This window comes from Nicotiana tabacum, chromosome 9 (genome assembly GCF_000715075.1).
Source record: "Nicotiana tabacum cultivar K326 chromosome 9, ASM71507v2, whole genome shotgun sequence".
In the NCBI taxonomy this organism is placed as follows: Eukaryota; Viridiplantae; Streptophyta; class Magnoliopsida; order Solanales; family Solanaceae; genus Nicotiana; species Nicotiana tabacum.
Genome location: NC_134088.1, coordinates 87969354 through 88041442, shown reverse-complemented (window position 1 = coordinate 88041442; position 72089 = coordinate 87969354). Strand labels below are relative to the sequence as shown.

Below are 72089 nucleotides of genomic sequence, written 5' to 3'. Positions count from 1 at the left end.
AATGTTAGTATATTATTAAGAATCAAAATATCATACAAGTGTCAGAGTAAGCACAATCAAAGCTAAATGCTAAACAAGAACAAGCTTTCAAGACTATATTATAAAGAGTCGACTCTGGTATAACGAGATTATTCTTTGTAGATGCTTCAGGTGGAATCGAAATAATATTTCTATGTCATGCATTACTTGCAAATATCATATCAAGAGGCATGACACCGTTAGCAATAATAGCAAGTGGTGTACCAACAACGATTTTATTGTGAGACCGCCCACTTTAGATTTGATATACCTCTCAAACAACTTAAATAACCATCACAAATATATCAAAGCAAAGCAATGGTGCTAAATTTATAAAGAAAATAAAATTGATAATATGGGATGAAGCGCTTATAGTTAAGTGTCAAACGATCGAAATAATTGCCCGAAGTTTTAGAGATATATTAGATATTAATGAATCGTTTGGTGAAAAATTAATGGTTTGGGAGGTGACTGTCAAGTACTACCAGTAGTTTCAAAATCGACAAAAGTAGAGACTGTAAAATCTAGCTTGCCAAAGTTATACTTCTGGCCTCAAACGAAAAAAATTCAACTGATAAGAAATATAAAGTAAGAACAGATCCAGTATTTAGTGTCTTCTTGCTTCGTGTGGGAAACGAAGAAGAGCATCCGATAAAAGATGATTTGGTTCTTCCTAAACACTTGATTATCAATCCCAATGGTAATAGTAATACATTTAATAAGAGAAATATTTCTATCATTAAATTAAAACGCAATATGTGCAAATCGCATGATAGAATTAAAAAGATATCTTAGCTAGTATAAATGAATATGTTGATCAACTAAATAAAATGTTGATTGCAATTTTATAGTAAAAATAAAATGTTTTTCAGTTTTTGACTCAGCAGAAAATAATACCAATAATTACTACCAAGAAGAATAATTAAATACTTTAATACTAAATGGCCTTCTACTATACATGTTTGTTGTCAAGTTTCTTATTTCCTACGTATGTTAGTGTTACCGTATATATAATAGACTAAGTTAAAATTGATCTTCCAATGTATATAGGTTAATTTTGAAGAAAAAAATGCCCGTCATGCTACTAAAAAACTTAGATACGCCGAATAGCTTATCTAATTGCACAAAGATGATATATAGAAGTTTTGACAATAACGTCATACATGCAAAAATTATCATACTGGTTAAAATGCTTCTAAGTATATTCTTATCCCTGAATTCAACTTTCGTCTTCCGAAACTAAGGAATATCAATTTGAGTAAAAATAATTTTTGGTATGTTTATGTTTTGCAAATATAACAAATAAAGCATAAGGACAAATATCCTAAATATTGGACTATATTTACCGCAATATATTTTCTTGCACGAATAACTGTATGTTGCACTTTCAAGAGGGATATCAAGATCGACAACAAGAGTTCTGGTTAAGACAGAGTAACCAACGTATTAGGAGGAAACATACACAAAAAAATATTGTCCATAAAGAAGTGTTCGTTTAGATACCATCACATTAATTACTTTTAAACTATAATATATAATTATCTAATTAACATGACAAAATTGATCATTTGTGTAAGTTTTGGTGATGTCCTTTTATTTTAACTTCATGTATTATGTTAATGTAATAATATATTTCGGCATTTAGATGATTGTTGTATTATTATGCATAAAAAATTTCTCATTAATTAAATTTTATTTTTTCTTCATATAAATAAATATTTAAATCATCACGTGCTATTATTAACGTGCAACGCACGTTCATAAATACTAGTTATAATATAAATATGAAAAATCTATAATTTACTTTCCTTTATTTTCCAAGTTCATCAATTAACTCTAAGCAAGTAACAAGACATTTCTATTGATCAAATTTATTCCTTAATGTACAGTTTATTTTAAATAGCTACTTCTATAGCCGGTTTGGTTATTTTTCGGTTATTTTTTTTATTAAAACCAAAATTAAATCAAATTTAATCGATCTTTAAAATAAAAAATCATAACCAAATCAAACCAAAAAAATATAGATTTTTTTGGTCGATTTAGTTCGATTTTTGGTTTGGCTCTATGTACGCACACGATGTCTTTGGTTAGGCATATCTTATTGTATTTACTTACGTTATCATTTGATGATTCTTGATATGTAGGAACTAACATATACTTCGCCCAAATAGATGCATGCATTAGATGTGAAATACAAAATAGGAAATTTTACCTGCTATTGCAAATGTATACACCCTATTTATTATATATCAAAATTATTTTAAAATATTATTTTCTACATGAATATTACCTCCTCTTCGATCTTACTCGAGTCATTTTCGTTAAGTTACTATTCTAAACCTATTAATTCTACTTATTATTACGCGTAGTATCCAGTCTAGGTATGTATGTCACGTATCACAACGATCACTATTTGAATTTAGACTTTACGTTGATGGAATGTAACCTGGAAAGGACTGTGGTTTAACTGAAATTCTGAATAAAATATAAGGTCTGATTATTAATTTAATTTTCTATATGGATAAATAGTACTCCCTCTGTTTCAATTTATGTAAACTCATTTGACTAGATACAGAATTTAAGAAAAGAAAGAAGACTTTTGAACTTGTGGTGTAAAATGAGGCACATATATTTTGTGTGACTATAAATTATTACATAAAGGTAAATTATTTCCAAATAAGGAAATTGATCATTCTTTTTTTCAGGGACTAAAAAGGAAATAAGTTCATTGTTTACCCTCAAAATCGGATAACAATTGAATTTGTTAGTGTTTATAAGAACATGTGGATTAACTTGATACAAAGAGATAAATTAGATTGCAATTAAAATAAATAGCGATATAAAATAACTACAAACCACAGGAATTAGATGATTTCAGCTTAAGAATACAAGCCACCCTTGAGTTGAATACACTTTTATTGACAGAAAAATATCAAAGAGTAAGAGCTTGAAAAATGTATTGCTTATGAGTGTATGTTACAATATATCCAATGAATTGTCAAGTCCCTTTTATATATTAGGGGAGATCTACCTTTTAAGATATTATTTTATTGTTCTATAAAAGACAAAAGTCCTTGATTTGCTGACCGTTGGTTCTCTTTTCCGTGATTTCTGCCATAATGACTGGTTAATGGCGAGAATTACGGATCCCTGTTGGATGAGTTGGCGAAGCTTTCTTCGAGACCGTTGGAAACAGGACTGGTTATGCCTTCGGTAAACTCGAGGGCAAATTTGATGGTTTCGATGGCTAACTTTGACAATGCTTTGGGTTCGATCATAATCACCATGTGTCGATCTTGGCCGATGGTGTTTGGCGTCAGATCGATCTTTGAACTCGACTTCACCCGATCACAGATATTTCAACCCTGGTCTAATCAGGAAGTTCGGAAGCTCGATCGAATATTGAGCTCGATTTTACCTGTATACATTCACATAAATTGAAACAGAGAGAGTATTAGTTTGTGTTAGACATAGTTTGTATATGTGGGGGTTCCCACATCGGTGGCTGAAAGCCACTTTATATGGCTTGGACTCGGGCCGGGTAGGACCTTTAAATAAAGGTTTTATTTTCGTATTTATCTTTTTTGGAGTAGTTTCTGATTATTTAAAATTTAAATTTTAAATAGAACGGACATAACTGTTCGTATAGTAGTGTGACTTTTCTGAAAAGTCTTCTCTTGAATTCTATAAATAGAAGGACACCCCAGAAGCAGTGATATTTTAATTTGTAAGTATAATTCTGACTTTGTTGTATGAATTGATTGTAATCCCCTAAAGAATATACGTGCAATATATCTTGAAAGATAGTGATCTTTCACGCTTCAAAGCTATACTTTTCTTTTAATCTTCTGCAATTTTTGTAACAATTTGTTATTAGCAATAGAAGTTTAAACACAGAAGAAGATAGGAATCAGATAGTAACTAGATCCAGAAAGTTTCTTGGTCATAGTACAATAAGACTTTCAGCTGTACAAAATTGACTCACTTGATCATAGTATAATAAGACTTTCCTCTCTTCTCATTGACAAGAAAATAATGATGAAATAAAAATTAAAACATTAAAATGAGAGCCTTCTTTCAAAGATCAATGATTAGATATCTACATATATAACACATAAAAAAAATCGTCTGTGCTGATATCCATTTTACTGGATTATTTAACAGAGTTCATTTTAGAGGAATCTTTGAAATTTCCACTAAAATCTTGTGTAGCGCTTGAGGTTTTGACAGAAATGGCGAATGGTCGGAGCCTTTCATTTGGAAAACATGTTCTGGTGGATCTGAATCTATCATGGCCTCCTGAAGAGACACAGCAATCGCAAAATCTTCAAGTGTTTTTACATAGAATCTTGGGATAGAACCATAATTTGTTGCAGAAAGGGAAAGCTTCTCTGTCAAAGGTGCAAAAGGGATTGGCCTCATCAATACTGATGCTAATTCAACATCCTGAAATCAGGAGAAAGTGTCAAAATGGCTTTCTCTATGTGAAAGTAAACAACTTGGAACATTCTACAATACATACCTTAGCAGGGGTTTGATTGAACAAAACATCTTTCAATAATGATTTGTCGAAATCAATTGCAGTTGGAGGACGATTCTTGCCATTTGCATAAAGAAACATTTGAGCTCGTTGACAAAGATTATCCGAGCCAAGCTGCAGAAACATAGGCAATACAATTGGTTATCATGTCCACTGGATTACTACTATTGTAATTACTAGGTCGCGAAACTTAAACCTTAAGAACCAACCTGCATTGAGAACATATCAAGTATGCTTTGCTCATTCATCAACATTGCTGCAGCAATAAAAACCGCCTTAGAAATTTTTGATCGATGCAACTCCATTGCGTAAGAAACACAAACTCCTCCAATATCGTGGCCAACCAAGATAACCTGAATCAAGAAACAACCAATTTGCATGCCTTCAGCTTTTAAGTTTGAGAAAGCACCAGCAAATTCTTTAATTGAATGGAGACAAGGTGCAAGAGTTCGAACCTTTTTGCTTTCTGGGAGCTTCTCAAGGTAATTGGTAAGTGGTTTAACATATTCAGACAAAGAGGTAATGTTGTTGGAGTCAAAAGAATGAGCACCAGAACCAGTTAAGTCTATGGCATCAACCTGATATCCATTTTCTTTGAGTAGAGTTGAAGTTTTATACCAACACCAAGCACCAAAACCGCCTCCATGGACAAGAACAAAATGCTTAGTCTCTAATTCTTCAACTTCTGTACCCTGAGAAGGTAAAAGAAAATGTTATCCAACATGTAATACAAAGAGAGTACTGCTGCAGAATCTTTTAGAGAATTGATTCCTACCTTTGAATTAGTAACTAAATTGTTTGTTAAAGAAGAGGTAACACTTAAATTAATTACAACAAAAGTTATCAGCCCAACTATTGAAGAATAAATGTGAATAACACAAGATTACTCACAAAATTAACATTTGATTATTCTGCTATGTACTAGCAAGAATTGAGCCCAATACCAACATCTTATGAGTACTGAGACTTCAGCCTTGCCCCTTCTCATTGTTTAAATTTCTGCCCAATTACTTTAAGACTTTATCTTTTAGTCTCTTGTACACTCTTTTGCACTTAAACCTCAGTTCTCAAAATTAAGAAGCTGCTATTTGCCTACTCTGAAGGAAAAAACAGGCATGTTTGTCAAACTAAATAATGCTCCTTGGCGAGTTTTCAGTACACATGGAATTCCATTGTACTATAAGACTTGACAAGTACTTAAGATTATAATAAGCTAATGCTAATTGTTACTTCATGAGAAGAATTATTAAACATGGATCTAATAATATGTTAATCCTCTCGTTTTATGAAATGACAAATAGTTTTAGAGGGCAAGAAAGTAGCAAGACCTGATTAGGAAGTTCCAGTTGCTGAGGCAGAGAATCAGACAGTAAACTTGGACGAGAACTTGAACTTCTGGGAATCCTCTTTTGCCTCTTAGATGATGCTAAAGGGTCCCTTAAAGAAACTGAGCGTTCAAACTGAGTAAGTGTTCCCTTTTGTTGGTGGTGTTGGAGAAGCAAGGCTGCAGCAACTCGAGCTTGATCTTTTATATAGTCATCATCAATACTATTCTCCTTTGGAAATACTTTATCTGATCTTTGACTAGCAGAGCTAGGAAAATGTGGAGGAGGAAGACTATGTGATGATTTAGCTCTAGTTTTGTTTCTTTTGATAGCTTGATTTTGAGAGAAACATGCCAATGAGTTCCCCATTTTCTTTGATTGTGTTTGAGAGACAAGTTTTCAACATGAAAGGTTTTATATGTTTGAGAGGAAATAGAAGGTGTTAGGGAAATGAAAGTTCCAAGAAATTGTTTGATCAATTGGGACAATGATTTGGAAGCGACTGTGAAAGAGTTGAAAGCTGAAGTCAATCTAGAAGCAACACATGGAGTAGTACAATGTTGACCTTCCAAAAAAATAGTTTCAAGAAAAAGTCCAACTAATACATGGCTACAAGAAATCATTTTTCCTCCCTTCTTCTTCGTCTTTGCTTAATCCGTTTGGCAATTAATCGGTATTTCAGTCTTTGCAAATGCCAAGCAAATGTATACTAGTTTGACTATGAAGTTTTAAACTTTAAGGTGAAATACTGGTTTGAAGGTGTATTTTAAGTAAAATAATACTTTTATCAAAAGAAAAAGGTGGTTACTATTTGACATTTATGTTATAAAACTTGGTATACCATGATGGGCCCATAACTTGCTTCATTCATGAAGATAAGTTATAACTCCATACATAACTTAATACATTTATGCAATTAAGTTGTAACTCCAATATATAACTCCATATATATAGTAAAAGAAGAAAGTTATGAAACTCTTGAATGAAATGAATTTACAAATTACATTGTTCACTTAAAAAAAGGAGTGACTTGAGACCTTTCTCTACACCAAGAAAAAGTTGACTGAAACCTTTTAGGCTAAAGAGTGTAGTTGCTAACTACAAGACTCCACAACTAATCTTGTAGGAAACAGCTAGGCAATTGGGGGCAAGTCAGTGCCCACTTCTTCTTCTCTTAACTTAATAGAGGAAAGAAATGAATGCACAGTGGACCTAATCTTGTGAGGCAAAACATGATGTCTAAACTCAGTCACCTACTAATATGTACACTAGAAAGATCAAGAAATTGGACGATGTTCATTGATCAGCTATATATCATGAAGCTCCACGTTTTGGCTGGATTGCCGATATGAATCCTCTCATGATTAGAGGATACCTTATAACTACTGTCAGAAAACGTTTTGAACGACAATGTTCTTTCCATTTACAGCTACCCTAGCAGCCAAATGCTCAGAAACAGTGGCATCCATGCATAGCTTTGCCAGGATGGGCAGTACGTAGAGCAGCGTCTAGGTTAGGTTGGACACTAGCAGCAGCTAGGTCAGGTTGGACACTTGTAGCAGCTGCTTGGCGACATAGAACAAATGACATGCTGGATCCAGGATCTAGAGTCACAGGACTAATCATTCAGAATGGGTGTGATTGTACATATTAAAATTTGTTTCTATATGTATACATTGTTCGAGCGGAAAACAATGATTTCACTTGAACCACACGACCCACCTTAGATCCGCCTCTGCTGGGCTACGTTGGATGCTAAAAGTAGCAGCTTGATTTGTTTCAGCAGCAGTCCTGTCTGCTTGGCCACTTATGGCAGCAACCAGACCAACTTAACCACTTACAAGAGCAACATATCCAGCTTGACCACTTACAAGATAAGCAACCTGAGCACTTACAACAACAGCTTGGCCACCTAGAGCAGCAAAACCCGCAGCTACAATAGGAGTAGAAGCACAATGGCCATATGGACTTCTTTCTTGTGTAACAAATAATATGGCAGAAAGGTTCTGTGGACTTCCCACTTCTGCAATAAACAATTTATATTCCTTAAACACTAAAACACATGATTGCTAGTTCCATATATGTGGGAAGAAATAAGATCTTCAACTTGCACGCCCATAAGAGAGGAAAAGAGGTTAATATATTATTTAGAACTCAAGTGCAACAGAATCCCAAAAACACCGTACTTATGAGACGTTAATGAGTGAACAAAGAAACCTACAAACACCCGACCAAACCGAACCCTTAAAACACACTTGAACTACTATGATTCTTAAGTTCAGAAAAGATCTAGTGGATGAGGGTGGAGAAACAATTACAAATATTACTGAAGGGTGCTTACTACCAAATCTTGATCTTTATTCTTGTTCTGTTAGCTATTAACCAACTACATAAGTTTTAGAAATAAAACTTTCAATTGGACAGCTCAAGTTGAACTGCATGGTTTTGATGTTGCGCATGTTTCACGCTATGCTTTGCAGAATTCTTTGATATGTTTAGATTTGTTGTTGAACTCTAAAATCACCAATAATCATTCATGTAGTGCATGTAAGTTGGAGACATGAGAATGAAAGACATTTTAACTTGAAAGACAAGTTAGATTGACTTGACCACTATATTGGTGATGCTCACAGGAAATTAAATGTACACCGCAACATACATAATTAATGAAGCAAGATGTTTTGTATGACTTAGGGAAATAGCCAGAGAAAAAAATGTAGATGTGCTAAACAATTAACTAAGAATTAAGCAAATGCTTCTTTTACTGAATAGAAAAAAAGATGGGAAAATGAAGCAGATGCTTCTTTTAGCGAATAGCGGAAAAAGATGGGAACTGGTACTCACACTGGAAAAGCTAAAGACGTACCACTCCCGTCAGAATGGTGAATTGTGCTGTAGGAGTCTCTAAACCCTTCATTTCCTTTGGAATGGCCAGTGGTAGTTGAATATTCTGCTCTCCGTCCTACTTTTATTTCCTCTTCAAAATGGAGTTCTTTCTTAATTGGTTCATGTTGACTTCCTGCTTCAATATGGTTGTTTCCAGTTACCACACCCCTTTCCGTATCTTCAGATCTGTCTAATTCTATACACTTGTTTTTTAGTTCCCCAGATTTATGCAGTTCCCCTGATTTCCAGATATCTCCACCCATCAATAGAATATGATCCCTCGAAAGACTGGCGTTGATACTAAACAATGACTCATCAGAGGCAGCACTCCATTCCTTAGGTGTTGAGGATATACTTCCAAAAATAGAAGATGGAACTCTGTTGGGATCATAACCTCCTTGCCTCTCCATCATTTGGATAGAAGGAGATTTTGTAATTGACAGTATGTTTGGCAATAAAGGTTCATCAGAGATGTCTGAAATCTGCGTGGCGGGGCTTGTTGATCTATTCAGTTCCAAATTATGGAACATACCATTCGAACCATTGTAGTCATCTTGGGATAAAGGTTTGGCATCCCTAGAATATTTAGAAGATGGTATATCTAATGTGATAGAGTTGGATGCTATATTTGGATTCACTAAGATGAAATCATCCGAGGAAGAACCAGATGAGGATGAAAATATGGAACGGGAAAGTTCTGAACTTTTACTTGATCCTGAAGTACTTTCATTTAAGATGGCATCTGAACTTGTTCTGCTTTCACTCTCATTTTTAGAATCCAGGAGAAATATTATTGGTGAACTGGCCTCAGTTTCATTTTCAGTAACCACTGTATCTGTTCGAGAATGGTTACAGGTTCCACTTCCATGTTTAGGGTCCATGCCTAGAATAAAGCTAAAAATCACCTGTAGAAAACCATCAACTTGTTTAGATGCACAAATAGAGTCCAGTCAATCTTAATATAATAACAGGATTAGAGATGAGATTAATTTATTGTTTGAGGGAAGCAATGTAACACTCGCAACGAGCACCATATCATGCAAACAAGAAGTACCTCAGTCAAAATCCTGATTATCAATGGCTGCCTTTTCCTAGGTTCAATCGAAAATAGAATGCCCATGGAAAAAGAGGCGGATCCAGGAGGGCGTATCTAGGGAGGGCTTCTAGGGCACGTGAACCCATGTTCCCTCCTAGATCATGTATAGTATGGTTCTATATTTTGCAAAAATACTTAAAAATATATATGTGTGCACCAAAGCTCAAAGTATCATATGATGCCGTGGTTATTGGGTGCACCTATGTTATTCCAAGATTTAAACTTGATAACTTTTTAATGCTCAAACTTAAATTTATATCATGTATTCAATAATAGTGCATCCATCTTCCTAAAATCCTGGACCCGTCTCTGTTATTCCAAGATTTAAACTTGATAACTTCAATCTTTAAGGCTCTTTAACAAAACTTATTGTACTTCCGGAATTACGGGTTCAGAATTTAATATCGGTCGAAGTTTTAGTCATTAGTCATTTTTCGTGAATGTAGTAGATCCAATTGTACTCATTGTACAAAGGCAGCATCCACCTCTGGCATGGAAAGTGAACTTCATTACAAAGACCCATGACATAAAGTTTGCAGGTTTACTTAGCCTACTTTCAAGAAGTTTTAAAGTTCAAATGTAATCATATTGTTAAAATCGACAATCTATGAAACGTAACTACCATCTTATGTTCTTGACCTAAACTTCCTGATGCTTCCATTTGCTCATTGACATAAAAGAAAGTTGAAAGAAGGAACTGACAGAATGCAGTAAAATATAATGAACAAAAGTCATTTATGAAATGGAAGTCATCTCCATACAATGATCTGTAACTCAGAACCATTATCTAATGCAAATACCACTTTTTAATGCCAATATCATCCTACAAATGGAGCTGCATCAGATGAATATAGCCGAAGTGCAACCGGAAGTTCCACTATTTTGACAACAGAATCTATAACCACCCAATAAAAGTTTCTCTAAAAGGGAAGATAGAGAATAAATCAGTAAATCACAGTAAGCAACAAGAGGCTTGAATGTAAATTAACCAAAAAGTGTAAGAATTTAGGGCAAACACTAATGACATAAACCAAAAAATGACCATTTTGATCTAGAACTTGTCAATAAAACATAACAGAATGCACTTGTAAAGTGAACTTCATTTAGAAAGACCCATGGGACAAAGTTTGCATGTTTACTCGGCATCCTAGACTGGACCGCTGTCTTAAAAAAAAACCGGTTCTATAGTTTTATGTGTTATCATTTTTCAATTCATGACGACTTTACTATATCCTGACTAAAACTTCCTGATGCTTCTAGAAAGTGAAACAAAGTAACAACAGAAACTTTTCATAAACTTATCTGCTTATTCGATCTATGTTTCTTTTCAATCCCAAATAAATTGGGAGATATATGAATCCTTAATATACATTTAGATCTACTCGTGTCCATGTCGTTCCAATACTGTGAAATTATTCTCGCTTATTGCAAAAAAGAAAAAAAGGAATCTATGATACCAGAGTTTCTCTTGATCTTACACTTATTCCCCACTGACGCACGAAGTCCAAATCAAACTTCATTTGACTTAATGTAAGTGAAACAACAACTAACACTTAAACAAATTAGTTGGTATCTCCTACATGGATTTAGCTAAGTCCATATTGATCCTATCATTTTTTCTCCTGTTTTACTGCAATAAAATCACTTTTCAAACAAAAAAGATAAGTCATTTATGAAATGAAAATCATCTCTGATAAAACGATCTGTAATAAAGAGTCATTACCTGATGCAAACAGCAATTTGATGCCAATGCCCTCCTATAAAGGAGCCGCCTTATATATTGCCGGGGCGGTACCGGCAATACTTATCCACCTTTCCCCCCAAGCAGAATCTCTAAAAGGGAAAATAGCGAAATTAGAAAATCACAGTTATCAACAAGATTAGCGTCAGTAAAGTAACTCCAAAAATCAAAGCTTTAGGCCAGAAACAAATAACCAAAAAAAAAACAAGAAATACATGTCGATCTGGGATTTGCCTCAAATTAAAACATCTATGGGACAAAAAGCAAGAAAATGAACATTTTGCTGTGGGATTTGTCTGAATTAAAACATTTTACCTAGTAAGTTAATCTTAGATTCTTATTTTCTTCAACTTCTATAATTCGTTCTTGGGGTTCATGATTTTCTTAATTAATCCGGGTGGCCGGGTGGGATATGATAAATTTCTGAAAGGATCAAAAGAGAAGGAGGGATTAGGGGTTTTTTTGGGGAGGAAATATGATAAGAAAAGTTGGGAAGGCAAAGAGTAGGCTTCGGAGTTCGAGTCACCACTCTCTTATTCTTGAATAACGAACTTCAGTTTTGTTTGGCGCCAGCCTATAACTAACACCTTCCTCACGTGCTCTACACATGCATTTGAACACACTCAGTTTATTATTCATAATCATTATGTTAAAATAAATAGTCCAACAATTTAAAATGTATATTAAATCATTAATTTTATGCAAATTCTTCAAAATTTTGAAGCTGTCACAATGTAAGCAACATTCTCCAATTGAACAAGTTCAAATCACAATTAAAACTAAGTTAATTCATTGTTAATATTTGAAAAATCAAATATTAAAGACCACAAAAAAGAAGTTAAGACCAAAAAATCCATTAAAGTGGGCCAGAGAGAGTATGTCTTAAGGAGAGAGCAAAGTCCATTATGGATGAGTAAACGTGAACATGGAGTATCTAGTGGCGTACGCGCGATATTTTATAAACAGTGTCACATTTTTTTATAAATAAAAAAAATTAACAAATAAATAAATTACTATAATAACATCATATTAAAACACATACAATTTTAAATAGGACTACAACTCTCAACAACGAGTTTTTACTTTTAAAATATATTCATAATACCCTCATTAAAAATAATGGACTGCTCCATGGTTATAAATGGTGAATCAACCCCACCCTTTGATGCTGCCAGAGGATTTCGACAAGGAGATCCAATGTCTCCCTTCCTATTTGCTATTGTTATGGAATATTTGAGCAGAAGTCTCAATACCCTAAAGGAAGAGAAGCAATTTAAGTATCACCCAAAATGCTCTAAACTAAATGTCACACATATGTGCTTTGCAGATGATCTCCTCATGTTTGCTAAAGGTGATAAAATCTCTGTAGGGATGTTACATGAAACGTTTGGTATATTTACAGATGCTTCAGGATTACATGCTAATCAATCCAAGAGTGCTATCTACTATGGGGGAGGGGAGGGGGAGGAAGAGGGGGGGTATCAGAAGTAACCAAGCAGGAAATCCAGCTGGCACTTAGATATAGACAGGGTGACTTACCATTCAGGTATACAGGGATACCACTGGCTACTAGGAAACTGAAACTGGTAGAATGTCAACCTCTAATAACCAATATCACAGCAAGAATTTTATCATGGACAACTAAGAAGTTATCATATGCAGGAAGAGTCCAATTGGTAAAGTCAGTGCTCTTTGGTATTCAATCTTATTGGGCATAAATATTTATCATACCTGCTAAAGTGATGAAAGCTATAGAAGGATATTGCAGAAGTTTTATCTGGTCAGGAGCAAATGAACTTATTAGAAAATTACTGGTAGCTTGGAGTAGGATGTGTATTCCAAAGGCAGCAGGGGGATTGAATCTCACAAACCTAAAGTTGTGGAACAAAGCAGCCATAACAAAGATTTGCTAGGACCTGAAGACTAAGAAAGACACTCTCTGGATTAAGTGTAATCATGAATACCATATAAAAGCACAACCTTTGGAGAGTATGGATATTCCCCAACAAGCTAAATGGATGGTCAGAAAAATACTCAAAGCATTGGAGGAACTATGTCATGTGCAACCAGATCACCTGAAGAGCAAGAGTATGATCATAAGCATTTACTTGAGAATGGTAGGGGATCTATCCAAAGTTGCCTGGAAAAACATCATTTGTGGCAATGAAGCAAGGCCAAAAACAATATTTATAACATGGCTCCAATAACAAGACAGACTACTAACTGCTACAAGACTGAAAAAATGAAGAATACAAGTTGATACTACCTGTGTCATGTGTAAAGTGGGAGCTGAAAGCAGGGATCATTTATTTGTGGAATGTGCAATTGGAAGATAGGTGTGGGATAAACTAATGAAGTGGCTGCAAATCACTTGGGTGGCTATGAGCTCATGGAACCAGATGCAACACTGGATCGAGCAGAATACAAAAGGGAAAACTATGCAGGCAAAACTAGTGAAGCTGGTGTTTACAGAATTTGTTTATGTAGTCTGGATAGAAAGGAACAACGGGTTGTTTGCCCAGAAGGAAAACACATGTGAAACAATAGCTAGAGAGATTGCATATACATGTCATGTTAGAGCTAGTGATACCACTAAGATGCTACTCTTTCAGTGTTAGAGCTCCAAAAGTATAGATTTCCTAGATAAGAAGGAGAGAGTAAACATAGATAGATAGGTCTTTCCGTGTTAAAGTGAATTGTTGATAGTTACTGTAAGTGAAGCAGACTGTGTTATAAAATCTAGTTGGTTTGTACATGATACTTTAGTAATTAATGAAAGTTTTATAGTTACCAAAAAAATAATAATAATGTACTAAATATGTCTTTGTTTTTAATAATTTTCATATTTATTGTAAGTTTTACAAAGGAATGAATTCTAGCTCAAGTGGTTTTGTAACTACATAATTTGTTAGAGGGCAGTGGTTCAAGTCTTACTAAAACATAATTATTTTTAATAAAGAAACTCTCCAAAATGATAAAACTTTAAGCCTGCTTTGAATATGATATGAACTCTGAACCTCTGTCGAAATTGTAGTACTAAACCAACAAATCACTAAGCGTCTTTGATTCACAGTGGTATCATTTGTTATTTTGTACTCGAAATAACTTGGTTTTGCTTATACTGTATACACATATTTAGTAAAACTAGTTTTAGTGTACGTGCGTTGCACATGTTTATCACGTTGATTAATAAAAATTATATACAAGAAAATAAATTATATAAAATATCAAATGATGTTAAAATAGATGCAACATTCAAATGCAACATTCAAATAAATGATAAAAATAAATGTTATTTAGGAGGAGTAGTTAAATTCAAAATAATTGAATATATTTTGAACCTTGTCACGAACCCAATTTTCCTCCGTAGGATGCTGTGACGACACCTAGTCTCTAAGACTAGGGATGGACATAAAATTCGAAAAACTGAATTCTGAACCGAACCGAACCGAACCGAACCGAATTAATTTGGTATTTCAGTTTCGGATTTTTCAGTATTTCGGTACGAAAATTACGGTATTTTGGTAGTTCGGTACGGTATACGGTATTGAGTTTTTGATATTTCGATATACCGAAATACCGAAATATTTTAGTCCAAGCCCAACTCTAATTTTATTTTCCAGCCTAATAAGCCTAAGCCTACACCCCAAGCCCCCTAATTCCCTAATCCCTTAGAGACTTAGAGCTCAAGTAGATTACGGGTAGTCTAGTATCTGGCTATTTGCTCTTACCCCCATTCCCTTTCTATTTTCTAACCTAGACTTCTCTCAAACATTCCAACATTGTTGCTACTGCTGAAACTGCTCATATCCGTGCCCTTCTTAGAGGCACTTGGTTTACTATTTTCCGTTCCTTGTATTTTATAGGTGGATTGATTCCTTATTATGCAAATACTTACAAGTTACATGCTAACAGATTGATTTCTTAGCCTGCACAGTGCACTATGAATTGCTAATAAACTATTTTGTTCCAAATTTAGAATTCTGTACCATTTCTTGAAAGGCTACAAAAATAGATCATGAAAAAATGAGGTCTCAAAGCAGCTCTTGATGAAATCTAAGCAAAAGAGAAAATACATATATGTGCACATGCATGTGTAGGAAGAATACATGCTAGCATCATCTAATCATGAACAAAGAGATTGAATTCTCAGCAGAAAAGACGTTAGGCATAATCTTGGGAGATTTGAAAGACTTTGGTATGATACCTAAATCGTACCGAACCGTAATTATTAAATACCGTATCGAAGTACCGAATGCCCACCCCTATCTAAGACTAGGTAAGTCTAATTCTTACTTAATTAATAGCAAAATTCAACCAACAACTGTTAAACATAAAATATAAATCGCTATACAAAACTTACAATACCAAAACCGGTAGTACAAGTCATAACCTCTACTGAGCTCACTAGAAAATCTCTAAGTACAATTGTTCTGGAAAAGAAATAAATTGTACAAAAATAACATCTGAAGGTGACTTCGAGGCCTGCGGATGCCACATAAGGTATACCTTGAAGTCTCCACAACACTAGTTGATCCATTATCTAAAAACCAACGGACTCCGAAGTACTTGGATCTGCACAAAAATGAGCAAAAGTTTAGTATGAGTACACCACGGTCGGCACTCAGTAAGTATCAAGACTAACCTCGGTGGAGTAGTGACAAAGTACAGGTCAAGACACTCACTAGATAAAATAACTTGTGCAGTTTAGTAGTATAAAGCTATAATAGAAAGCGAAAATCAGTAAATGACAACAAGACCTAAAAAGTGACATAAAGAGTAAAACAATACGAACACCATGAAGTATCATCAAAACCAAATAAGGAAGCACAAAGGACAATCAATTAATCAAGTCGATCTAACACAAGCCTCACAACGAAATCACTTAGTGGTACCTCATATCACAATCATAAGTCCCGGACCTCAACCCACCATTATATACTCATGGCACCTCGTGCCCACATCTCGAATCACAACCGCACGGATAATTCACGGGCCAAAATCATAATCTGCCCAGCATAGTCATAGGCTCACAATCCCAATCCGCCTCACATAGTCACAGGCCCATGACGAGCGCAAAATATAACACAAAATTATTGCTTGCTAGTTAAAGATAATATAGATTTATTATCGTCTCCACATGGATTGGATTTAAACAGTGTTCGAATAATTTCCAGCTGATTACTATCCAGGAAAATTAACACTTGATTTGATAACTATTACTACGGTGAACTACTAAAAATTAAGCAAATAACAATTGATCATAAAAGACAACAGATGAGCAACAAAGAAATATCAATGAGATGGATAAGGGTATTTGACTAGATAGGTGAAAGATAACAAACTTGGGATCTAATTCTTGAGTTAATTCACTCTATAATACAGTTGATTCTCACGAATTCAACCGATAATCATATTGCACTTGAAGTTAATGTTCCTCTTTCGTTTAAACGTTAATTCAGTAATTAATCCAATTGAAACACGGTGAACAGTTGCAACATTCAAAAGATAATTATGATATGAAGGGTAACTTTTCACGAATATTTCCCTATTTTCTAGTTCGATTAACAATTCAAGATGTTCTTTCGATTATCTATTTGAATCACGAATTTAAACTAGATCATAAGATGTGACGAAATTCAATATCAAACTCCTTTTTCGATTAAGCAAAACAACAAATAACTCACAATACAAATTAAAGCTCCATCAATTAATTCTAACAATTATCAAGAATCGAATCCCTAATCACATTATCGAAACACCGTATCTGTCAATACCCTAATGGAAATTACTCTATAACAATGGAGTAATACATCTCAAATAAGTTTAAGAACAAAGAAAACATTAAAGCTAATGATTTCGATACAAACTCCCGCATTGCACCAATTGCAAGTTGCATTATTGATGAATTCTTGAGTCTTTTTGACTTAGTTGGTTCTCCATTTTTTCATAGGTGAAAAATCTCTTCAAAATCGTATTTTTGGTGTATTTATACCGTGTAGAAACAAGCCCGGACGAAACTACCCTTTCCTAGTTGAACTTGGAAATACTCTAACAATTTTGCACACCAGCACCACACACCGTGCCGGCCCATGTGGTGCAATAGGGAGGAAATCCAGAGAGCTCACATTTTTCTTGTCACGCTACTTTTGCATTGCCGCGCCCCATGCGATGCGGTAGTGGCGTTTTCTCAAAGTAAATTCATGTGTTCACTTTTTGATATCCGGACTTGGTCCTCAACTCTTCGAACGCGATCCCGACTTAATTTCTTGGGCTTCTACTCAGATTTCTCAGCTTCAACTAATTCGATTTCGCTCCAAATTACCTAAATAGCTCAGAATCATTTAAGCTCATAAAACATGTAATAAGTATAATTCACTATCATTTAAGCTCAAATACAGGTAAAATGCAATAATTAGAGTGCAATACTAAGCTAAAACACGGGTTTCTAGCCTACCATTAATACCACATACTTAGACTATTGCTCGTCCTCGAGTAATCAAACTGCACTTTACCTAGGGACAACCTTTTCATTAAACAACATCCATAACATATCATGCTAAGAATGTTTAAAATCAACTAAGCTCCCTATCATAACATCCTTACCTCAGGACTCGACTCAAAAGCACCACGCATTTTTTTCATAACCTGTTCACTTACTCTAACACATAGGTCAAAGACGCTACCTTACCTTCACAAGTCATGTGCACTCACACAAACAATAGAGAGTAGTTCCATGTACAGTAAAGTTCAAGAGCAATTAGGAACTCAAGATAGAAAGAATTCACTCACTCTTAGAAATAAAATTCATGCTCCACAGAAGACGTACCACATGCTTGCCCGTAGTGTAATACTCTACTAATTTGAGCTCATTCAGTCAAGGATCAAGTAGGACTTAATTTTGGTTATAATTTAGGCTACGGGACTGGTAGGATACATATGGATATAGTGACTACACCTCTCTGAGTACTTTAATACATGTACATTAACACATTAAACCCCACACTTGTGTTGAACCAAGTCCCAACCTTTACATCATATTAATACCAAGCTCATAATTTCTTTAAGCACGGACAAAGCAAGAGTTACCACTAGCAAGGACTAATTTTCTTTATAATATATACAAACACCGGCATTTTTTCTTTTACTAGATTCTGATTTTCTCCTCTTCTTTTATCAATTCCCTACAAGTGGTTCTCATTTGTTTTTCAACAGTGCACCTTTCCCTTTTCTATAGTTCCACTCAAAACACAACCATACCTCCATCTAGCTTTTACAAGCTCCTAACAAACTCAAGTGTTCAAGAAAGGTCAACGATTCAAAGAGATAGTCAATTCAAACAAAGGGGTCAAGCTTGTAGTGTGGTTGCCAAAGAAATAGGATTGCAGGCTCAAAGGGGCTAACTAAGATAAACATTAATTAGGTGGGCAAAAGTATATATCTGGCTCAAGAAAGAAATACCTATATCACTTCCAAGACTGAACACAACTGTTATTTCACTTTGCAAACACACGGGGCAAGTTCTAGACATCAACTGATATGCACATAATAACAACGAAAACCTTTCTCACACATTGGCATATAACTCACTCAGGATAGGATCTTTCCCGACTCTCTAGTCAAAGAAGTTAAGCAGAGTTACGATCAAGCAATTTAAGGCACTTATCTAAAAGTCAAGAACTGAGCCTAGGCATCACGACTAAGGAACTCACCACTCTCAAGGCATATGCAGTCAAGGGAAATTGCTTCAAATTAGCACTATGACTCAAGATTCTTTGTTCCTATAAAACAAAAAACTAACTACACCCGGTTCAAGTAAAACCCTTGAAAAAGAACCACAGCACAAAGAAAAATCAAAGGAGAATTACTACACTACCTAAGAAAGTAAAATAAATTAGAATAAAATAAAACAAAGGACATATTTTTGGATTTTCAAATTTTTTGATTTTTGTTTTTGTATTTTTCTCGTTGGACTTCAAATCCCTCAAGAAGCTAGTCGATGAAATCCATCGTTTGAAAGAGTCAAAGCTAAACAATTAATTACTCACTATTACATGCCGATACAATTCAGGGTTATAATTACAGACCATATTATCTAAGAAAGCAAGAAACAAATCAAACAAAACCAACCGGCAAATAGAAAACAAGTACAAATACAATCAAATAGGAGACCCCACACTTAAGAAATTGCATTGCCCCAATGCAAAACAGTAAAACAAGAGTGAAAAGGTAACTCCCTGAGACCCATGGCCTACTCCTCATCAATACCCTCAAAAGTGCACATGTACTCTTCATCATCAGAAGGAACAAAGTTGGCGTCCTCATCTGGTAGCATCTGTACTCCAGCAGCTAAGCCCAACCACTACTGTGTGACCGCGGAGAGTGGATGGTCCTTCTGCAGCTCTGCCAAGCCTTCCCCCCCAAGCAGCGAAGGCGCATATCAGCAAATAACAACTGCAGTGTTACCTAAACACGAACAAATCTCTAATCTACAGGAACAATAATAGTAGGGGGTCTGTCACAGCTGTGACATCAGAAGGCTTATGAGGCCGTAAAAATAGAATCTCCTGATCATAATGAAACTCCTCCTCCACATGGTGGGTCCTAAGAAGCCGCGTGATCATACTCGAAAAATATAGGCGGCGGGCCCCAAATGGTCGTACTCGAGACATGTGCTCAAGCATAATTTTACCCAGATCAAACTTCATCTGAGTCAGGATAGCATAAATGAGACACACCTTTAACCGCGAGACATCAATGTCGTTCTGGGTAGACATGATCTTTGTATTAATCAAATGGAGAACGACTCTGGCGGGACGCTAGAAATGGCACTTCTTTATGTCCTTGTGGAACTCATTAGTATCTCGCGTCCATGTGGCAAAAGACCCCGCGCTACACAACTGGCGTCTAATATCAGGATAGGGGCCAACGCAACAACCTCAAGAATAACTTATGTGAATGCTCCGTGAATCCAATGATCATATTTATTACCCGGGAAGAAAATGGAATCATCTTGCCTCGCACCTCCACTTCATACACTACATCTAAACTGGCCTCGGGTTGCCAGTTAGCATAAAACTCCTTAAGCATGTTCACATTCACCGACTCACAGGGACAGAACACGTTTTCAAAACCCATGTATATGATGTTGTTGTAAATCCCCGTGTATTTCCTGACTAGCTTACCATCATCAATGCCAACTTCCGGATCGGTACTCACTGTCGGAACAAAGGTCTGGTACTATACCCTAGCATGAGCTGGCATAGCCCGAATGCCATACTTGCAGCCTGTCACTACATCCGTATTAGGATCAATGCACTCCTCTTCCTCCTCCACTGGGGAAGGGGGAAGTGCCCGCCTACCTCCTCGATGACTACTAGAGGCAAGCTCTGAGGTACCTATGTTAGAACGTATTCTAGGACGATGAGACATTGTACCAGCACAAGACGAATAACATTAGCCACAACACTTAAAACATAAACAGGACCAAACGGGGTAACCACCCCACACTTATGTTATTGGCATGTTCACAAGTACAATGTATATCGGGGATTCAGACTACCCCATTGAAAGCACGCCATAAGTAATCAATAACCCACCCGACCACCAATATAACATTACAACAACATAACCACGGACTACACAAGTGTAAAATACAAACTTAAGAAGCTAAATTAGTAATTAAGAAAAAAGCATAAGAAGTTAGTCTAATCCACCACTAACAAAATTACGATACAATACAATACTATGCACGTACTTAGCATGAATCGGGCACCCCATTTAGCACCTAGCAACACATTAATATGGGGTGGTCAATCAATTAGCACTCGGGGCTAACAAATTAAAGTTTCACAACATACGGATATAACCTCTCACCTCACACTTATCATCTAGCATCACATCCCACATAGAAATTTCCTTCAACATTAGCAACACTACACAATTTTATGTCACTAAGACATTTCAACAAACACTAGGACGACGAGACATTGTACTTGCACAAGACGAACAACATTAGCCACAACACTTAAAACATAAACATGACCAAATGGGGAAACCACCCCACACTTATGTTATTGGCATGTTCACAAGTACAATGTATATCAGAGACTCAGACTACCCCATTAAAAGCACACCACGAGTAATCAACAACCCACCCGACCACTAACATAACATTACAATAACATAGCAACAGACTACACTTGTGTAAAATACAAAATTAAGAAGCTAAACTAGTAATTAAGAAAATAAGCATAGGAAGTTAGTCTAATACACTACTAACAAAATTACGATACAATACAACACTACACACGTATTTAGCATGAATCAGGCACCCCATTTAGCACCTAGCAACACATTCGTATGTGGTGGTCAATCAATTAGCACTCGGGGCTAACAAATTAAAGTTTTACAACATACAAACATGACCTCTCAACCCACACTTATAATCTAGCATCACATCCCACAAAGCACTTCCCTTCAATATTAGCAACACTACACAATTTTATGTCACTAAGACATTTCAACAAACACATTGTGGGCATATATTTCACCTTCTTATTTCAATTCAAAGTGGGTTAGAATCATCATACAACCACATCAAAGACATCACTCACCACAACCACAACATCACCACATCTTCCCAATAGCACAAAGTGCACAATTTTACACAAAACTTTACCAATTTTAGGCCACTTGGGAACCCCCACCAAGATTCAACATAAAATAATTCCAACACCATCAAAATACACCAAAAATCACCCATAATCATAAGAACAATGAAAACTCCACAAGTTTATGCAAGAATTTCGGCCAAAATAGAAGAAAAATAGCTAAAGAATTAGCACAAAATAAAATACCTAGGGTTAGAGAACTTAAACTAAAGTTAACTAAAATCTATAATTAAATACTACAAGAAGGAGAGGAAGAACTTACCTCGATGAATGATGGAAGTGGGAGAATTGGAGGTGAAGAACTTTGAAGAAGAAGAAGAATAGGGAACTTGGGGGTGAGTTAGAGAGGAGAGGTTTGAGAGAGAATGAGATATATGGTGGAAAGTGGAAAAAAATGGGTTGGGGTAGTAGTAGTCTGTCCCGTTTCTTTTTTCAAAATCAGATTGTAATTTTATTTTTTTAAAAATAAGTGCTGAAATGTTTAGACTACCGCGTCGCTGGGCGCAACGCCCCATGCTGCACAGTAGTGGGATTTTTTCCAGAGAGCCATCTCTGACAGATTTTCCAGTTTGAACAAGCGCGACGCCCCATGTGATGCCTCATACGGTGCGGTAGGCCAATTTTCTCAGAGTCGATTTTTTTACTTTTTTAGCCTATAGGTCGCACCCCAACTCTATTTTGTACTTATTTTGTGTTCGATTCATGCTCATACCTGTTAAAATAATTACCAAAACTCCTAACTCTAATAATCCTAAATTACCATTATCTAACTAGTCTACAAAAGCAATAAAGATGGTTAGAAGTAATTCTGAGTTATTGTCGTCAGCTTGACTCCATCACTTAGGCTCATTTGATCATGATGCTGGAGGACGACTTGTCAAATCCTCCAACAAGGTACTGTTTCAACCTATGCCCATTCACCTTAAAACTTTCATTCCCTTCTTCATCCTGTATTTCAATGGCACCATACGGTGAGACGTGTTTCACCACATACGGACTTGTCCATCTTGATTTGAATTTTCCAGGGAATAACCTAAGTCTACTATTGTATAGTAAGACTCTGTCCCCTTCATGAAACTCCCTTGGCTTAATCAGACGATCATGCCACCTCTTTGTATTTTCCTTAAAGATTCATGCATTTTCATACGCGTCCAGTCTAAACTCATCCAATTCATTCATCTGCGCCAACCTGTGTTTACCTGCAAGACTAAGATCAAGATTAAGCATCTTAATTGCCCAATAAGATTTATGTTCTATCTCAACAGGTAGATGACACAATTTTTCATACATTAATTTGAATGGTGAAGTCCTTATGGTTGTTTTGAATGCAGTTCTATATGCCCACAAAGCTTGATTCAACTTTACAGACCAATCCTTACAAGAAGAACTAACCTCTTTTTAAGAATTTGCTTAAGTTCACGGTTAGCCACTTCAACTTGCCCACTAGTTTGGGAATGGTACGAGGTTCCTGTTTTGTGTGTGACCCCATACTTAGATAACAATGTAGCGGACTGTTTGTTCACAAAGTGCGACCCATTGTCACTGATAATCACTCGAGGTGTCCCAAAACGGGTAAAGATGTTATTTCGTAGGAACTCACACACCACTCGAGCATAATTTGTCCTAGTAAGGATTGCTTCGACCCATTTAGAGACACAGTCAACGGCTGCTAGGATATACTCATATGAATAAGACGATGGGAATGAACCCATGAAGTCAATTCCCTAAACGTCAAAAATTTCACATACTAAAATGGAGTTTAGTGGCATTTCATCCCTCTTGCTAATGTTACTTGCCCTTTGACACTTGTCACATGCAACTACATACGCCCGTGTGTCTTTGTACAAAGTAGGTCCATAGAAACCGGCTTCTATGACCTTTGCTGCAGTGTAATTTCCACCATAGTGTCCTCCAACTGCTCCATCATGGAAATGATAAAGAATGCTTGCCATATCTCTTTCAGGCACACACATTCGAATCACACCATCTGCACACAGTTTAAACAAGAAAGGGTCATTCTAAAAATAACTTTTTACCTCACCTTGAAGCTTCCTTCCTTGATCACGAGAGAGGTCACGCGTCAACCATCCACTAGCCAAAATGTTGGCTACATCAGCATACCAAGGCGGTCTTTCGGAGACTGCAATAATGGAATTTTTTTTTCATGAGGGAACTCTTCTCTTACGTCAATTGTTTCGACCGGAGGTCTCTCAAGTCGAGATAGATGATTGACGACTTGATTTTATTTGCCCTTCCTATCTTTGATCTCCAAGTCAAACTCTTGGAGTAACAACACCCACCGCATCAGACGTGGATTAGACTCCTTTTTACTCAACAGATATTTCAAGGCTGAGTGATCCGTGTGTACAATCACTTTGCTCCCTACCAGGTATGATCTAAACTTGTCAAAATCAAAGACCACAACAAAGAACTCTTTCTCAGTAGTGGCATAGTTGACTTGAGCATCATTCAACGTCCTGCCTACATAATAAATGGGCATAAACATTTTTTCTTTTCTTTGCCCCAGAACTTCCCCCACAACTACATCATTGGCATCACACATTATCTCAAATGGTTAGATCCAATAAGGTGTCACTATAATAGGAGAACTTACAAGATTTTCCTTTATCAATTTGAATGCTCTTAAGCACTCCACGTTGAAAACAAACTTGACATCTTTAGCTAGCAATGCGGTCAACGGTTTGGTAATGCTGGAGAAGTTTTTGATGAACCTCCTATAGAACCCAACATGTCCCAAGAAACTCCTTATGCTCTTCACCGACGTTGGTGGAGAGAGCCCAACAATTACATCCACCTTGGCTCTTTCAACTTCAATTCCATGTGCAGTTACTTTGTGGCCCAAGACAATTCCCTCTTTAACTATGAAGTGACAATTCTCCTAGTTAAGAACCAAATGTGTGGCTTCGCAACATTCAAGCATGAACTCCAAATTCGTCAAGCAGTCCTCAAAGTCATCACCAAAGAGGATGAAATCATACATGAATACTTCTAGACACTTCCCATTTAAATCAGAGAATATAGACATCATGCACCTCTAAAAAGTGGCAGGTGCATTACACAACCCAAACAACATTCCCCCGTAAGCAAAAATACCTGACGGGCAAGTGAATGTGGTCTTCTCAACATCTTCTAGGGAAATAGGTATCTGATTGTAGCCTGAGTACCCATCCAGGAAGTAGTAGCATCCATGTCCAACCACTTTCTCGAGCATTTGATCAATAAAGGGGAGTGGGAAGTGGCCCTTCCTTGTTGCATCATTCAGCCTTCTATAACTAATGTACATTCTCCACCTAGTGACTGTTCTTGTGGGGATTAATTCATTATCTTCATTTTTCACCACTGTCATGCCCCCTTCTTAGGTACAACTTGTACTGGACTAATCCATTGGCTATCATAGATGGGAAAAATCACTCCCACATCTAGCAATTTGATGATATCCTTGTGCACTACCTCCTCCAAATTTTTGACCAGGTTGCGTTGGGGCTGCACCACTGGCTTGCTATTTTCTTCCAACAGAATTTTGTGCATGCAAATGGCTGGACTGATTCCTTGAATAACATCTATACTCCAGCCAATGGCCTTCTTGTGTTTTTTAGCAGTTCCACCAGCCTTTGCTTCTGTGTACCTGTCAACTCAGTAGAAATAATCACAGGAAAATTGTTAGTTTTAAGAAAAGCATATTTTAAGTGAGTGAGGAGGACTTTCAATTCCACATTAGGCTTATAAGCCTCCTCTTTTAGTTCCTCCTCATCAACCACTTGATCCTTAGTTCCAAGAGCTTCAACCTCTTTCTTTATTTCAGGATCTTCATCTTCCACTGTGCTAAACTGAGTAATACAGAGAGTACCCCCCATAAGCTTGTCAAACTTGTATTTTTCAGCTAATTCTCCAACGACATCCAGCTTGAAACACGAGTAGGCGGATGCCTCATCACTGGGTTATTTCATCATCCTTTTCATTTGGAACACCACTTTTTCGTTGCCCACTTTGAGCATAAGCTGCTCCTAATAGTTATCAAGGATAGCTCTACCTGTACATAAGAATGGTCTCCGTAGAATTAGAGGCACCTCCTTGTTCACCTCCATATCCACCATAATAAAGTCTACGAGGAACACAAACTTGTCTACCCACACTAGAATATCCTCTATGATTCCCCCAGGTAGAATGGTAGTTTGGTCAGCTAGTTGTGGGGACACTGATATTGATTTGATCACTCCGAGCTCACCTTCCAGTTTCCTGAATACAGACAGAGGCATTAGATTTATCGACGCACCAGAATCATAGAGGGCCTTGTCGAAATTTTTCACTCCCCAACGAGCATGGTATGGTGAAGCTACCTGGGTCCCCATACTTTTGCGGAATTTTATTTTGCAATATGGCAATGCAGTGGGCATTTAGCTTGATTACTTTTATTTTCTCTAATTTTCTTTTGCTAGACATGATTTCCTTCAAGAACTTTGCATAGGCCGATATCTGAGTGAGTAGCTCTATGAAGGGAATGTTCACATAAAGTTTCTTGAGCATCTCCAAGAATTGCTCAAAACATTTGTCAAGTTTCTCTCGCTTCATATTTTGAGGGAATGGTAGAGCTGGCATATGTCTAATTTCTTCAATCTCATTTTGTACCCCACTACTTCGGCCTTTCTGCTCTTCACTTTTTTTATCTGCTGGTGTCTCTGCCTACTTGTTCACCACCTCGGGACTAGATTTCACCATCGGATCATCCAAAGTTTTGCCACTTCTTAGAGATACAACTTTGATAGTTTCCTTGGAGTTCTTTTCAGTGTCAGAGGAAAAAATCCCAGGATCTCCCTCAGATAACAAATTTGCAATTTGTCCCAATTGTCTTTCTAAATTCCGGATGGCCGTACCGTGCCCTCTGATGGTTGTGCCCTGAGTCTCAAATTTTTCATCTGATTTGTTGATGAATGCCTTCATGAGGTCTTCCATACTAGACTAATTTGACTGGTGTGGCTGGTATTACCGCCTCTGCTGATTCTGAAAACCTGGTGGTCCTTGACCCTGGGTTTGATATTATTTTGCTGCCAAGAATTCAAGCTCCCACTAAGTGAACTCCACAAAAAACCTGGATGTCTTTGACCCATAGCATTATAGTTGTTCCCACCTTAATAGTTTCCTCTATTAAAATTTCCCATTACGTTGACCTCCTCAGCTGATGCTTGACACTCATGTGTAGGGTGTCCCAATCCACGAAAGTAACATGCTATTTGCGGCTCATTTTGTACCTTGGTCAATGCCAGCTATTTTATCTCCTTGGCCATAGTGTCTAGCTAGGCTTGTATGGATGTGTTAGAGTCTACCTGGTGAACCCCAACTGATTTTCTTGTGTCATTACTCTCAGTCGGCCACTGATTAACATCCTCTGATTATCTACTTGAATCATTCCCAAGCTTCAAATGCCATTTTTGTCTCCTTCTGGCAGAAATTGTGGATTTTCCTTCTAAACTTCCCTGTTTTTGCAGCTCAGAAGTATTTGTCAAGAAAATTCTTGGTCATATTTTCCTATGTCCTGATAGAACATGCGGGTAAGCTATGAAGCCATTGCTTTGTGTCATCTTTCAATGAGAAGGGGAATGCCCTTAAGTGCTTCCTTTGATACTCCATTATACTGGAAGGTGTTCATGATATATTCAAAGTCCATCAAGTGAGTATTAGGATTTTCGTTCACCTTCCCTTTAAAACTGTAGTTGTTTTGAATAGTTTGAAGAAAGCCTTGCTTCAATTCGAAGTTTTTTTCTGCTATGGGTGGGGGTCTGACACTTGACATTCCTTGATTATAGATTGGCCCAGCATATTCATCCAATGATCTTCCAGGCCTGGGTGCTGCATTCTCGAACTGGTCTTCAACTAAGGGTCGGTTTAGATTGAATCTTCGACCTCCATCATCGTTGACGGCCTCATCAGCAATTCTCCGTGCAACTTCTAGTTGTGCTGCCTCTCTTGCAGCTAAGTCTACTCCATCATTCGCTTCATTTTCCATGATATCTTGAGTCAAAGTCTAACCCAGTTGTCACAGGTGTTTCTCCAACTCTGGTTCATAGGGTATCACTTCCTTTGAAGACGATCGAGTCATACACTAGAGAAATCAAACATGTATCCTGCACACAAGTAAGAAACATGAATAATTAAAGTAAAAATTGGTTCCTGAATTAGTACTAAAACCCATTTTAAACACCATTGATTGCCAATCCCTGGCAACAACGCCAAAATTTGGCTAGCGTAAAACACAACACAAAATTATTGCTCGCTAGTCAAAGATAATATAGATTTATTATCATCTCCACAGAGATTGGATTTAAACAGTGTTCGAATAATTTCCAGCTGATTACTATCCAGAAAAATTAATACTTGATTTGATAACTGTTACTACGATGAACTACTAAAAATTAAGCAAAATAACAATTGATCATAAAAGACAACAGATGAGCAACAAAGAAATATCAATGAGAGGGATAATGGTATTTGACTAGATAGGTGAAAGATAACCGACTCAGGATCCAATTCTTGAGTAAATTCACTCTATAATATAGTTGATTCTCACGAATTCAACCGATAATCAGATTACACTTGAAGTTAATATTACTCATTAGTTTCAACGTTAATTCATTAATTAATCCAATTAAAGCACGGTGAACAGTTGCAACAATCAAATGATGATTATGATCTAAAGGGTAACTTCTCACTAATATTTCCCTATTTTCTAGTTCGATTAACAATTCAAGAGGCTCTTTCAATTACCTATTTGAATCACGAATTTAAACTAGAGCATAAGATGTGACGAAGTTCAATATCAAACTCCTCTTTAGATTAAGCAAAACAAAAAATAACTCACAATACAAATTAAAGTTTCATAAATTAATTCTAACAATTATCAAGAATCGAATCCCTAATCACGTTATCGAAACACTGTATCTGTCAATACCATAACAGAAATTACTCCATGACAATGGGGTAATGCATCTCAATTAAGTTTAAGAACAAATAAAACATGAAAGCTAATGATTTCGATACAAACTCCCGTATTGCACCGATTGCATGTTGTATTATTGATGAATTCTTGAGTCTTCTTCCCTTGGTTGGTTCTCCAATCTTTCATAGGTGTAAAGTCCCTTCAAAATTATGTTTTGGTGTATTTATGCCGTGTAGAAACAAGCCCAGACAAAACTACCTCTTCCTAGATGAACTTGGAAATCATTTTGACAATTTTTGCACAGTCGCGCCGCACGCCGTGTCGCCCCATGCGGCCCGCTAGTGAGGAAATCCAGAGAGCTCATATTTTTCTTGTCAGGCTACTTTTGCACTACCGCGCAGCACTTCACGGTGCCCCATGCGGCACGGTAGTGGCTTTTTCTTATAGTAAATTCACATGTTCACTTTTTGATATTCGGACTTGGTCCTCGACCCCCGAACGTGATCCCGGCTTAATTTCTTGGGCTTCTATTCAGACTTCAAAGCTTCAAGTTGTTCGATTTGGCTCAAAATTACCTAAATAGCTCAGAATCATTTTATACAAGGCATAAAACATGTAATAAGTATAATTCACTATCATTTAAGATCAAACACACGTAAAATATAATAATTAAGTGCAATACTACGACTAAAATACTAACTTCTAGCCTTCCATCAGCCCAATAGCAACATGGAAACGGATAATACAAGAACACATGTGCATGATCAATAAATGACAAGATTCATACTCCTGTACTAGTATAAGTGGCATGTTACTGTGTATGCTTGTGTTAGTGTACTACTGCAGCCCAAGTCAACAAATGATATCAAAGACATCGAACAACTCATCGAAGCAACAATACAAGTCACATAAGGTGTATGACAAGCACAAGGAAAAACACACCATCACACTAAAATTTCCAACACAATGTCTCCAAATCATCACACATCATCCCTGACATTGCCACCCTTATCTCTCCGATAGCCACCCGTATCACTCCGCCCTGACAATATCATTAGCCACCCTTATCTATCCTATATCCACATGTATCACTCCGTATAATATCCACCCTTATTGCTCCACCCAGACAATAACACAATAGCCACCTGTATCACTCTATACATTCAATAACAGTGAGATATCACCCTTATGCCCCGCATGATAACAACAACGGTGAAATACAACCCTTATGCCCTGCATAACAACAACAACAGTGAAATACCACCCTTATACTCCGCATAACAACAACCAAACCACGCAACAATTCACATGTGCTATCATTACAACAACACAACATAACAACTCATATCACAATTTTCTGTAAGCCACAACCTTTCCAAGAATTCAACGATATCAATATTTTCACAACAAAAATCCCACGGCTCAACACAATATATATAGAATCTTAATAACAACAAAATGAATGGAACGGTAACTCAACAAGTAATAACACCCCTTTTTCAATACAACTTCGATTAGAATAGATTAATAACTCTCAATAACTTCAATTTCAATTAATTGTTTAAAGATAACCTCGATAGTGATAGTACTTCCATGGAGTGGCAAACTTCAGACTCTAATGTATAAATTAGGCTGACAATGAGAGAAATGGCATGAACTAGTACTTCGTCTAAATGTATGGAGACAACCTGACAACAAAATATATCATGTGGCGACAATCTCAACTATGAGTATCTCCATAATAAAGGAAATCACATTCCTGGACACAAAGTGATAACAACTCCAAATAAAGCATATAGAATCAAACTCGACAAGTAAAGAATGTGACATGTAATGACAACTTCAAATAAAACATGTGATAGTAGACACGGTGAATAAAGATATAACACATGCTAACAATTTCAATTAAGTACATAAAACATGCCTAAGAGTCTAGACATGTCAATTTCCACATATAAGCCCGAGTACATACTCATCACCTCGCGTACACGGCTTTCACAAGACACAAATAGCACAAACGACTCAAGTCCTAAGGGGTAGTTCCTCCCCTCCCCCCACAACGTTAAACAAGATACTTACCTCAAAGAAGCTAGACCAATACTCTAAAATGACCTTCTTGAGTGAAACAACCTCCGGACGACTCAAATCTAGCAAAAATAGCTTCAAATCATAAATAAAACTCATAGGAAACAATTACAGATAATAAAGTTTCGATCTTTAATTAAAAATAAAAAGTCAACCCCTGGGCCCGCACCTCAAAACTCGATAAAATTTATGAAATCCGAACACCCATTCTGATATGAGTTCAACTATACAAAAGTTATCAAATTCTGATATCAATTCGTCCCTCAAATCGTCATTTTACATTTTGAAAGATTTTTACAAAATTTTCCATTTTCCTCAACTCAAACCAATGATAAAAATAAAGACGGAATCATGAAATATAATAAATTTGACTGAAGAACACTTACCCCACTAATTTGCTTGAAAAACCTACGAAACATCGCTGAAATCCGAGTTCTACAACTCAAGATATGATAAAAATGGTCAAATCCTCTATTTTGGAAAATATATTCTTTTGCCTAGTGATTTGCACATCGCGATTGTGGAATTAAAATGCGATCGCGAAGAATAAACAAAACTGCCCAAAACATGTACTACGCGATCGCGGGCTAACTTGTGCGATCGTGAAGAAGAAAAACATATCAGTGCCCAGGATGTGCTATGCGAACGCGGAACAAGGGACGTGAACGCGATGAAGGACAACTCACACGTACGCGATCGCGAAACACTCCATGCGAACACAAAGAAGGAAATCTGCCAGCCATAAGAACATGCTACACGAACGCGGAAACATCAATGCGAACAGGAAGAAGAACTATACCTAGTTCCCACAACATATCGCGATCGCGACAGCATACACGCGATCACATAGAGTACATGGAGCATCAGAAAACCAGCAACTCTAAAACATGACGAAATGGCACGAAGCCCATCTAAAACATACCCGAGGCCCCCGGGACCTCATCGAAATATACCAACAAGTTCCATAACATAACATGGACATACTCGAGGCCTCAAATCACATCAAACAATGTCAAAATTATGAATCATACCACAAATCGAACTTATGAATTTTTAAATCTTCCAACTTCCAAAACTCGTTCCGAAACATATCAAATCAACCCGGAATGACGTCAAATTTTGCATGCAAGTACCAAATAACATAATGATAAGTGGGGATTTTGACTACTTATTAGTGCCTTTCAGCTTTCGTTTTAGTCCAAAAGCGTTTAATTGTGTTCCCGTAAACTGATGAAATGTGCTTAATTGCAGGAATATTAGAATATGAGCTCTCAAGATGAAATCCAACTTAAGAAGGAGTAATCTGAACTCAAGAAAAAAAACAAGCACAAAAGATCAGAAGTGCAGACCGCAAGTTGTAAAGAAATTCCCATCAAAGAAATGTGCAATGTGCGGTCCGCACATAAATTGTGCGGCCGCAGAAGCTGGGTCAGAGCAAAAGTTCAGAGAACCTACACCTCAAGTCTAACACAAGTACAGACCGCATAATTATTGTGCGACCGTAGAAGATGAGCTACGCGGCTGCAGACACATTTGTGCGGACTGCGAAAGAACAAGGTGCGGCCGCAGACATTATTGTGCGAACCGCAGAAAGAGGACAGTGCGGTCGCAGTTCAGAATTATGCGGCCGCAGATCTCCAATCCTGTCAAGCTGAAGAAAAGTGTGGACCACACATGGAATTATGCGGCCGCAAAACCTCCGAAAAGGCATTTTTGTCCGAAAATTCCAGTTTTGTATAAATAGAAGAGTTTCATTTTTTTAGGTCAACTTTTGACATCAGCTGCTACAGTAGACGGTTTCTTTTACTCTTTTTAGTAGCTTTTGCTATTTTGAGCTTTTTTGAATATTGATTTCATCATTTTAATTATCAATATGAGTTTAATTATCATTTCTTCTCCTCTTTCTTCCAATTTAAGCATGGGCAGCTAGATTTTTACTAGGGTTGTGATCCAACCCTAGTAGAAATATTAAAATCCGACTTGAACTTCTTATCAAATATTTTGTTCAATACCCATTTGGACTTGAAAAAGCTAAATTAGGCAAAATTACTCTCTGACCGAGAGGTATTGAGTGAGTACTTGAGTGTTGATAGTAATAATTTACCCTGACCAATAAAACAAGCTTTAAAGTTCACAACCCATTAGGCAAACACCTAGGTGAAGGTCATAGCCCTAGGACTTTTATATCATTTGAAAAACAACAAAAATAATTTCCTAATTTCATTCTTTGAATCGCAATCGTAGTTGGATTTTCAAACAAAACCAAATATTGCGGAAGTGTAAATTTAGATATACAAACTCATGCGCTAAGATATATTCTACTGATACCCATTCATATCCCTGCGGAATTCAACCCCGACTATTGTTGGGTATTACTATTGCATGCATCGACCGTTTTCATAACCTCAAATAGAGGATTGAAATTGGACGAGACCACATAACTGAGCTAATCCAACTCTCAGAATCGCAATTCGAGCATGATATCAACAAAGTCAATTACCGGTCAAACCTCTCAACCTTCCAAAGCTTCAACTTTCTAATTTTTGCCAAGATGCTTCAATTTAGTCTACGGACCTCCAAATCGCAAAGATAAAAAATTTAGTTATGTTATTTGTACCTATAGGTATTTTATCGTATAATAATATATTCTATTATTGCATCTCGCCTAATATCTTTTCATAGACTATGTTCTTGGTCCTAAAATATTCAGATTATTTATTTAATGCTAAAACATAGAACGGTGACTCTTTATTATTTAATCACGTAGGTGCAATATATACTTAATATAATAATTTACCAAGCAAAAAATTAATCGAAGAAACAATAAAAAAAAAAGTTTCTTAAGCTAATCGGCATGTTTAAAGATAATCTAAATGATTTAATGTTGTAAAAGGAACAAATAAATTCACAAGAATAAATTTATATAATATAAAAAACTATAAATGAAGAACATGATAACTTTAACGAGCTACATATAGTCAAACATATGAGCATATAGATATATAATGCAAACAGTGCTGATAGGATAAAATTCGAGAAGAAAATATTCATGAGAAACATAAATAAAGCATGAATCTAGCAAGCGAATTCTAGTTTTATAAGGTTAAATTTGCAGGTCGAACAAATTCTTTTTTATTACAATTTCTTCAAAAAACATTAACTATAAAAAGTTGGAAATATAGCACCTTCACACTTTGGATAGTTCAAGCGGTAATTACTACATAATAGTCTAAAAATATAATTTTATTAAAGTAATTAGTAATACATAGTTTAAAAAACGATATGAAATAGTTATAGTTAACAAATATTGCTTTATTCGTAAAACTGATTCATTCAAAATTTCTAATTAAATCAAGAAAAAATGCAATAACCAATCACCTCTATACTAATCATGAACGCTTGAAACAATCAAAATATGCATTCAAACAAAGTCTAGATTTCCTCGAAGGTAAAAATTTTATAACAAAAAGAAGAAAAGAACAACATATCCAGTATTATCCCACATCGTGGAGTTTGGGGAGGGTAGTGTGTATGTAGACTTTATCCCTACCTTGTAAGAATAGAGAAATTGTTTCCAATAGACTCTCGACTCAGGAAAGACTCAGGAAAGTATAAGCATCACATTAATAAAAATATAAACAAAAAAGGACAACACTCAAAAGTCATATAAAAGCAAAATAAAAACAATAAGATACTAAAACATAAAACGCTCTAAAGTCTAACCCAAAACATAAAACATCTGACGGTATCAACTTCAAGCGTTTCAAAACCACTCAAACCACCATATACCACTTTGATACATTATGTGGGGTTAACTAACCATGCATTTTTTTATAGGGTATCATATAAAGAGGAGTCTGACTTTTAATTGGAAACACAGATGGTTTCAATAGGTTATCAAAAATAGAATTCTTTAGCTACTTAGGAATCCAAAACAAGATGCCATGCCAGTGTCAAAGGCATGACAGGAGATGAAGTTAGGATAACTGAATTTTAAAAGATAGACTAAACAAAAGATTAGAGCACTTATGGAATTATATTGAATCTATCTATCTATCTATCTATCTATCTATATATATATATATATATATATATATATATATATATATATATATATATATATATATATATATATATATATATAAAAGAAAAAAAAAGACCCGGTGATGTGGCGCAACCAGATACCAGCATCCATATTTATCTATTTTCTCTTCTTTTTTTTTTTAAAGAAAAAAAATCTCCTTCATTCTGCTCCTACACCGCTAAAAATGAGAAAAAATATGTGTCATTCCAACCGACGCTTCTTACACTTCTGTAACTGCCAGCAAAAAAGAGGCGTCCGTTTCAATAACCTACCTTCCTTATTCCAGAATCTCTCTCACCCGCAATTGAAACCAATGATATCAGTTTCCCCTCCTCCATTGCTAAAGAACTGCTTTTTTTTTTTTTTCCTATCTCGTAATTGTGACAGTGCAAAATTAGCATAGAAACAATATACTAAGTTGAATCTACAATAGAGTACAAGCACTAAAAAGAAATTGGTAATCCCTTTTCTCTCCCCCTACTGCTTTTTATTCTCCTAATTTATCCTTTTCCCTTTTCCATTTGAGAGTTTCACTTAATTATCCTTTTTTGCTCCCATTGTTCCAGTTATGCAACTTTGTTAATATTTTAGCTTTATAAAGCACTGAAGGAGGTTAGATGTTGTCGATAATTATTTTGTTAATATTTTAGCTTTATAATGCAACTTTGTTGTTCAAGTTTGTCTAAATGATTTGATTAATACATGCACTTATTGGCTAATTCAGTGCTTGAAGCGTCCTTTCCAGGTTTTAACAAACGCTCTCTACGATCAAGTCTGGGTTTTCTCCTTCAACAATTGTGACCAAAGGTAATCTTACCCATTTGTGCTTTCTGATTTTAACTGCTCTTCTTAAATTTATTATTACCGTGTTGAATAATTCACTATTCCCTCTTCTATTATGATTATTGATAGCTTTGTAACAGAGATGTGGAGAAGTGCAGAATAAGGGCTTAAAAGGTCACTCTAGAAACTTCCAATGGTTCATTTATCTTGAGGTATTATATTCTTCTACTCTATTTCCTTGGTGTAGGTGAAAAGTTGCCTCCATAAGATTTATACGCACAACTAGCAACTCTTCAATAAGGGAATTCTTCAAATATACACCATTTTATCGGTGGAATTCTTATGATAATGTCTAATTTCAGAGTCATCAAGATTTCTCTTTTCTTATCTTTTTCCGTTGTTATTTTTTCCCCTGCTGATGCTATAAAGAGTGAGTTTTAGATCCATCAACAGAGTCTACTATAATATTGAACATTATAAATATTGGCAGGCCAGAAGGGCATTACTCAATAGCTAAATTTTAAGAGAAGGAGCATGAGTTGCAAGGAATTGTTCAAGAAGTTCTTTAAAAGTCTTTAAGATGGTCCCATGTCTATATCTTTTTGAGTTGGTTAAGATTTTATTTCAGATGTTGTGTTCCTTGCTCCTATAAATATTAAATACCCGTACTCGATGTTATTCAAAAGGTCGAAAAAGATATCAATATACACATATAAACATGTTACAATATGTTTTAAATATTAATTGTCTTTCTTTACTTTCGTGTTGGGGCACAATTTCATATGTAACCCTTTAATTATTACTTGATTTTCAACTTATTGAGTTTATTTCATTTAACTTTCAAGTTGTCCTAACACGTAAAACTACCTCTAAATATTAGCGCATCAAAACTTATATAAAACTTCTTGTGAAAAGGGGAGGATAAAGTGGGCATTTGCAATATTCCAGCGGCTTATGTGCAGTATGTTGCCCTCTTAAATTAAGTTGAATTATCCTAAACTATCACTTCAATCAGAATTTAATTTCCTTAAATGGTGAAAAATATCTCATACTAATTGTTGTATAGGGGTTAAAACGGTAAGATGGCTTTGCGACTACTTATAACACCAGTTAAGAATGTCGTGAAAGTAGATGCCCCTGGTATTAATTTTCATAGCAATTCATGGCCTTTGAATGTTGACTTTGCTAGAGTGTGTTACACTTTTGTTTGGAATTTTTTTCATTGTAGATCTTCAATGAAATGCGTCAGAGTTGCCGGGAACAAGTAGCTGCTAAAGATTTCAGCCCCAAAAATCTGTGTTGGTAATCGCATTCTATCAAATTTAATTTTCTATACACAAATGGGCTACTTGGAATCCCTTTCTAACTCTCTTCTTGCTTCAGAATTTTATATGGAAAAAAGGCGAACACATAGATTGCAGATTTGCAGAGATATTCTATATGCCCTTCAATTTTTTTCCTTTTCCAGATAAATTACTGCTGCTCATGTTGCCAAAATAAAAGAACGAACTTTGGAGATGAAAGGACAAAATAATCAATGACTCTGAAGGCAAAGAACAGGAGAGAAAAACATGTTCCATTTGTTGAAATGATGAAAAGCAAGTTACAGAGTTGATAGGGTCAGAAGAAGAGAATTGTAAAGCGATAAGAAGATATATATACTTATAGTGAAGAAGTTGTTTGAAATTATGATCCATAGACACAAAGATAGAGATTGGCTTGATCATGTTTCAACATCAGAAAGCCTGTGCTTTTTCCATCCAATCCGAGGAGTGATCCAATGTGACAGATTATGTTATGATCAAATTTGTAAGATCATATGTTGTGTTTGGTACTTTAATACTATATGTTCCATGCAAATTTAATGTTTATGGGTTGTAACTTTTTGGGATTTTGATCTTCTTAGCTTTTGATTCGCCTATTCACGCAGGAAGATGTTTGAGGCTAACAAACACATGGTTTGTTCTTATTCCCTTTTATTTTCCCTTTTCTTTGTATTTTCAGCATCTTAGCCCTATTTTGTACCATACCAACTTCTTAGGAAGAAAGAAAATCTTCTTTTTTCCTGTAGATCTATGGCTTTTATGTTTATATGGTAAAAGTTATCATTTTCTTGATAAAATTAAGTTAAATGTAGGAATTAACTCGGAATACGTAAAGATCTTAAACATGAAAAAAACTTTCGGGATTGATGACCAATTTGTAAATGTATTAATTTCGGGAAATAACTCAAGCTCAGGCTGCTAAAGGAAAAAAAAAAAGATAGTATGATTTTTCGATTGCTAAAATCTCACAAATATTACTAATATGATTTCTCAATTGCTGATTGTTGTTTGTTACTATGGGATATTAGTTTTAATTATAGAACTGCAAGACATCAACTGGACTATGAGTCATAAAACTACCTCTAGCTGTTTAGCAAAAGAAACTCATAGTGTTGGGATTACTTCCCATGTACTGTTTGACAAGGTAATACTAAGTGTTGAATGAGCTAGCGGTTTTTCAAGAGTCCTCATATTGGAGAACACCAGAGGCCAGAGTATAATGTTAATGTCATTGCCACTGGATCTCGATTTAAAAATCGAAATCTCGGGACTTCTCTTGCTCCATTCATACACAAGTTATTTATTTGCCTTTTTGGGTTTCTCCAGGATAGATGCATATCAGTTTTTGCTCTTTATCTAAGGTAGTAATGTTTGTATTTGATTAACTTTATTATTTAATTTATTTTTTTTTGCTTTTCCCCCAATCATGGTCCAACACAGTACCACTGAATTCCTGATATATATATATATATATATATATATATATATATATATATATATTATACACTTACATATATATTTATTCCTCCCACACTAACCCACTAACCTATGTCTCCTTATATTATAAATATCTTACTAACCCCATTAATTTATGTCCCCTAACCCATTAATTATGTCCCCCTATATTCTAAACACTAATATGCACGATATTCTTCTCCATTCTTCTTCTTCTTCACCCTTCTTCTATACTCTAAGTAAATGTCCAGAGATTGTTAGAATTAGGATATTGTTTCTGGTTTCTTCTTCCCAACATTATTTAATTTTTTTTTTTTTGCTTTTTCCCCATCATTTTTTCATTCATGTGCTATAGCACAGTTTCAAGGTAGATTTTGAAAAGACTAAACTGGTGAACTTAATTAACTTGTAATATATTGTTGTGTTTTTCTTTTGAGTGTCTCGCCTTCTGAATTTATTTATTTTGTGGTACTTTTTGGCGTAGTTGGAAGAAGTTTAACTTATAGTAAAAAAGAAACTCATGATATTGATGCATGAATTAATCTTATTTGTGTTATCATATCCCGCGCATTAACTAGTTAATTTATAATGAGCGGAATGTTTTCAATTTGATTTGCGGGAATAATGCCAAATGCTATCCGGATAGAGGACGTAGTAAGTATTTAAGTGCAATTTGAATTTCGACGATAGGAAGCTAAATTTAGTGCAAAAACGGTTTGGGGGCAATTTAGGATGTAACGACCTGACTTGTCGTTTTAAGAATTAACGTTCCGTTCAGTGACTTAAGGTCTCGAGCAACTACGTAATAAGTATTATGATCCGCGGGTGTGGTCGAGTTTGATTTTTTCGGAAGATCTAGAATTTAATTAAAAGAACAATTCTTATTTAATAAGCTTAAAAGAAAAGAGTTGACCGGGAGTTGACTTTTTGATATTGAAGTCGGAATCCGATTCTGAAAATTGAAATACCTACATTATGTCATTTATGACTTGTGTGCAAAATTTGAAGTCATTCCGGATTGATTTGATACGTTTCGGCGCAAAAATAGAAGTTGAGAGATTTGTAAAGTTAAGACATTTGGGAGTTTGGCCATGGTCAATATCGGGTCAAGACGACCTTTTTTCAGTATGTTGAGTGCGCGAGCAGGTCCGTAGCGTATTTTATAATTTAAATTCTTATATGGTTTGTGTCCGGAAGATTCCGGATGAGTTTCGGGATGAGTTTTGAGCGAGTCCGGGCATTTCGGCACTCTAATATTGTCCTGGCACTTTCGAGGATGCGGACAGCGTATTTTTGGGCGCTGAGGTGAAGGAGGACGCGGACCGTGCATTTTTGGGCGTTGAGGCGAAGGAGGGACGCGGTCAGCCGCATAATTTCGCGGCCGCGCTAAAATTTTCGCGGACCGAGCAATTCTGTCCGCGGCCGCGCTCCAGGAAGTTCTGCAGATCCGCTGGTGCAACTTCGGAATCCTATATATTTTGATCCACAAGGAATTTTGAGATAATTCAAAAACGAAAGTTGTAGTCCTTCGTGTCTAGTTTCTAGAAAAGTAAAGAAGTCATAACTTGGATATTTGTAGAGAAAGTTATGGCCAAAACACTAAAGCCTAGCATTGCAGCCCCAAGAATTTCGTAGACCGCACCAAACTTTCGCGACCGCAGGACCTGGGGCGCGGACGCGCTTGGAATTTAGTGGACCACGAAGTGGAGTTCAGTGGGTGCACTATATAAACTGGTTTTAGGGCATTGTTTCACATTTTGGACATAGGGAGCTAGGTTTGTGGCGATATTTCGTGGGTTTTTCAAGAAATTCATTGGGGTAAGTGATTCTAACTCGAATTTGGTTAATATACATGAATATATCACTGATTTCATCATTTAATTAGTAATTTGAGATGGAAATTTGGGGAAAAAATTGTAGAAACTTCATAAACCACAAATTTAAGATTTGAAGGTGCATTTGACATCGGAATTTGATAATTTTAGTATAATTGAACTCGTATCGGAATGGGTGATCAGATTTCATGAAAATTATGTCGGGTTCAGATAGGCGGTCCCCGCATTGACTTTTATTGTCTTTTTGGAATAAAATTTTAAGTCAACGTATTATTATCCGGAATTATTTCCGATAAATTTTAATGAAGTTATGCAATTAATTTGGATAGATTTGAGCGGTCCGGAGGTCAATTTAAGCAAGAAAGTGATTTTGGAATATTGACATAACTGCAAAAAAAAGGGTAAGTGTCTTGTTTAACCTCGAGTGGGATAAGGGTGGCTTGAAACGCATGGCTAGTGGGGGAACTACTAGAAGTCATGCGGTGATATAAGGTCAGGGTGTTGAAACGCATGCGGTGAGATAAGGGTGGCTTGAAACGCGTGGCTAGTAGGGGATAAGGGTGGCTTGAAACGCTAGAAGTCATGCGGTGTGATAAGGGTAGCTAAAACGCGGGATGCTATTTTGAGAAAAAATAATTTCTTTAAAATTAAATGTGAAGGCTCCCGCGGTGATATAAGAAAATGAAATATAGTGAATTTATTTATGACTTGGGACTACGAGGCGGTACCTCGGGAGTGTCATTTTATTGATATTTCTCTATGGTTGCACTTGCCTTTGGTTATTTTGTTTTTCCAAAATCTGTAAATTCTTGTGTTTTTCGTGATGTATTATTTCACTTAATATTAAGTGTTTTGTATTTCTTGATGTATTGTGTTGACCTCGACTTTTTCGTACGAGACTTTGAGGATTTGTATTTTTGGGTTGTACTTGTTTTTGATGATTGAGTTATTTTAAATAAAAGAAAAAATCTAGTATATTTTAATTTAATAAATTTTATATCCAAATCAGTAGTTTATCTGATATTTTATTTTAATTGAAATGTTATTTTTTTCACCCAAATAATTTCTAAAATAAATTCATTCATTTGTTGATTTCTTACTTGACTTAAAGATTTTAACCTTACTTTATTAAAAAAAAATAAATTGATCATGTGGATCCTATATACATTGAGGATATTGGCACGTGAGTTGTCAGTGCAGTTGAGATATGAAATGAGGGCACGAGGTGCCAGGAAAATATGATAATTTAATTATGGTAACGAAGTGCCGTGGAGATAAGAAAAATGGACTGAGACCCGTATTTATGAAAAATATAAAAATGGGCTGAGATCCGTATTTTTATGATTATGAAATGAGGTGTCACATGGTGACTTTTTAATTGAAGCATTATATTCAAAATATTTATTTGGAAGGATTTTTATTTAGAAAGTATTATATGAAAGAATTGTATTTGAAAGATATTTATTTGAGAAAAATTATATTTGAAAGAGAATTATTTGGTAGAATTATATGTGAAGGATATTTATTTGAAGAATTTGATTTAATTGGGTGTACTTGTATTTATTATTCATCTGAGCAATAATTTTGATGTTCTTGTTGCATTGATGTTACATCACTTGTTGATTTGTTGTTATCATTGCTAGTTATTTTCCAGTATTATTTTGTATACTATATTACATAGGTTATTAGACTAGTGAGTGTCTTGACTATACCTTGTCTCTACTCCACTGAGGTTAGTCTTGATACTTACTGGGTACCGACCGTGGTGTACTCATACTGCACTTCTGCATATTTTTGTGCAGAGCCAGGTATTGGAGGTATCAGACTTGAGCAGAATTAAAGAGGGACCGTAAGGAGTCAAGGTAGAGCTGCTTGGTCGTCACAGTCCTTGGAGTCTTTTCATTTAATTGTACTGTTAATTTTTAATCAAACAGTATTGTATATTCAGTCCTCGTGATCATTCCATGTATTCAGTTAGAGTTCGTGACTCGGTACTACCAGTCTTGGGAGGTTGTATATTCATATTTATTCCGCTGTTAGTTTTGGTTACTTATTTAATTTAAAAAAATGACTTCAAAACGTAACTGAAATCGGCTTACCTAGTCTTAGAGACTTGGTGCCATCACGACGCCTGTGGTAGGAATTTTGGTAGTGACAAGTTGGTATCAGAGCTCTAGGTTCATAGGTTCTACGATCACGAACGAGTCTAGTAGAGTCTTGCGGATCGGTACGGATACGTCTGTACTTATCTTCGAGAGGCTACAGAACTGTTAGGAAATTTCTATTTCTTTCATTCCCGTCATGTGGAATTTGTTAAATTTGGAATGTGAACATTTGTATCTCTATTCTCTCACGGATGGTGAGGACACGTGCTACTGGGTTAGCTGAGCAGGCATCGGCACATACTGCTAGGGCTGCAAGAGGTCGGGGCCGAGGTAGAGGTCGAGGAAGGGCACGTGCTGCGACTAAAGCAGCTGTCAGAACAACAGTTGAGGAGCCACCAGTAGCTCCAGTTGGGGGATAGATACCAGAAACACCTGTTGTTACCCCCGGACTTCAGGAGACCTTAGCACAGTTATTGAGTATGTTTGGTACATTAACTAAGACTCCTACCACAACTCCAGAGCAGCAGGTTCACGTTGATCAGGTTCCGGGTGCAATACCGGTACAACCTGTTATTGCAGTTCGGCCTGAGGTCAGGCCAGAGGCATCAGAAGAAGGAAAAAAAAGGTTTAAGAGGTATAGTCCACCTACATTCAGTGGCACAACTACAGAGGATGCCTAAGGATTTCTAAAAAATTATCACCGTATTCTCCGCACCATGGGTATTGTGGAAGTGAGCGGAGTTGCCTTTACTACATTTTAACTGTCAGACACAGCGTATCGGTGGTGGAAAATATATGAAGAAGGTAGACCAGCCGATGCAACACCGCCAACTTGGGCTTAATGTTCGGAAATGTTCTTGAAAGAGTTTGTTCCCCAGACTCTCCGAGATACATGGCATGCAGAGTTTGAACGGTTGCATCAGGGCATTATGACAGTGTCAAAATATGCTATCAGGTTCAGTGAGTTAGCCTGTCATGCACTGATCTTGGTTCCTACAATCAGAGAGCGGGTCCACAGATTCATTGAGGGGATCGATTATGATATTAAAATATGCATGGCTCGAGCATTGCAAACTGATACTCCATTTCAACAAGTAGTGGAGATTGCATGGAAGATTGAGGGTGTTTTAGGCGAGGAAAGGGATTCTAAGGAGGCCAAAAGGTCTCGAAGATCTGGAGGGTTCGGTGGATTTTACTCTTCAGCTAGGACCCATTATAGCGGAGGCTCAAACAGTCGGTCAGCTCAGTTCGCACATCAGATTACTCGGGGTGCTCCAGTTTATAGTGCACCACCGACACGAGATTCTTACAGTGGTTATTCCAGTTATCCGGCACAGACTCAGTACGAGCAGCCGCGACCTCAGAGGGGTTGTTATGAGTGTGGTGATACTAGGCATATCATGAGAGATTGTCCCAGACTTGGGAGGGGTGGATTTCATCAGAACACTCCAGCTACAAGCTTTATTCCAGTTGATACTCCACGTGCACAGTCAGCTAGAGGTGGAGGACAGGCGGGTAGTGGGCGCCTAAGAGGTGGAGGCCCGACCCGTTGATTTAATCACTATGATTTGGCTGAGGCCAATACACCAGATGGTGTCGTTACAGGTACGATCCTGATTTTTATTATAAAAGGATATTTTCCTTAATTTGATTCGGTTCTGAATATTGAGGTGAGTCCTCCTATTATGCTCCACTTATGGGTGAGCTTCGTAAATTTGTGACTCACTTATATGTTTATCCATGTTGGGAGATTTGAAGATGTGAGCCCATGTATGTCATTTATTTTTGTACACTATTGAGGACTATAAGTCCAAAAGTAATGTTTATTATTCACTACAATGGGTTTAATGTGTTTCGAAATAATTGATTCTAATTTTTATGAATTATATGCCCTACCGGTTTGAGGGTTCGTTATGTGTTATGAAAAATGTTTACGAAATTCATTGAAAAGAAGAAAGAAAGGAAATTAAAAATTTCAGTTGGCACAATGTGCAACATACTTATGATTTGGATTTGAGGACGAGATCCTCGCATTTTTATATGATGTGAAATATTTAAACCGGGCTGCAAGCTGCAGTGGAGGTTATGAAATGACGAGGTCCTTGTGGTAAAATATTTATGAGTTTAAATTCTCCCTTTGTGAAATTTAATTTGTACAATAATATTAATAGGGAGTTGTCACGACCCGAAATTTCCCACCGACGGGACCGTGATGGCGCCTAACATTTCACTTGCCAGGCAAGCCAACGGTAGAGAATCATTAAACCAATTCCTTATTTTCATTCAGTAAATAACAATAATTAACTAAGATGAAATATAATAAGTACGGAATATCATAAAACTATATTAATTACTACCACCCGGATCTAGAGTCACAATTCACGAGCATTCTAGAATTTGCTACAAGTAATAGTCAGAAGAAATACAACTGTCTGAATGAAAGAAACAGTAGAACAGAAAAGATAGACAGGGACTTCAAGGTCTATGAACGCCGACAGATCTACCTTGAGTCTCCGGACAACGGACAAATAGCAAAATCTCGATCAACTCGAGCCGGTATCAAAATCTGCACAAAAAGTACAGAGTGCATTATCAGTACAACCGACCCCATGTACTGGTAAGTGTCGAGCCTAATCTCGACGAAGTAGTGACGAGGCTAAGGCAAGGCACCTACAAATCAACTTGTACAATTTAATAGTGTATATGCAAATAACAGAAATGAAGAACCAATCAGGAAATGTCGGGAGGGGAACATATTGAAGGAAATACAAGATAAAGAACTACAACAGAATGATCACCAGAGCAGTCAATATACCATGAATCAACGGGAATAGAGAATACAGTAAGGAAAAATGCACGACATCACCCTTCGTGCTTTTACTCTCAATCTCACCATAAAATTAATAGAAACGACACGGCATCACCCTTCGTGTATTAACTCTCATATCATGGCACGACATCACCCTTCGTTCTTTTACACTCACAATACATCACCCTTCGTGCATTAACACTCACAATATGGTACGACATCACCCTTCGTGCATTAATACTCACAATATGGCACTGCATCACCCTTCATGCATTAACACTCTCCCTTACCATAATGCAATGCATAAATAACAACAAGGAGATAGAATAGCAAGTACAAACCTTACTTCAATATTTGGCTCCACAATATAAATCTCAACTTTGAAATAAAAACTCAAATATCACCAGAAAATACGTAAACATGATAAGAACGATAAATTGAACAACACTAGTATAACACGTAGCAATTTGGCATAGGAATGAGACAATATAAGAAAAACAGAGAAACATGGAAAAACAGGTAAATTGGCGGCGCATAAGTACTCGTCACCTCACATATACACCGCTCACATGAATTTTACTTAGCAAGTAATCTAAGGTTCCTAATTCCCTCAAGTCAGAGTTAAACACAACACTTACCTCGCTCCGAAGGCCACTAAATTCTCAATCACAACTTTTTCTTTGGAATTCACCTCCAAAACACTCGTATCTATTCAAAAATGACTCAATAATATCAAATATTGCTAAAGGAATCAATTATATTGCATAAATTAAATTTCCCAAATTTTGCTCTAAAAAGTCAAAAAACCGACCCCGGGCCCGCTTGGTCAAAACCCGATGTTTGGACCAAAATCCATTTACCCATTCATCCTCGAGCCCGAATATAAAATTGGTTTTGGAATCCGACCTCAAATTGAGGTCTAAATTCCCAAATTCCCGAAATCCCTAGTTTCTACCCTAACCCCTAATTCTACCATGAAAACTCTAGATTTTAGGTTGAAATTTCAAGGAATGTAATGGGTAATTGAAAAATAATGGTTTAGAATCACTTACCAACACTTTGGGGGAAGAAATGACTCTTGAAAAATCGCCTCTCACTGTTTGGTTTTTGAGAAAAATGAATTTTTGGCTAAAATCCTGTTTTTGGGTTCTGTTAAGTGTTGCGACAGTGTTCATCGCGTTCGCGAAAGTACTGTCGTGTTCGCGAAGAGTATGGGCTGCCAAGCCTTCGCATTCGCGAGACAGTGCTCGCATTCGCATAGGCTACCCTTCCATGGTCTTCGCATTCGCGAGTCATTATTCGCGTTCGCGATGAAGAAAAAGTTGTCTGCCCCTCCCGAGTGCCTAACACTACGCGTTCGCGATGGGCTTGTCGCGTTCGTGAAGGGTAACGCCCCCCATCGCTTTGCGTTCATGACCAAGCCTTCGCGTTTGCGGAGAAGAAATCCCCGCCTCATCAGTTTACTCTTCGCGCTCGCGAGAGGACCTTCGCGAACGCGAAGAAGGATATGCCAGACACTAGAATCTGCAGAAAACCAAATTTTTCCCATTTCCAAAACACCCCGTGGCCTATCCGAAACTCACCCGAGCCCTCGGGGCTCCAAACCAAACATGTACACAAGTCTAAAAACATCATACGAACTTGCTCGCGTGATCAAATCACCAAAATAACACCTAGAATCACGAATTTAGCACCAAATCAAAGGAGATTCTCAAGAACACTTTAAAATTTCTATTTTCTCAACTGGACGTCCGAATCACGTCAAATCAACTCCGTTTCTCACCAAAACAATGCCAAATATCAATCAATTCTTAAAAGAAAATAATTTCCAAACTTTTAATTTTCATCAAAAATTCATAACTTGAGCTAGGGACCTCCGAATTCGTTTCCGGACATACGCCCAAGTCCCATAATTCGTTACAGACCCACCGGGACTGTCAAAGCACGGATCCGGGCCCGTTTACCAAAAATGTTGATTGAAGTCAACTAAAATCAACTTTTAAGGCAAAAATTCTTATTTTTATTAGTTTTCAACATAAAAGCTTTTCGGAAACCTGCCCGGACTGTGCACGCAAATTGAGAAGGGTAAAAAAATAAGATTTTTAAGGCTTAAGAGCGCATAGGATGACCTTTTGGGTCATCACAATCTCCACCTCTAAAACAACCGTTCGTCCTCGAACAAATATAGAAAAGTACCTAGGTTGGTGAAAAGGTGGGGATATCTACTCCGCATATCGGACTCGGACTCCCAAGTAGCTGCCTCAATAGGCTGGCCTCTCCACTGCACTCGAACTGATGGGTAACTCTTTGATCTCAACTGGCGAACTTGCCGGGCTAGAATTGCCACCGACTCCTCCTCGTAAGTCAATTCCTTGTCCAACTAGACAGAGCTGAAATCTAACACATGGGACAGATCGCCGTGATACTTTCGAAGCATGGACACATGGAATACCGGATGAACAACTGCTAAACTAGGTGGTAACGCAAGCCTGTAAGCCACCCCTCCCACTCTCTCCAGAATCTCAAAAGGTCCGATATACCTAGGGCTCAACTTGACCTTCTTTCCGAACCTCATTATACCCTTCATGGGTGATACAAGAAGTAACACTCTCTCTCTAACCATGAATGCAACATCACGAACTCTACGGTCGGCATAACTCTTCTGCCTGGACTGAGCTGTGCGAAGTCGATCCTGAATAATCTTGAACTTATCCAAGGCATCCTGTACTAAGTCTATGCCCAACAACCGAGCCTCTCCCGGCTCGAACCACCCAACTGGCGACCGACACCGCCTACCATATAATGCCTCATAGGGAGCCATCTGAATGCTCGACTGATAGCTGTTATTGTAGGTGAACTCTGCAAGGGGCAAGAACTGATCCCACGATCCTCCGAAGTCTATAACACAAGCGCATAGCATATCCTCCAAGATCTGAATAGTACGCTCGGACTGCCCGTCCGTCTGAAGATGGAATGTTGTGCTCAACTCAACCTGCGTACCCAACTTACGCTGTACTGCCCTCCAAAAGTGCAAGGTAAACTGTGTACCACGATCAGAAATGATAGACACGGGAACACCGTGAAGACGGACGATCTCACGAATATAAATCTCTGCTAACCTCTCTGAGGAATAGGTAACTGCCACAGGAATGAAGTGGGCTTACTTAGTCAACCTATCCACAATAACCCATATGGCGTCGAACTTCCTCTAAGTCCATGGGAGTCCAACAACAAAGTCCATAGTGATACGCTCCCACTTCCACTCAGGAATCTCCATCTATTGAAGCAAACCACCGGGTCTTTGATGCTCATATTTTATTTGCTGACAATTTAGGCACCGAGCTACGTAAGAAACTATATCTTTCTTTATCCTCCTCCACCAATAATGCTGCCGCAGGTCCTGGTACATCTTGGCAGCGCTCGGGTGAATAGAATACCGAGAACTGTGAGCCTCCTCGAGGATCAACTCACGAAGCCCATCCATATTAGGCATACAAATACGACTCTGCATCTTCAAAACTCCGTCATATCCAACAGTAACCTGCTCGGCACCACCGTGCCACACTGTGTCTCTAAGGACAACTAAATGAGGATCATTATCCTGCCGATCTCTGATGCGCTCAAACAAAGAAGACCGAACAACTGTACAAGCTAGAACACGGCTGGGCTCAGAAACATCTAACCTTATGAACTGGTTGGCCAAGGCCTGAACATCCAATGCAAGCGGTCTCTCACCAACCAGAATATATGCAAGGCTACCCATACTGACTGACTTTCTACTCAAAGCATCGACCACCACATTGACCTTATCGGGATGATACAATATGGTGATATCATAGTCTTTTAATAGCTCCAGCCACCTCCTCTTCCTTAAATTGAGTTCGTTCTGCTTGAACAAATACTGCAAGCTCCGATGATCAGTGAATACCTCACATGGCATGCCATAAAGATAGTGCCTCCAAATCTTCAGCGCGTGAACAATGGTTGCCATCTCTAGATCATGAACAAGGTAATTCTTCTCGTGAACCTTCAGCTACCGTGAAGCATATGCAATAACCTTGCCACCCTGCATCAATACCGCACCCAGAGCAATACGAGATGCGTCACAATATAATGTATAAGATCCTGAACCTGTAGGAACACCAATACCGGTGTCGTGGTCAAAGCAATCTGGAGCTTCTGAAAGCTTGCTTCACACTCGTCTGACCACCTGAATGGGGCACCCTTCTGGGTCAATCTGGTCAACGGGGCTGCTATGGATGGAAACCCTTTCCACAAATCGACGGTAATAGCCTGCCAAACCTAGGAAACTACGGATCTCTATAGCTGATGTGGGTCTAGGCCAATTCTGGACTACCTCAATCTTCTTAGGATCCACCTGAATACCCTCTACTGATATAACGTGACCCAAGAAAGCAACTGAACTCAACCAAAACTTGCATTTTGAGAACTTAGCATATAACTGGCTGTCTTTAAGAGTCTGAAGAATGATCCGAAGGTGTTGCTCATGCTCCTCTCGACTATGGGAGTAGATACAAGATATCATCAATAAACACAACCATAAAGAAATCCAAGTAGGGTTTGAACACCTGGTTCATCAAATCCATGAATGCTGCTGGGGCATTTGTCACCCCAAATGACATCACTAGAAACTCATAATGCCCATACCGAGTCCGAAAAGCTGTCTTAGGAACATTGGATGCCCTAATCCTCAACTGATGGTAGCCAAATCTTAAATCAATATTTGAAAACACCTTGGCACCCTGAAGCTGATCAAATAAATCATCAATCCTCGGCAATGGATACTTGTTCTTGACGGTGACTTTGTTCAACTGCCGATAATCTATACACATCCTCATCGATCCTTCTTTCTTCTTCACGAACAACACAGGTGCACCCTAGGGCGAGACACTAGGTCTAATGAAGCCCTTATCAAGCAAATCTTGCAACTGCTCCTTCAGTTCTTTCAACTCTGGCGGGGCCATGCGATATGGCGGAATGGAAATAGGCTGAGTGCCCGGAGCCAAATCAATGCAGAACTCAATATCCCTGTCGGGTGGCATCCCCGGCAGGTCTGAAGGAAACACCTCTGGAAACTCATGAACAACTGGTACCAAATCTATGGAAGGAACCTCCGTACTAGAATCGCGGACATAAGCCAAATAAGCTAGACACCTTTTCTCGACCATATGCCGAGCCTTCACATAAGCGATAACCCTGCTGAAAAAATGGCCAAGATTCCCTCTCCACTCTAATCGAGGCAAACCTTGCAAGGCTAAGGTCACCGTCTTGGCGTGACAATCTAATATAGCATGATAAGGTGACAACTAATCCATACCCAATATGACATCAAAATTAACCATGTCAAGAAGTAGAAGATCTACACGAGTCTCAAGACTCCCAATGGTGACCACACACGAACGATAAACACGAGCTACAAAAATAGCATCTCCTACTAGTGTGGACACATACATAGGAGCACTCAAAGAATCAGGGGGCACAACCAAATAGGAAGCAAAATAGGATGACACATAAGAGTAAGTAGATCTCGGATCAAATAGAACTGAAGCATCTCTACTGCAAACTGAAACAGTACCTGTGATAACAACGTTTGATGATTCAGCCTCAGGCCTGGCTGGGAAAGCATAACACTGGGGCTGGGCCCCCCACCCTGAACTACGTCCCTGGGATGGCCTCTAACTGGCTGGTCTCCACCTCTAACGGCCTGACCTCCACCTCTAACAGTCTGGCCTCTACCTTTGGCTGCCTGACCCCTGCCTCTAGCTGGCTGAGCAGGTGGTGCAACAACTGGTGCTGGAACCATGGCACGAGAACTCAGATGCTGTGAGCTGCCCGTTGCCCGAGGGCAAAATCTAGCAATGTGCCTCGGATCACCACAAGTATAACATAACCTCGACTGCTGTGACTGCTGACCCTGAAACTGACCCTGTCGACCTGAATAACCACCCTGATAACTCTGGAGTGGAGGTGCACTAATAGGAGCTGGTGGTGCACCGTAGGCTAGCTGGTCGGAGTAAAGCATCTGAGGGCCACGACCACCTGAGGCATCGTGGGATGCCTGGAGCGTTGAATGAAACGGCCTGGGAGGATGGCCTCTACCAAAAGTACTCCTGCCTCTAGATGAGGCACCGCTGAACTCACCGGAATGACGAGGTCTCTTGTTAAACCCCTGACCTCCCTGAGTAAACCTTTTCGACTCGTCTAGCGACATTAGCAGCCGCCTGAAAAGAAATCTCACTCCCAATCTCCTTAGCCATCTGCAATTTGATAGGCTGAGCAAGTCCATCAATAAACCTCCTCACCCTCTCTCTCTCGGTGGGAAGCAGAAGAATAGCATGACGGGCCAAATCTACAAAACGGGTCTCATACTGAGTAACAGTCATACTGCCCTGCTGAAGATGCCCAAACTGACGGCGACGCTCCCCTCTCAATGTGATAGGCAGAAACTTCTCTATGAAGAGCTGAGAGAACTGGTCCCAAGTAAGAGCAAGCGACCCAGCTGGTCTGGTCAATAAGTAATCTCTCCACCATTTCTTGGCGGAACCAGTCATCTGAAATTCAGCAAAATCGACCCCATTGGTCTCCACTATACCCATGTTTCGTAGAACTCGTGATAGCTGTTAAGATACTCCTGGGGATCCTCTGAAGGAGCACCATTGAAGTGAACAGGAAAGAGCTTGGTAAACCTGTCCAATCTCCATAAAGCCTTAGAAGACATTGTTGGCCCATATCTGACCTGTGCCGCAATAACCGGCTGAACTAATCTGACTGGCTGAGTTGCTGGAGTCTGATACTGTGGAGCTATATGCTCCGGAGCGGGAGTGGTGGGAGTCTGGGCTCCTCCTCCAGTTTGATAGACTGTTGATGCCATGGGAAATGCGCTAGTCTAAGCCACACTCTCCATAAGGCCCACCAAACGGATCAAAGCGTCCTGAAGTACTGGGGTAGTAATGAACCCCTCCGGAACCTGAGCTGGTCCGGTAGGAACAGTCTGGGCTAGAACCTCCTCGTCAAGCTCTATCTGAGGCTCCACTGCTGGGGCTGCTGCACGGGCCCTAGGCTGAGCCCTGCCCCTGCCTCGGCCTCTGGCACAGCCTCGGCCTCGACCTCTGCCCCGCGTAGGAGCTGTAACTGAAGGCTCTGGCTGCTGCTCAACTGAGGAAGCGGTACATGTTCTCTCCATCTGTGAGACAATAAGAGTAGAAGAGTTCAATCAGCATTGAGAAAGCAAAATCGCACGATAGAGAAGAAAAGAAGTGAAACTTGTTCCTAAACTTTGTAGCCTCTGAAAGATAAGCACAGACGTCTCCGTACCGATCCTCCAGACTCTACTAAGCTTGCTCGTGAATCGTGAGACCGAGGCAACCTAGTACTCTGATACCAACTGTCAAGACCCAAAATTTCCCACCGACGGGACCGTGATGGCGCTTAACATTTCACTTGCCAGGCAAGCCAACGTTAGAGAATAATTAAACCAATTCCTTATTTCCATTCAGTAAATAACAATAATTAACTAAGATGAAATATAATAAGTGTGGAATATCATAAAACTGTATTAATTACTACCACCCGGATCTGGAGTCACAATTCATGAGTATTCTAGAATTTGCTACAAGTAATAGTCAGAAAGAAATACACTATCTGAATGAAAGAAACAATAGAACAGAAAAGATAGACGGGGACTTCAAGGTATGTGAATGCCGACAGATCTACCTTGAGTCTCCGGATAGCGGACAAATAGCAAAATCTCGATCAACCCGAGCCGATATCAAAATCTGCATAGAAAGTGCAGTATCAGTACAACCGACCCCATGTACTGGTAAGTGTCGAGCCTAACCTCGACGAAGTAGTGACGAGGCTAAGGCAAGGCACCTACAAATCAACCTGTACAATTTAACAGTGTATATGCAAATAACAGAAATGAAAAACCAAACAGGAAGTGTCGGAGGGGAACATACTGAAGGGAATACAAGATAAAGAACTACAACAGAATGATCACCGGAGCAGTCAATATACCATGAATCAACAAGAATAGTGAATACAGTAAGGAAAAATGCACGACATCACCCTTCGTGCTTTTACTCTCAATCTTACCATAAAATTAATAGAAACGGCACGACATCACCATTTGTGCATTAACTCTCATATCATGGCACGGCATTACCCTTCATGCATTAACACTCACAATATGGAACGACATCACCCTTCGTGCATTAACACTCATAATATGGCACGACATCACCCTTCGTGCATTATCACTCACAGTATGGCACGGCATCACCCTTCGTGCATTAACACTCTCCCTTACCATAATGAAATGCATAAATAACAACAGGGAGATAGAATAGCAAGTACAAACCTTACTTCAACATTTGGTTCCATAATATCAATCTCAACTTTGAAATAAAAACTCAATTATCACCAGAAAATCCGTAAACATGATAAGAACGATAAATTGAACAACACTAGTATTACACGTAGCAATTTGGCATAGGAATGAGACAATATAAGAAAAACAGAGAAACATAGAAAAATAGGTAAATTGGCGGCGCATAAATACTCGTCACCTCACATATACGCCGCTCACATGAATTTCACTTAGCAAGTAATCTAAGGTTCCTAATTCCCTCAAGTCAGGGTTAGACACAACACTTACCTTACTTCGAAGGCCACTAAATTCTTAATCACAGCTTTTTCTTTGGAATTCACCTCCAAACCACTCGTATCTATTCAAAAATGACTCAATAATATCAAATATTGCTAAAGGAATCAATTATATTGCATAAATTAAATTTCCCAAATTTTCCTCCAAACCCGCTTGGTCAAAACCCGAGGTTCGGACCAAAATCCATTTACCCATTCATCCCCGAGCCTGAATATATAATTGGTTTTGGAATCCGACCTCAAATTGAGGTCTAAATCCCCAAATTCCCGAAATTCTTAGTTTCTACCCTAACCCCTAATTCTACCATGAAAACTCTAGATTTTAGGTTGAAATTTCAAGGAATGTAATGGGTAATTGAAAAATAATGGTTTAGAATCACTTACCAACACTGTGGGGGGAAGAAATGACTCTTGAAAAATCGCCTCTCACCGTTTGGTTTTTGAGAAAAATGAATTTTTGGCTAAAATCCCGTTTTTGGGTTCTGTTAAGTGCTGCGACAGTATTCATCGCGTTCGCGAGAGTACTGTCGTGTTCGCGAAGAGTATGGGCTGCCAAGCCTTCGCATTCGCGAGATAGTGCTCGCGTTCGCGTAGGCTACCCTTCCATGGTCTTCGCGTTCGCGAGTCATTGTTCGCGTTCGCGATGAAGAAAAAGTTGTCTGCCCCTCCCCAGTGCCTAACACTACGCGTTCGCGATGGGCTTGTCGCGTTCGCGAAGGGTAACGCCCCCCATCGCATCGCGTTCGCGACCAAGTCTTCACGTTCGCGAAGAATAAATCCCTGCCTCATCAGTTTACTCTTCGTTTTCGCGAGAGGACCTTCACGAACGCGAAGAAGGATATGCCAGACACCAGAATCTGCAGAAAACCAGATTTTTCCCAAGTCCAAAACACCTCGTGGCCTATCCGAAACTCACCCGAGCCCTCGGGGCTCCAAACCAAACATGTACACAAGTCCAAAAATATCATACAAACTTGCTTGCGTGATCAAATCGCCAAAATAACACCTAGAACTACGAATTTCTCACCAAATCAAAGGAAATTCTCAAGAACACTTTAAAATTTCTATTTTCTCAATTGGACGTCCGAATCACGTCAAATCAACTCCGTTTCTCACCCAATTTCACAGACAGGTCTTAAATATCATAACGAACTTCTACCGGGCTCCAGAACCAAAATACGGACCCGATACTAACAATGCCAAATATCAATCAATTCTTAAAAATAAATAATTTCCAAACTTTTAATTTTCATCAAAAATTCATAACTTGAGCTAGGGACCTCCGAATTCGATTCCGGGCATACGCCCAGGTCCCATAATTATATACGGACCCACCGGGACCATCAAAGCACATATCCGGGCCTGTTTACCAAAAAGTTGACCGAAGTCAACTAAAATTAACTTTTAAGGCAACAATTCTTATTTTTATTAGTTTTCAACATAAAAGCTTTCCGGAAAACTGCCCGGACTGCGCACGCAAATCGAGAAGGATAAAAAATAAGATTTTTTAAAGGCTTAAGATCACATATTCGAGTTCTAAAATATAAGATGACCTTTTGGGTCATCACAAGAGTCATGCCTGTTAGGCTTATTTGATAATTCTTGTATATTTTCTGTGCATATTCAGCCATTTTCGTGTTGTAAATATTGAGTTTTAGCCTATGAGATGAGTGTTCAGGTGGCGTTAAATGTAACTCATTAATCCGAGTAAGTAATCATGAGGTCTTCATGCCTCACATTCTGTTGTCAATGTTGTGCAAATTCGAAATGAGGTGGCCGTTAATATGAGATTAATTGATAATGCTGGAATTAATTATGAGCAGCTTTTAAGACTAGAGATGTGGTGGTGAGCATACATATGATGTGCTTCATGTTCTGATATCATTGTGATAATGCAGGGCTTGTAATACTGAGATTGGTGTTATTGATATATACATTATGGATGTATTGTTAGGAGTTGTTTTGGTGTTACTATGGCAGGTGGATAGACCCAATTACAGGGAAAACTCTGTCGAAATTTCTAAAAAATTTGGGAGTTAGAAAAATTTGGGAGATTAAGACGTGCAAAAGAAGAGATAAATTATGTTATGTGGTTGAGGGCGAATGATCATAAGCGGGGGAGAATGTAACACCCCAGAAAAAATTTGAAGTACTTCAACACTATTAAGAAAGTTGATGTGTGCATAGACACGATTTGCTACAGCCGGTTGAGACTAAAGCTGTGTCTTGATGTAGGGAATTTGAAATTTAATTGGAGTATAAGGAATTGGCTTAAAGGCTTATAAGTGTGAATAAAAGAAATAATCTCAAATGAGATGGTGTTGCCGGGCTTATCTCAAATGCGGTAGCGTGGAATCAACAGTGAGTATTTGTGTAAAAGTAAAATCATCAATTTGGTAACCTCAGAATAATTCTTAGAACGTTCGAGGACGAACGTTTGTGTAAGAGATGGAGAATGTAACGACCCGACTTGTCGTTTTAAGAATTAACACCTCGTTCAGTGACTTAAGGTCTCAAGCAACATCGTAATAAGTATTATGACCCGCGGGTGTGGTCGAGTTTGATTTTTTTGGAAGATATGGAATTTAATTAAAATAACAATTCTTATTTAAGAAGTTTAAAAGAAAAGAGTTGACCGGGGAGTTAACTTTTTGATATTGGGGCCAAAATCCGATTCTGAAAATTGGAATACCTACATTATGTCATTTATGACTTGTGTGCAAAAGTTAAAGTCATTCCGGATTGATTTGATATGTTTCGGCGCAAAACATAGAAGTTGAGAGATTTATAAAGTTAAGAAATTTGGGAGTTTGGCCATAGTCAATATCGGGTCAAGACGACCTTTTTCAGTGTTTTGAGTGCGCGAGCAGGTCCGTAGCGTGTTTTATGATTGAAATGCATATATGGTTTGTGTCAGGAGGTTCCGGATGAGTTTCGGGATGAGTTTTGAGCGAGTCCGGGCATTTCGGCACTCTAATATTGTTCTGGCACTTTTGGGGACGCGGACCTCACATTTTTGGGCGTTGAGGCGAAGGAGGGACGCGGTCAGCCGCAGAAATTCGCGGCCGTGCTAAAAGTTTCGTGGACCGTGCAATTCTGTCTGCGGCCGCGCTCTAGGAAGTTCTGCAGATCCGCTGGTCCGACTTCGGAAGCCTATATCTTTTGATCCACAAGGAAATTTTGAGATGATTCAAAAACTAAAGTTGTAGCCCTTCATGTCTAGTTTCCAGAAAGATAAAGAAGTCATAATCTGGACATCTATTGTGAAAGGTATGGCCAAAATACTAAAGCCTAGCAGTGCAGCCCCAAGAATTTCGCGGACCACACCAAAGTTTCGCGACCGCGGGACCTGGGGCGCGGGCGCGCTAAGAATTTCGCGGACCGCGAAGTGGAGTTCAGAGGGTGCACTATATAGACGGGTTTTAGGGTATTATTTCACATTTTGGACCTAGGGAGCTCGGTTTGTGTCGATTTTGCGTGGGTTTTTCAAGAAATTCATCGGGGTAAGTGATTCTAACTCGGATTTGGTTAATATACATGAATATATCACTGATTTCATCATTTAATTAGTACTTTGAGATGGAAATTTGGGAAAACAATTGTAGAAACTTCATAAACCACAAATTTAAGATTTGAAGGTCCATTTGACATCGGAATTTGATAATTTTACTATTGTTGAACTCGTATCATAATGGGTGATCAAATTTCATGAAATCATGTCGGGTTGTGAGAGGCGGGCCCCGCGTTGACTTTTGTTGACTTTTTGGAATAAAATTTAAAGTCGACGTATTATTATCCGGAATTATTTTTGATGAATTTTAATGAAGTTATGCAATTAATTTGGATAGATTTGAGCGGTCCGGAGGTCAATTCAAGCAGAAGGCCATTTTGGAATATCGACATAACTTCAAAAAAAAAGGTAAGTGGTTTGTTTAATCTCGAGTGGAGGAATTACCCCTTAGGTATTGAGTCTTATGTGAAAATTGTGTAATTGAAAACCATGTACGCGAGATGACGAGTATGTCACGACCCAAAATTTCCCACCGACGGAACCATGATGGCGCCTAACATTTCACTTGCTAGGCAAGCCAACGTTAAAGAATCATTAAACCAATTCCTTATTTCCATTCAGTAAATAACAATAATTAACTAAGATGAAATATAATAAGTGCAGAATATTATAAAACTGTATTAATTACTACCACCCAGATTTGGAGTCACAATTCACGAGCATTCTAGAATATACTACAAGTAATAGTCTCAAAGAAATACAACTATCTGAATGAAAGAAAAAAGCAGGACATAAAAGATAGACGGGGACTTCAAGGTCTGTTAACGCCGACATATCTACCTTGAGTCTCCGGACAGCGGACCAATAGCAAAATCTCGATCAACCTAAGCCGGTACCAAAATCTGCACAGAAAGTGCAGAGTGCATCATTAGTACAACCGACCCCATGTACTAGTAAGTGTCGAACCTAACCTCGGCGAAGTAGTGACAAGGCTAGGAGAAGATACCCGCATGTAACTTGAACAGTATAATCATGTTAGTGGTAACAACAGTAAATAAAAAAATAATGCAAAAATAATGGGAAGGGGACATACAGTGGGGGAATGCAGTATAAAGAGTGAGAATAATGAAAAGACAGAATTAAACCGAAAATCATTAAACGAATTGAGCAATTAAAACAGCAAAAGAAAACTGCACGGCATCACCCTTCTTGTTTTTACTCTCAACCTCACCAAATAAATAAATAGAACTGCACGACATCACCCTTCGTGCATTAAACCTCTCATAATATACACGGCATCACCCTTCGTGCTTTTACACTCTTTCTCACAATGTAAATAATGCATGCACGGCATCACCCTTCGTGCTTTACACCCCTCATTACAAATCATAGAATCAATAACAACGGATAGAAAAGGAGTATCACAAAGAAACCAGTATTTTACCCATAATCAATAGCACAATGTAACCTTAAACTTGAATCAATATTCGAAAGTTACCAAATCTTAGTGAAACCAGATATAAGTCACCCAACATTTCAAATAGCCCGCTAAGCATGGATAGTAGAATTTAAGCCTACAAAATAGACAAGAATAGAATTTCACTCGCATGCTATGACTCAACAACGACGCATAAATGCTCGTCACCTCACTTATACATCATATTTAACAACCAAACACGTAGCAAATACACACATAATACCTACTCCCTCAAGCCAAAGTTAGACACGATACTTACCTCGACTTGCTCCAATTTAACCAAGTATTATGCTTTTCCCTCGATTTTTTGACTTCGATCGACTCGTATCTAGTCATAATTAATTCGATACAGTCAACAAAATTATAGAATCAATTCCATAAGAAAATACTATATTTTTCAATAAAATCCGAAATTAACTCAAAAATGGCCCGTGGGACACACGTTTCGGAACCCGACAAAATTTGCAAAATCCGACAAGCCATTCAATTACGAGTTCAACCATACTAATTTCACTCAAATCTGACTCCGAGTCGGTGTTCAAATCTCAAAAATTTATTTTATGAAGTTTCTATAATCTTCCCCAAATTTTCACCTCAAAGTACTAATCAGATGATGAAATCATTGATATATTCATGTATATTAATCAAATCCGAGTTAGAATCACTTACCCCGATGAATTTCTTGAAAAACTCACGAAACATCGTCTCCAACCGAGCTCCAAAAGTCTAAAAAGGAAATAATAACCTAAACCTTGGAAATATAGTATATCCTCTGAACTTCAATTTCGCGGTCAGCGAAATTCCAAGCGTGGCCGCGCCCCAGGTCCTGCGGTCGCGAAAAAATGGCGCGGCCGCGAAATTCTTGGGACTGCACTGCCAGGCTTTAGTATTTTGGTTATAACTTTCTCTACAGATGTCCAAATAATAACTTCTTTATTTTTCTGGAAACCAGACACGAAGGGCTACAACTTTTGTTTTTGAATCATCTCAACATTCCTTGTAGATCAAAAGATATAGGCTTCCGAAGTCGGACCAGCGGATCTGCAGAAGTTCCTGGAGGGCGACCGCGGACAGAATTGCGCGGTCTGCAAAATATTGAGCGCGGCCGTGAAATTCTGCAGCTGTCCGCACCCCTCCTTTGCCTGAGCGCCCAAAGTTTCGCGGTCCGCGTCCCTCCTTCGCCTCAGCGCCCAAATTTGCGCGGTCTGCTCCCCCGAAAGTGCCAGAACAATAGTAGAGTGCCGAAATGCCCGGACTCGCTCAAAACTCACCCCGAAACTCATCTGGAACCTCCCGGACACAAACCATATATGAATTTCAATCATAAAATATGCTACGAACCTGCTCGCATGATCAAATTTCCCAAATAACATCTAAAACTACGAATCGGACACCAAATCAAAAAAAATTTCAAGAAAACTTTAAAACTTATATTTTTACAACCGGACGTCCGAATCACGTCAAATCAATTCCGTTTCTCACCAAATTCGGCAGACAAGTCATAAATATTATAGTGGACCTATACCGAGCTCTGGAATCAAAATGCGGACCCGGTGTCCATAAATCCAACATCATTAAATTTTTAAAACTCATAAGCTTTCAAACTTTTAATGTTTCATCCAAATTCCATATCTCGGGCTAGGGAACTCGGAATTTGATTCCGGGCATACGCTCAAGTCCCAAATCACGATACGGACCTATTGAAACTGTCAAAATACTGATCTGAGTCTATTTGCTCAAAATGTTGACCAAAGTAAACTCAATTGAGTTTTAAAGCTCTAATTCACATTTTAATCCATTTTTTTTCACATAAAGACTTTTCGGAAAATTTTATGGACTACACACGCAAGTCGAGGAATAATAAATAGTACTTTTTGAGGTCTTAAAATATAGAATTAATTATTAAATTTAAATATGATATTTTGGGTAATCACAGAGTACATACTTGGTTTATATGTATAAATTATATCGGTTGAAATTCGTAGACGCCCTTAAGTATTAAGTTGGAAAATTATTGTAACTTATTAAATCCCTTATTTGTCATGCCTCATTCTTTATTTGCCGAGGTTATTTTTATATGATAAATTGGTGTGATTGTCACTTGACTTTTATGTGAACTCTGTGTTTGTTTGAGTTGCCATTTTTATGGAAAACACTTTCATTATTGATTTTACCTACAAATAATTAAAATGGAAAATTTAGTTAATAAGATGAATTACTTTTCAGTTCACGTTGTGAAAAATTTGGTATTGAATTATTAAGGTCGTGAATCATATTGAGGCAAAGTGCCAAATTGTGAAATATTATTCGGTTGAGTTGTTCACTCCCTAACATTTTGTTAAGATGTTGTGCACATTATGATCGAGTCGTGGCTCCTTATTGTGGAAAAAAAAAATAATGTATTGTAATATTTGAGCACTTGATGTGCAATTTGTGATATGTTATAATATTTGAGCACTTGATGTGCAATTTGTGATATGTTGTATATTTGAGCACTTGATGTGCAATTTGTGATATGTTGTAATATTTGGGCACTTGATGTGCAATTTGTGATATGTTGTAATATTTGGGCACTTGAGGTGCAAGTTGTATTATGCTGTGATATTTGGGCACTTGAGGTGCGATTTGTGAAATATTGTGATATTGATACGCATGCGGTGAGATAAGGGTGGCTTGAAATGCGTGGCTAGTAGGGGAACTACTAGAAGTCATGCGGTGATATAAGGTCAGAGTGTTGAAATGCATGCGGTGAGATAAGGGTGGCTTGAAACTCGTGGCTAGTAGGAGAACTACTAGAAGTCATGCGGTATGATAAGGGTGGCTAAAACGCGGGATGCTATTTCGGAAAAAATAATTTCTTTAAAATTAAATGTGAAGGTTCCTACGGTGATATAAGGAAATGAGATATTATAAATTTGTTTATGATTTGGGATTACGAGGTGGTACCTCGGGAGTGCCCTTTTGTTGATATTTCTCTATGGCTGCACTTGCCTTTGGTTATTTTATTTTTTCGAAATCTATAAATTCTTGTATTTTCCGTGATGTATTATTTCACTTAATATTAAGTGTTTTGTATTTCTTGATATATTGTGTTGACCTCGACATTTTCGTACGAGACTTTGAGGATTTGTATTTTTGGGTTGTACTTGTTTCTGATGATTGAGTTATTTTAAATAAAAGAAAAATTCTAGTATATTTTAATTTAATAAATTTTATATCCAAATCAGAAGTTTATCTGATGTTTCATTTTAATTGAAATGTTATTTTCCCCACCCAAATGATTTCTAAAATAAATTCATTCATTTGTTAATTTCTTACTTGACTTAAAGATTTTAACCTTACTTTATTGAAAAAAATAAATTGATCATGTGGATCCTATATACATTGAGGATATTGGCACTTAAGTTGTCCGTGCAATTGAGATATGAAATTAGGGCACGAGGTGCCAGGAAAATATGATGATTTAATTATGGGCACGAAGTGCCGTGGAGATATGAAAAATGGGCTGAGACCCGTGTTTATGAAAAATATGAAAATGGGCTGAGACCCGTATTTTTATGATTATGAAATGAGGTGTCACATGGTGACTTTTTAATTGAAGCATTAAATTCAAAATATTTATTTGAAAGGAGTTTTATTTAGAAAGTATTATATGAAAGAATTGTATTTGAAAGATATTTATTTGAGGAAAATTATATTTGAAAGAGAGTTATTTGGTAGAATTATATGTGAAGGATATTTATTTGAAGAATTTGATTTAATTGGGTGTACTTGTATTTATTATTCGTCTGAGCAACAATTTTGATGTTCTTGTTGCGTTGCTGTTACATCACTTGTTGATTTGTTGTTATCATTGCTAGTTATTTTCCAGTATTATTTTTGTATACTTTATTACATAGGTTATTAGACTAGTGAGTGTCTTGACTGTACCTCGTCTCTACTCCGCTGAGGTTAGTCTTGATACTTACTGGATACCGACCGTGGTGTACTCATACTACACTTCTGCATATTTTTGTACAGAGCCAGGTATTGGAGGTATCGGACTTGAGTAGAGTTAAAGCGGGACCGTAAGGATTCAAGGTAGAGCTGCTTGGTCATCGTAGTCCCTTGGAGTATTTTTATTTAATTGTACTGTTAATTTTTAATCAAACAGTATTGTATATTCGGTTCTCATGATCATTTCATGTATTCAGTTAGAGTTCGTGACTCGGTACTACCAGTCTTGGGAGGTTGTATATTCATATTTATTCCGTTGTTAGTTTTGGTTACTTATTTAATTAAAAAAATGACTTCAAAACGTAATAGAAATCGGCTTACCTAGTCTTAGAGACTAGGTGCCATCATGACGCCTGTGGTGGAATTTTGGGTCGTGACAAGTTGGTATCAGAGCACTAGGTTCATAGGTTCTACGAGTCACGAACGAGTCTAGTAGAGTCTTGCGGATCGGTACGGAAACGTCTGTACTTATCTTCGAGAGGCTACAAAACTATTAGAAAATTTCTATTTCTTTCATTCCCGTCGTGCGGAATTTATTGAATTTGGAATTTGAACCTTTGTATCTCCTTTCTCTCACGGATGGTGAGGACACGTGCTACTGGGTTAGCTGAGCAGGCATCGACACATACTACTAGGGCTGCAAGAGGTCAGGGCCGAGGTAGAGGTCGAGGAAGGGCATGTGCTGCGACTAAAGCACATGTCAGAACAACAGTTGAGGAGCTACCAGTAGCTCCAGTTGGGGGATAGGTACCAGAAATACCTGTTGTTACCCCCGTACTTTAGGAGACCTTAGCACAGTTCCTGAGTATATTTGGTATATTAACTAAGGCGGGATTGATCTCTGTTGCACCAAATATTTTGCATATTGGGGGAGTAGCTCAAACTCCTACCACAACTCCAGAGCAGCAGGTTCACGTTGGTCAGGTTCCGGGTGCAATACCGGTACAACCTGTTATTTTAATTAGGCCTGGGGGTCAGGCCAGAGGCATCCGAAGAAGAAAAAAAGGTTTAAGAGGTATAGTCCGCCTACTTTCAGTGGCACAGCTACAGAGGATGCCTAAGGATTTATAGAAAATTGTCACCGTATTCTCCGTACCATGGGTATTGTGGAAGTGAGCGAAGTTACCTTTACTACATTTCAACTGTCAGGCGCAGCGTATTGGTGGTGGCAAATCTATGAAGAAGGTAGACCAGCCGATGCAACACCGCTAACTTGGGCTCAATATTCGGAAATATTCTTGAAAGAGTTTGTTCCTCAGACTCTCCGAGATGCGTGGCGCACAGAGTTTGAACGGTTGCGTCAGTGCATTATGACAGTGTCAAATATGCTATCAGGTTCAGTGAGTTAGCCCGTCATGCACCGATCTTGGTTCTTACAATCAGAGAGCGGGTCTACAGATTCATTGAGGGGATCGATTATGATATTAAAATATGCATGGCTCGAGAATTTCAAATTGATACTCCATTTCAACAAGTAGTGGAAATTGCATAGAAGATTGAGGGTGTTTTAGGCGAGGAAAGGGAGTCTAAGGAGGCCAAAAGGTCTCGAAGATCTGGAGGGTTTAATGGATTTTACTCTTCAGCTAGGACCCATTATAGCGGAGGCTCGAGCAGTCGGTCATCTCAGTCCGCACATCAGATTACTCGGGGTGCTCCAGTTTATAGTGCATCACCGACACGAGATTCTTACAGTTATCCGGTACAGACTCAGTACGAGCAGCCGCGACCTCAGAGGGGTTGTTATGAATGCAGTGATACTAGGCATATCATGAGAGATTGTCCCAGACTTGGGAGGGGTGGATTTCATCAGAACACTCAAGCTACAAGCTTTACTCCAATTAATACTCCACGTGCACAGTCAGCTAGAGGTGGAGGACAGGCGGGTAGTGAGCGCCTAAGAAGTGGAGGCCCGACCCGTTGATATAATCGCTATGATTTGGCTGAGGCCGATACACCAGATAGTGTCATTACAGGTACGATCCCAATTTGTTATAAAAATAATATTTTCCCTTAGTTGGATTCAGATCTGAACACTTGCACATGGTAAATAATGAAAGAAAGCATTATACTGTTTGCCTCCAAAAGAAAAATTATAGTTGTGGGAGGTTTCAAATGGACGAGCTAGCATGCCTACATGCTTGGGATGTCTTGAAAAATAAGTTTCTAATGTTGAATGATTATTGCTCGGACTATTACAAACTAAAGTTTGTTGTAATAATATACGAGGTGCCCGTGTATCCTCTCCCTGACCGAAGTGAATAGAATATACCTGTACATATATTAGAGTAAGTTGTCTTACCAGCCAAATGGAAGAGACCTCCTGGAAGGCCAAAGAAGAAGCGCGATAATCCATTAAGTGAGTTGCTTCAAAAAGAGAGTCAACATTCGTGTAGTATATGTGGGCAGGATGGACATAATAAGCATACTTGTAGAAATGCTCCACGTAGGAATTAGTTGATATTCTGATTTTAATTCCTTCAATATTCCTTGTATTTGGATTTGTTCAAGATTTTCTATTACTTATTGGTTTCTAGATGTATTTTATTGTTCGTGGATCAATTTTTTAAAGGTGGATGACTAAATACATTACTGTTAAGTTTCTTGATACCTTAAAAAATGATGTATATATATATATATATATATATATATATATATATATATATATATATATATATATATATATATATATATATATATATATATATATATATATATATGTATGTATGTATGTATGTATGTATGTATGTATGTATGTATGTGGTTAAATACATTTTTAGAATTTAATTCAAAATAAATTTGAATATAAAATATAGGTATGTACATGATTACATAAATACATAAATATAACAAAATACATACATGACACGTGTATATACGGTAAGTGGTTCCTGTACATTCAGTCTATTTAAATAAATAAATTTACTAGACTTCAAACATAGATAAATACAACTAAATATGAATACATTGATTACAGAAAGATCTAAAAATATTCATGTATTCCTAATAACTAAAATATAGTTATGCAACTATATTTGATTATATTATTGTAACAACCCCAACGATCGTTTTGAGCATTTGTATTCTATTCAATTGTTTGAGGTTTTGGGTAGCTTCATATGGCATATTATGATTTATGTGAATCGTTGATTTTAATTTTTAGGTAATGATGATATATAGTTAAAAATAAGGAAACTTTTATATAAGGTCAATTTTTAATAGAATTTTAAAATCCTAAATTTTCTGACTCCCACAAGGACTCCGCCCCCAGGAGTATACACACGGCTTGGAAACTGAGCCCACTTCTAGAACATCAATCCTTTGACCACACTAGCCTCCAAATAAACTAACAGTACCGGTTATCAGTATATATCGACACTTCCCAATAAGTTGCCATAAAAGGTAAGACCTCGATCGGACCAATAAACAAAAAAAAGATCTCGAACAAAGATGAATGCCCCGTCCTTGTTTGCTTTATTCATTTCTATGCTGCTCCTCCTTGGTGTGCCTGTTACTTGTGGACGGGAAGCAGGAAGCAGAATGCTGGTAGAAAACTTCATCAGTATTCCATCAGCTGGAAGTCGAAAGTTTCTTCTCCACCAGCGCCGCCTCATTGCGGCTGAAGGTAGCACCTCTCCAAATGCGCCGGGAACTCGGTAGTCTTCCGAATATGTTGATCCCACACGACTGGCCACTGTTGTTTTTCATTTTATATTTTTCCTATTGTTGCCATTCTTTTTGTATCATTTTTTCGTTTTTTTCTTCTTTCTATGGATGTTGAGTAGGAGATGTAAGTGATCTTTTTCACTAGAAAATTGTACTGTATAAATAAGTTAAATTTTGTTTATGTAGATATATACATGTATACGGTCGAAACCTATTAGTCACTCGTACGGACTGGTCGAGATAATAATAATTCGATCGAAAGGTATCTGCGTAAGGTCAGGTCGAGGTCCGAAGTAAGAGTGTCATGATTCGAGCTCCAAGACCGATCAAGGATCAACTCGGTATCATTATCGGACCCATAACCAAATCGAACCACGAGGCAATGCGAAGGTTGTCGGAGATGCACAAATCGACCGACACCCACCCCGAATATCAAGACTCTGAGTCAGGATTGAACTCGAGTCAAAGCCGATGGCTCGATCCAATATCGAGTTCGAATCAATATCGAGCTCATAGACAAAGGCCGTTGTAACCGCACTAAGGGAGAGAATCTTGGCAGGAATTAGGAAAAAAATAATTCATCATGGGCTCTCCACTATATATTTTTTATTATTGTATATGTTGGACTCTCCACTATATATTTTATTGTATATAAAGTAGGACCCCTCTACTATAAATTGGGGATTATTGTAAGCATAGGGGACATTCACACATTGTAACAAAAGACTACTTCTCCTATTGAAACCCCTTGAGTTTGTTTTACTTTGTCATACTCATTTTTCTTACTAATTTATCTCCTGTTTCTATAGTCAAGAATCTACACATTTCCATTTCTCTGTACGATTTATGTCAAGCTATATCACATATCCTTAGAACTACTTATAAATTTAATTCTATCTGATTTTTCGGGTAAATAATACATAATGTTGAATTCTATTTATTCAAGGGTAACTCCTGGAGTGATAACAAATATTGTTTAAATAGTCCTTTTTTTGGCTTTAAATGTGAGATTTTATCATTTACTATATAATGTCTTTGATAAAAATCCTGCTTCTATGCCCCGGTATTGCAGGAGTTTTTTAAAAAAAAAGTAATTTTAGTGTTAATATTTAGATATAATAAGTGATCATTTTATCTTTGACACACTCATTAAGGAAATACGAATTCTTAGAGAAAAAAAAGATTTATTCACTAAATTATTAACCTTAATTAATTATTATCTTGACACATTAAAAATTTAGAATATGTAAATAAGGGCAGATTTTGAAAAAATAAATTTAATTTCTTCTTAATTATATAAACGAACACTTATTTTGAACTAAAATAAAAATATAAAATAATCACTTATTGTGGACCGGACGGAGTAACGCACTGTTCTCCGAGAAAGAAGCAGCATCTGATTTTTTAATACGGCCGCCGGATCATTCCTTTTACTAATTTGTTAATGTAAAATAGTTCCGTAATTATGCATATGTAAGAAAGTTAAAGAGAGGACAAATCTGTTTCCTATATATGTGGAACTTTTCCATTAAAAAAATATCAACTTTTATCTATTTACAGACACAAAATAGTAGAGTAGTATTTTTCATCATTTTTACCCTTTAAAGTACAAACATAGATATATGAACAAAACAACAACAATGAGAAAGCCTACTATGGAAATATATATATATATATATATATATATATATATATATATATATATATATATATATATATATATATATATATATATTAATGAGTACATAATTTTTTTAAGAATCACATAAATATTATTACGATGTATGTAATTTATGAAATAAAATTAAAGAAAAATATATAAATTCATGAAAATAAAGAATATTGATCTAATTTAGCTAGTTGGATAAGAAAGAAATCATAAGCTTAATTAGAAGTCCTCATATGCCTTATTATAATTCTGAGGATTTCTGTGGGGAAACAATTAACAACAACCCATTTAGAACTTACTTTATCTTCTACTATTTCGTCCTTATTGCTTCAAGTTTGTATTTTTACCAATTTAATTCTCGATATTATATTATAATTCTTTTACTCTATTTTCTGATTTTTTTTCACCTCCAATGCTCTTCTTATGAAAATACATTTTTGCATCCTAAGTTTTTATCAACTTAAAAATTAATTTACTTAGTATAATTTTACTCCAAATTAAATTGAATTTTTAACTAATTTGTTGATTCAAAGACTTTTTGTTGGTTAAGTTCAACTATTTAATTATTTGTTCTAAATATTTTAAAAAATATTTTTTTTGTTGATTCAAATTCCTAATATTAGCTCATCCCAAGTATTAAATGTCTTAACTGTATCTATATTAGTATTTAACTATACTTATATTTTTATCCAATAAGAATTCTATGTTCAAAAGATAAAAATTGATCTAATAGTTTACCTGAAATATTTTAGGTAATTTTAAAATCCTAATATTAGAAAATTAATAAATTATATTTTTTTCATTATAAAATCTATTTTTAACACATAAAAAAATTGGCCATCATTTTATTATAATAAGTTGTAAAATTTAATTCTTTCTTTAACCTTATTAGAGCGTAAAAATTTAAATCCACCGAATATGCTTAAGTAAGATACCAAAATCAAAAGAAGATTACCATGAATCATAATGTCAATATGTACATATGCTTGGAGAACCGTAACTGCGGAGGAATTAATAAAACTAAATATTAAGATCTCTTACCTAGTTCATTAAGGAAAAATTAATTAATAACCAAATCTTTTACTGATGAAAAAGTTCTAAATATTAGGAACGTAACTTAAAATTCTAATTATGTCTTATGTGAATTTATTTTTAAAGGGTAAAAAAGATGAACGGTATTTCGCTAAGGGGATTCGTGTTTTTAATATAGTATAAATAGATAGATAAATATAGATAGATAGAGATAGATATAGATATATATAGATACATATATGTTTGTATGGGTGGGTGTGAGTGGGTTGGAGAACGAAGGCAATACATTTTAATTTTTGCGAGGAATTTTCTCCATTTACTAGTTTTTTGATAGTTTTGAATTTGTCATGTATTTTCAAATACTATAGAACATTTATCTTCTTCTTTTTCCAATTCAAGTTTGTCCGTTACTGCAAATAAGTCTTAGTTTTATCTCAAAAGAGTTTGAACTCAATTAGAACTCTTCTATTAGTATAAGAACCCTTAACGTTGAAGATTTTAGTCACTACGGCAAAAAACATTGAATTTATTAAATTAAAGTGATTCTAACGTTTGATATGCAAATGTTCTGAAGTATTTTTCATAATCAACCCTTTTCAACTGAAAATAATGTCAGTGAATGTAATTATATATTTTTTGAGATATTATTCATCTTAGATTAAACTTTCAATTAAAAAAAAAGACCAAGCGGGAATTAGTAAGCTTAGATGGACACTAAACACATCAATTAATAACTTCAATCTGGATTATATATTGAATTAACTTGAAGTGTACAGAAAACTTGAAAGAAGAATTGAAGGAAAGATATTTTATTAAATCTCTAATGATCCCTATAATTCTTTATTTCCTCCACTCATAAAATAAGCTATTACTACCCCTATTTATAATAATACGAAACCTATTTCAATTAGAAATAGGAAAGCTTATTCCTATATTAATTCTCACTACAAATCCTATTTAGACATGAATTAAATAAATTAAATCCTAAATAACTAAGGTTTCCTACTACAACTTTGAATTAGTTTTCCAACATTCTCCCGTAATTTAAAGTTGTATACATTTTCTCTTGTCTTTGAGCACTTCTCTCCGATCTTCGATTGTTGAGGCACTTCTCTTCATTATCTATTGTTTTTCTTGTTGTATTGGAACACTTCTCTCCAACTTCGGGTTTTGTTGAAGCACATGTCTCCAACCTTCGTTGATGCACTTTGTCACCAATAACCAATTTTGTTGAAGTACATATCTTCAACTCTTGTTAATTTACTTTTCCACCAATAACTAATTTTTGGTGAAGCACCTTTCTTCAATTTCCGTTGATGCATTTTGTCACTAACAACCAATTTTGTTGAAGCACCTGTCTCCAACTGCCATTGATGCACTTTGTCACCAACACCTAATTTTGTTGAAGCACTTATCTCCAACTCATGTTGATGCACTTTGTCACCAACACCCGATTTTGTTGAAGCGCCTGTCTTCAACTCTCGTTGATGCACTTTGCCATCAACACCTAATTTTGTTGATTTACTTGTAATCAACTTTCAATTATTTTTTTTAACATCTCTCCAACTTTTAGAGAAGAGTTTCATCCTCTTATGCGGAATTGCTTGCGCCTGTTTAAACTTGCAATATTGCAATTTTATTTTTAATCCACCTCTCTCAAACTTTTAGAGATGATCTTTGTTATTCTTGCGCCATATTTGCTAGCATCTTCTTAAATTTGCTTTTCTTTCTTGAATATGTCGTGAAACCTTTTACCAACTAATCTACTTTTGTTGACAACTATCTATGATTTTGCTAATATAATTCATGGCTTTTTCCAATATAACCTTTGGCCAGACGGGCGACAAGTATTGGCTTGCGCCGCCTGCCGACAGCGGAAGCTACTATCGTAGAAGCTCTAATACCAATTTGAAGGAACAATATTTTTTTAAATCTCTAAATGATCCCTACAATTATTTATTTTCTCCACTCAAAAAATAAGTTATTAAAACTCCTATTTCTAATAATACGAAATCTATTGCAGTTAGAAACAAGAAAACCTATTTCTGTATTAATTCAAGCTACAAGTCTTATTTAGACATGAATTAAATAAATCAAATACTAAATAACTAAGATTTTCTACTATAATTTTGAATTAGTTTTCCAACAAAAATAGTACAAAGCAGTCGAACTTACGTCATAATTTCTTGTAGTGGGGTCTGTGTTCGCGTGGCCTCTACCAAAAAAAAGGAAAAGAAAAATAAAGTAAAGGAAAAAGGCCCAAAAATGACTGTGTGGTATTCGAAATGGATCAATTTTAACCCCCATTTAAACTTGAGTCCACAAATGACCCTGTCGTTATAGA

The 72089-nt window shown here is 37.1% G+C and overlaps 3 protein-coding genes and 1 long non-coding RNA gene across 4 annotated transcripts; 1 reads left to right on the top strand and 3 right to left on the bottom strand.

Moving 5' to 3' along the window:
* Positions 1-3920: 3920 nt before the first annotated feature.
* Positions 3921-6284, bottom strand: LOC107814698 (putative methylesterase 11, chloroplastic). The gene is made up of 5 exons (XM_016640146.2): positions 5887-6284; positions 5014-5250; positions 4768-4911; positions 4541-4672; positions 3921-4464 (listed from the first exon to the last, which is right to left on the bottom strand). The coding sequence occupies exons 1-5, from the start codon at positions 6250-6252 to the stop codon at positions 4186-4188; spliced, it is 1158 nt and encodes a 385-aa protein (XP_016495632.1). The 5' UTR covers positions 6253-6284; the 3' UTR covers positions 3921-4185.
* Positions 6285-7416: 1132 nt separating this feature from the next.
* Positions 7417-12094, bottom strand: LOC107814696 (uncharacterized). The gene is made up of 4 exons (XM_075222351.1): positions 11922-12094; positions 11589-11698; positions 8728-9674; positions 7417-7906 (listed from the first exon to the last, which is right to left on the bottom strand). Exons 3-4 carry the CDS (start codon positions 9648-9650, stop codon positions 7663-7665), a joined length of 1167 nt encoding a protein of 388 aa, XP_075078452.1. The 5' UTR covers positions 9651-9674; positions 11589-11698; positions 11922-12094; the 3' UTR covers positions 7417-7662.
* An 11909-nt stretch (positions 12095-24003) lies between these two features.
* Positions 24004-24842, bottom strand: LOC142164010 (uncharacterized). The gene is made up of 3 exons (XM_075221173.1): positions 24530-24842; positions 24321-24419; positions 24004-24266 (listed from the first exon to the last, which is right to left on the bottom strand). Exons 1-3 carry the CDS (start codon positions 24840-24842, stop codon positions 24004-24006), a joined length of 675 nt encoding a protein of 224 aa, XP_075077274.1.
* A 10825-nt stretch (positions 24843-35667) lies between these two features.
* On the top strand, positions 35668-38158 carry LOC142164380 (uncharacterized). Its single transcript, XR_012695158.1, has 4 exons — positions 35668-36207; positions 36313-36395; positions 37412-37485; positions 37652-38158. It is a non-coding gene; the product is annotated as an uncharacterized LOC142164380 (long non-coding RNA).
* Positions 38159-72089: the final 33931 nt, after the last annotated feature.

Excerpts from the sequence above, each read along its gene's own strand:
- LOC107814696 (XM_075222351.1), bottom strand. The coding sequence starts at position 9,650 with ATGGACCCTAAACATGGAAGTGGAACCTGTAACCATTCTCGAACAGAT. Across the intron at positions 7,907-8,727 it reads ACGTCTTTAGCTTTTCCAGT|AAGTGGGAAGTCCACAGAAC; the intron begins GTGAGTACCAGT and ends TGTTTATTGCAG.
- LOC142164010 (XM_075221173.1), bottom strand. The coding sequence starts at position 24,842 with ATGTGTGATGCCAATGATGTAGTTGTGGGGGAAGTTCTGGGGCAAAGA. Across the intron at positions 24,420-24,529 it reads GGAGATCAAAGATAGGAAGG|TCTCCGAAAGACCGCCTTGG; the intron begins GCAAATAAAATC and ends CCATTATTGCAG. Across the intron at positions 24,267-24,320 it reads TCAAGGAAGGAAGCTTCAAG|ATGGTGTGATTCGAATGTGT; the intron begins GTGAGGTAAAAA and ends AACTGTGTGCAG.
- LOC107814698 (XM_016640146.2), bottom strand. The coding sequence starts at position 6,252 with ATGGGGAACTCATTGGCATGTTTCTCTCAAAATCAAGCTATCAAAAGA. Across the intron at positions 4,673-4,767 it reads TTGATATGTTCTCAATGCAG|CTTGGCTCGGATAATCTTTG; the intron begins GTTGGTTCTTAA and ends ATGTTTCTGCAG. Across the intron at positions 4,465-4,540 it reads TCAATCAAACCCCTGCTAAG|GATGTTGAATTAGCATCAGT; the intron begins GTATGTATTGTA and ends TCCTGATTTCAG.